The sequence below is a fragment of the Callospermophilus lateralis genome, unplaced genomic scaffold, assembly GCF_048772815.1.
Source record: "Callospermophilus lateralis isolate mCalLat2 unplaced genomic scaffold, mCalLat2.hap1 Scaffold_1118, whole genome shotgun sequence".
Classification (NCBI taxonomy): Eukaryota; Metazoa; Chordata; class Mammalia; order Rodentia; family Sciuridae; genus Callospermophilus; species Callospermophilus lateralis.
The window spans coordinates 445,428-516,667 of NW_027511439.1; the positions used below are offsets into that span (position 1 = coordinate 445,428).

Here is a 71,240-nt window from a genome sequence, read left to right on the forward strand (position 1 = left end):
TTGGCACTAGGATTGTTGATGGACAGAGTTGATCTGGGAAGGGATGTATGGGTCCTTGTTGGACCTGGTAATTGATGAGCAAGAATTAATTCCTTGTGTTCCCCATGAGAAGGGATTGGATTTCAAAAAATGATAAAAAGGCATAACACATGTGGAGGGCTTACTACACCCCAACCACCATACTACTCACCCCAGATGTGTTGACTCCATTCTCACAAAATACAATGTATGTATTATGGTCATCCCCATCTCACAGATGGAGAAAGAGGCACAGACTGGGGCTGTGGCTGAGTCTTGGACCACTTGCTCAGCATATGGGAGGCCCTGAGTTCCATCCAGCACTGCAAACATACAACAAACCAAAAAGGACACAAATACAGAAGGAAGGGCACCAAAAGATGAGCTAAGCTGTCCTTCCAGTAGGCCCTGCAGTGAGATTTGAATCCAGTCTCTCTGTAAGTGAAATAATCAAGCTACCAACTTACTGATCCTGGTCCTAGATATCAGTATTGGTCCTCATTTCCCCAGAAGTTGAAGATTAAACACCTGAGACAGTAGAGACAACAGTAAATGGCAAGTTTTAATTAAGAGAGACACAGAAATGAGATAGGCTTCTCTGAAGAGAAGAGGACCCAGAGCTGGGTATCTGCAGGAGTGAGTGTGTTGCCTCTCTATAGATCCCAGTTTCCTCTCCCTCCCCACCTGCCTACGGCCTAAGGGCAGGAGAAGAACATCCCAGGGTACCCATTCTCAACTTCTGTGCTGGGAGGATTGCTTCCCTGAGGTGTGAGCTATCCACTTCCTTTTCTTTGATAATTATCCAGTTAGCCCCCATCTTTCACACCTGATCATTTACTATCTATGCTGAACCCCTGTCCTTTGCTTTGTCTCATTATTAGTATAAATTTTAAATTTGGAACATCTTTCTTCATTTTTAATAAGCTGTATCAGTTTTTTATGACTCTTCTAGCAAACTACTAAAAAATTGGTGGTCTAAAGCAACACCAACTCATTCCTTATGGTTTTGGCAGTAAGTCTGTCTGTAACCCAGGCATTGCAGGGCAGATTCCCTCTGGGAGTGAGGTGATGCTTGGTTTCTGTGTCTTCTCAGCTCTGGTGGCCCCCTGCACTCCTGTACTGCTGTACTTCTCTGACACCTTCCAAGTTCACCCGTTGGCTCTCTGCCTCTGTCACCATGTGCCCCTTCCTGCTGGTGCCAATGCCCGTCTTCCTCTTATGAGGCCCTTGTGATTACATGGGGCCACCAGCCAAGTTGGCATGATTTCCCCACCACAAGATCCTTAGTCACAACTTCAACGGCTCTTTGGAAGATATATTCATGAAACTGGGGATTAAAATGTGTACTTATTTGGGGGACAATATAGAGTCCATCACATAACTGACCTATTTTAAAAAAAATGGACATTCTGTAATACAAGGTTTTCATAAGTGGGAACTATTGCAACTCTCTTGTGAGTTTGGAGAGTCCTGGGGAGGGTTCTGCCCAGGAGACTCAGGAAGGGCTGTGACTGCTTCTGGGAATGGCAATGGCAACAATTCCACACATTGGTAATGGGAAGGTGTCTTGTTATAACAGTGTCCACTTTGTGCTTTGATTGCAGACCTTGCTGCTCTGCCAGTGCAACTTATTTTTTAAATGGACATGTTTTTTTTCTCTTCTTCTCTTCCTGTTCCTCCCTAAGTTCTTCCCTAATCTCAGGGGAAGACAGGATTACCTTTCTCCCCCAATCTATGCAGCATTGTCTGTCCCTGAGCACACACTCACCATAGGAAAGAAGTAATCCAGATTATGGGAATGGTACCAGAAGGTCTCAGAAGTGATTAGCTCACAAATTATCAAGTGAATTACAACTCCAACAGAGAACATGCAGAATGCAGCTTTTGAGTAACCTCTATAAAAGCCCCCCTTTTCCTTCTATTGGGTAGAATCACAGCCTTTGACACAGGATTCCCTGTGTTTCTCCTTTGCTAGCAAAGCAATAAACTTTCTTTGTCCTTTTACTCAAAGATATGTCTTTGTAATTGGATTGGGTGACAAGGAACGAGCTTTTGGCAACAATTTTGGCAACACAGATGGAACCTGAGAGCTTTCTTGGGCAGGCCTGGCTTTCCAAGGAACCCCATTTCCATGATGAGGATTCAGGATGCTGGAAAACTTGTTGAGAGCCAACTGCAGGGGAGTTAGGAGATGAGAGAGTTTTCCTTGGATTTAACCAGAGGAGCTATTCCTAGGGAGACGCTGAGGGACAATTTCAGCAGCTGCTGAAGCTCCTTTTGCTTCAGGGGCCTCCTGACTTCTCTCCCTGAACAGTGCAGGTTGCTCCATCCTGGTCCACTTTGAGAAAAAGAAAAGTGACTTCAGGAAAGTTGAGACAACTTTGGCCATTTGGCAAGTCCCCTGGTGTGCACATCAAGACCCTTGATTCCACACACCTGGTACCTCTTTGGGGGAACATCTGGTCTCTCTTTCTGGGGACATCTGTAGCAACACTGGTGTAGGAGTCATGGTTAATTGGGACATGAGAACCTAGGGACACAGACTCACTTCTGATCTGTTCTAGGTTCTCGTCTCTCTTTTGGCCTTGGGCCTGGACCTTCCTTCTAATTTTCTGTTTTGTTTGAATCTGCAAACATGGCAGGTACTACATTGATTCTATAGGGAGACTCTTGGGAACAAACTCTGCTGGTCAATTTAAAGGCTCTCTCTGTTGGCCATGGTTTGGGGGCTCCCCTCTGATATTCTCTCTCTCTCTCTCTCTCTCTCTCTCTCTCTCTCTCTCTCTCTCTCTCTCTTGTACAATCTTGCAATTGGAGTTGGTGTGTCAGAAGTAGAGTGAGTTTTAGAAGGACCACCTATAAGTCTAAGATAATGTTTTATTGTAGTGAGATGACTTTTAAATAGCTTTCTAGATTATTGTACAACCTTGTAGTTGGAGTTGGTCTATCAAAAATAAAGTAGGTGGAAGAAATCTGTATGAGCAGGTCTGTCTGTTTTGCAGGCTCCTCTCTGTCAGCATGCTTTCAGTGATCCTCTCTTGTCTGTATTTTTTTTTGAGGGGGTGTATGTGTGTGTGTGTGTTACTGGCCCTTTAAGACATGGCCTATAGTGCATTGATCTTACTGGTGGTCTCTGGAGCAGACACCTTGCCTGAATGGGCCACCTATAGGGATGAGCCTTTCAATAAGAAAGAGGGTTTCCTATAACACAATCTGGCCTTTCAATGTTTTTTTTTTTTTTCTGGATTATTATACAATCCATTTTGAAGCTAGTCTCCCAGGGGGAAGTATGTGAAAGAGATTCTGTATCTACAGGCATTGATGCAGTTACACGAGAAGGGGGCTGAACCATCAGGAACCAAGTTGAAGGCGCCAACAGGCATGGCCTCTGGTGAGCAAGGACAGCAGAACACCAGATTAGATAGTTAAAAATATTTCAATGTTTCAGACCCACTGCTGGCCCTCCCAGCATTGTTTCTCAGCCTGGCCCCAGGCAGCCACAAGTCACCTCACCTCACCAGCCCTAAGCTCAGGGGGAAAAAAAATCTCAGAAAATCTGCCTAGGCTGCAGAAAAATGGCCAAAGAGAACCTGGCCTCTGCCCTGCCTTCCAGCCCTTTTTGCCCATGGAGGGTGGAGGCTGCTGGCCACAAAGGATGTGGCTCTAGGTTCCAGCATTGTCAGCTTATGAGGTCAGGAATAGCCTGCCCTTTTAACATCTAACAGGATACTCCAACTGGCCAGGGGATATTCATCACTGGGGCAAAGCAATTCTTCCTATCATAGTATCCCATCAAACTAAATGCCCGGGGAGACTGGCAGAATAAACAGCTGTACCCAGAAAAGGAAAGACAGAAACTAAGGCCTACCTGTGTTTTATAGGCAGCCTCTGCAAAGAGATTTTCAAGGAAGCCTAAAGAAGAGGATGGAAAAGGGCTCCTCGATTGCATATCAATGTGCCTCAAGTAAGAAGAAGCCCTATACCTAAAGTTGATGACACTGTGATGACAATACTAAAGGTAGGTCAGGTTCAAAAATATCCTGTGCTCCAACCCTTGGGAGGCAACCTGGGAGGAAAAAAATTAAGGCACGGTTTGGTATATGCTGGATTGTCCAACCCTTGCCTGGGATGAAATTTGTGTAAATTAAATGCACAGATAACATGCATAAAGACTGTCTCAGAATATTAATTTAAGAGAGGGTCCCAAACTAGAACAGATAAAAGAAACATATAGGATTTGGTGGCAAGATACCTTATATATAATCAGAGATATGATAAATTATTGTATAATGGTGTATTAAGAATTGTAATGCAAAATAAATAAATCCACATACATGAAAAAAAGTTTCATGAAAAAAAGAAACTGTATAGGTATAGAAATATATTTTAGTATAGAAAATTGGAAGGCAAAAGAAATGTTTCTGGATAAGAAAGTATTTTGTCTCATAAAGTAATATTCTTGGGCAACATCCAAGATGAAAGAGAACAAAACTAGGACTGTAAAGTTGTAAATATTTAAGTCACAGAATATTTGTGGAAGGTAAACCTCAAAAAATTTGTTAGTGATAAAATTGGCTATAATTAGCACAAAATTATTTGAATTTTAATGTACTTATATGAAGCAAAGTCAGAAACATTGACCAACTCTTATCTGTTGAAATGATTTTCTGGTATTTTTAGGTTTTATTACTTGGGGAAACTAAGTCTTAAAGGAATTAGGGTTTGTACCTGTTTTAATATTGTATATGATTACTTTGTAACTGGTTAAACAAACAACTGTTATTTAGTTTATACCAATATTGTTGATATATTTTGGAATATATGTATGCATCTGAGAACAATATCTGTCTAAGCCTTGTCTAAGTTTTACGTAAAAGTTTATAAAATGAAAGTTTATGTAAGGTTAATGGTAAGGTAACCAGTAAGTGCTCTTTTATGCATTGTATCTGACATAAAAGGGCCACACCATCATTTGAAGACCTGTCTTATATCTGTTGGCTTTGACTGAGTCAATTTCTGGTCATTAACTCTGTATCCTAAGTGTACAAGAGATTTAGGCCTCCTTTGATGTTTGTTAACACATGCAGGCCTTCGATAATTGTTATTGTCCAGTCTGGAGTCTAAATTGTACTTTAAAAGTTAAAACTTAGTTGAATGTATAACTTAGAAAAACACTTTGCCAAGTTGGTGTTAGCCAAACTAAATTTTTTTGTAGCAAAAGACTTGCATTTGTGCAGAAATAAGAAATTTGGTGGTATATATTCATGTCATTTCTTTTTCTTTTTTTTTTTTTTTTTAAAGAAAGAGTGAGAGAGAGAGGGAGAGAGAGAGAATTTTTTAACATTTATTTTTTTTTTAGTACTTGGCGGACACAACATCTTTGTTTGTACGTGGTGCTGAGGATCGAACCCGGGCCGCACACATGCCAGGCAAGCACGCTACCGCTTGAGCCAATCCCCAGCCCCTATTCATGTCATTTCTAATGTCTTATAGCAGGATTAAGTAACCTGTTGTCAATAAGTTGTATACCCAATTTTGTGTTACTCTTCACTCTGGTATTGGAATTTAAATGCATTTTTTGGAAGATAATAAGGAGATCTGATAAGTTTAAAAGTGACACTGTAAAACATGAAAGCATCTGCCACTTTTTCCCCAAAAAGAAAATTAAAAGCTCTTTGAGCGTGTCTTTAATTCAAGTTTCAGTTGTAATGTTTATTGTGTGATTTGTGAAGAACCCCAGCTTACCTGAGATAAGGCTCTGCCTCTCTCTTTACTCTGGGTTAAAATGGCTACAAAATAGTCTAGCCTTCAGCTCATTTAATGTTGTGTTCAAAGTTTGATTTTTGTTGTAAACATTACTGTGATCTCAAACAGGGGATATAATGTATAACTAAGTAAAGGTTTATGAGTATAAGAGTCATTATTCTTGGTTCATCACTATTACACAAATTGAAGGTGTTTTTGCTCTGCTAATTTCATTTTGTATTTTTCTTGTTAACTTTATAACTGTTGCCTGTTAGTCTTTTGCAGAGATACAGCTTCTAAAAAACAAAAACCAAACCAAAACAAAAAAAGCCTGGGTTAAGTATATAATGCTGACTTCCAGTACTAATACTAACCTTAATTAAATGCAAGAAGTCTCTGTAAAATGATAGATATTGAAGTTATAATCTGTTACTCTGTCTTTAAGACTGGTGAAACTGGCTTGCTGGGTGTTTAAAACCAACAACTTGGACACAAAGTCAAGGAAGTAAATGGGCAAAGAAAAAAATCAGCCAACATTTTGGCCCTTGCCCTCTACAGTTAGCCAGGACAGAGAGAATGATAGGACCCCCTCTCTGGGCTTTGCAACTCTGGTGATCAGGGATATTGAGAGGACTCTAGAGAACAAGAAGCCAACCAGTGCACACTCTGCAAAGAGGAGAGTCATTGGAGACAGAAAGTTCCCTGAGCTTCCAAGAGCAGCCACATATGGTCAGCCAGACCCAGACCTATCCTGGCAAGTGGCACTGCTATAGAGGAAAGCTAAAGGAGTCAGGAGGTTTGAACACTTCCCCAAGAGCAATCTCTGAAGAATCTCAACTTCCTTTTAAGATGAGATAGGAATATGGTTAATTTTGATCAACTTGGTCTTAAAAACCTGGCAGGAGAATGTAGCCTAAAAGCACATCCTACTTGGAAATTTAAATGGAAAACAATTTTTTTTAAGTGAACTTAAGATGTATACTTGTGTCAGCCCTAACAACAGAACTTAAAGCTGAAGGCTATAAAGAAAGGGTTCTTGTGTAAAGGTGCCTATCACAAAATTGCAAATTTGTCCTGAGTTAATTTCAGTCTGATTTCATGATCCTATAAATCTTCCTAACCACCTATGTTGATGAACTTGATGTGTTTTTCACTGATAAGATTACAGGTTAGTGTCTTCATTGGTTTTCAGAGACTGGCTGAAGTACTAATAGCTTTTGTGTCAATTGTTTATGAAAAAGCAATGCTTTGCTGTCTTGTTTATTGTTGACTTAGCATGATCCCTGCCCTATGTATACTTTGTCCAGTCACTAGCCATCTGCACTGTGGACCTCTGGACTGCTCTGATGGTGAATGGCCTTAACTATCCACAACCCACCTGATAGGAACAAGCATTAGGTTTGTTTGAGGTACTAAGGAAACAAAGCACCAGGCAACCCATGTACACACAAAAGAACCACCAATCAGGTGCCAACAGAATCACCTGTCAATCAGTGAGGACTCCTGACCAATCCTGGATCTCAGTAAGCTCTTCTGATCAACCCCAGTAGGACAAGGGACTCTAAAAACCTTCATTTCCGGTCCCAAACCCTATCTTTCCTGTCCCAAGCCCTCCTTTCCATCCCTAAGCCCAGTAAAAATTCCAATCTGGCTGAGCCCGTGCACAATTCCTCAGACCAGCTCTGTTGGAGGGTCATGCCTGCGAGGGAATCTCAATAAAGTCTCATTCAGCTGCTTTTTAATCTGCCTCCTTTTGGTCACTGGTGCCTGACCTTACATATGGTACCAAAACACAGGAGGGCTTTTCAGGTCTCCCCCATACCTTACATCTGGGATAGAGGCCTACCCTCTTCTGCAACTGAACCAGGAAATTCCTAAGCTTCTCCTTCTTTCCTCTCCCTTCATCCAGGCTGATGAGAGTGGGGTAAGTTCCCTCATTTCCCCTTACCTTCCAGCCCCTCTCCATCTGGGGGGTTCTATTCATAAGTCACATGCATGCCATAGACCCTCTGTCATTCTGCTCAAGGCCACAGAAACTGTGGAGATGTCCCAGTCCTTGTGTGAGCTTTTCCCTTTTTTTTGGGCCCCCACTGGGTTGTAGGGTCACCTCAAGCCCCACACAGCCCTTACCCATTGGGTGAGTGTGATCAGAATTTGCGATGTCATTTTTTCCTCCCACTCACGCCAGAGGGTGCAGGAAGGTCATGGGAAACACCGAATACTCCATAGACCCCCAAACTCCCTTGAGTTGTCTATATTCAGATTTTCACTAAAGGCCTATGCCTTAACCACCTGGTCTTTTACTCCACTGTGTCCTGGCCCCAGTGTGACTTAGACAATGGGTCACAATGGCCCTTAGAAGGAACTTTGATTTTCAAATCCTGATTTGGACAATTTTTTGGCACCAGACAGGGAAGTGGGCACAAGTCCCTTATGTTCAGGCTTTTTTGGGTATTTGCTGCTGTCTCACTGTCTAATCTACCTGTTCTACCGCTCAAGTCTTCCTGGCTAGGGAAAATCCCTAACCCCTTTCCCATTGTTCTCCCACACCTCTTTCCTCATTCTCAGATCCATCTGAGCTGCTCTCAGCCCCACCTTCCTGACTTCCCCCTCCCTACCTAGACCAACCCTCTCCCTCCTCTCCTCCAACACCTGTACCCTCCCCTCCCCCTCCTCATGCTACCATAGCTCCTCCTCCCCCACTCCAGGACCTTCCCCCTTCATCCTTCTTCCCTCCTCTCCCTCCTCCTCTCCTGAAGCCCTGACTCCTTCACCCACCTCTTCTACTGATACAACCCTTCCCCTCACCCCTCAATGGATCTTTCAACCCACTCCCTTCTCTCTTCTCCTGTCAGTGCCCACACCTGGTCCCAGGTGGCCCTCTTACCAGCTAACTCAAAGCTCTTTTGTCCTCTCAGGGAAGTGGCTGGCACCGAATTCTCACTTTAAGATTTTTCCCAGATTGAAAAATGCCCTGGGTCCTTCTCTACTTACATTAAGGAATTCCAATACCTCTCTAAGACATATGAACCTACCTGGCATGACATCTATGTCATTCTCTCCTCTACCCTTATCTTGGATGAGCAAGCCTGCATCCAGCAGACCACATGAGATCATGCTGATCAAATTAGTCTAACAGATATGACTCTCCCCACAGGTGAAGCAGCCGTTCCCCTAACTGAACCCAACTGGAACTATCAAGATGGCCAACAAGGTCACCATCACTGTGCTTGCATGGTCCAATATCTGATAGCAGGCATGTAGGCGGTTTCCAATAAAGTGGTTAAATTTGATAAGCTGAGAGAAATCACCCAGGATCCAGATGAGAATCCAGCCTTATTTCTCAGTTGCCTTACAGAGGTTCTCACCAAATATAATAAGCTGGATACTGAGTCTCCCTCTGGGGCTATGGTGTTAGCAACCCATTTCGCTACTCAGTCAGCCCATGATATTTAAAAAAAAGCTCAAATGAGCTGAGGAGGGGCCTCAGACCCCTATTTGAGATCTGGTGAAAATGGCCTTTAAAATTGCTTTCTCATCACTGAAAACAAGGTTACTAAGAATTTGAAGTCCCAACAGGTATACAAGTCTTTAAGGTAGAAGGTTTGAAAGACCCCCACCTTATCTGAGATAAGGCTCTGCTTCCCATTTTACTACATGTTAAAATGACTCCAAAGTAGACCAGATTTCAGTTAAAGCCCAGTACTTTTAATTTAAGACTGGTGAGACTGACTTGCTAGATGTTTAAGATCAAGACTTAAAATTAAAGCTATATTAAAAGGGCCCCAAACCCCAATATTTGGCTCTGGCCCTCTGTGTCACTCTGAATCCAGAGAACAGGCAACTTCTCTAAAGAGCTTTGCAACTCTGGGCCACTAATCTCCCATTAAGGGGGGCTTATGAGACCACTGGAGAATGAAAAGCCAATCAGTGCACTTGCTGTGAATAGGAGACATCCCAGTTGCTTCCAAGGGAAGCCACATGGTCAAGCAAGACCTGGACCCATCCTAGCACAGATGGAACTAACAGAACTAAGAAGCTGCTCTCAAGTTCCCCCAAGAGCAACCCCTATGGGAGCTCAGCTGACTCTTAACAATAGATAGAAACAAAGTCAATTTTGACCAGCTTGATCTTAAACACCTAGCAAAAACAGTCAAACCAAAACACAGTCATTCCTGGGAGTAATTAAGGAAAAGAACAGCTAGAAAAGAGGAGACAGCAACTAGGCCAACAGGATCCATGGGGAATGTTCAGTCAAGTATGGCCTTGGCTTCTCTCCCTCACAGGACCTCTATTAGTCCTCTTTATGTTTCTCCTAATAGGACCATGTCTATTAAATTGCCTAAAGAAGTTCCTGCAAGATCAGATACACAAATTCACCAACCAGTCAGTAAATCAACTACTTTTTCATGACCACCAGCCCCTGATGCCCAAGATGGAGACCTAGAACTCATGACCAACTCCTTAGACTCCAGAGACTCTGCCCCCACCTAAAACCCTCTCTGACACTTTTATGGGAATGAGATTCTTTGCCTCTAGCCAGCAGGAAGTAACCAGATGGAATTTGATGCCCTATGTCATCCGAAAGGCTGGGATGTTAGGTTGGTTTAAGGTGGCTAAGAGAATAAATCATAAGGCAACCCGCGTGTGTGTTAAAAAACCACCAATCAGGCACCAACATAACCACCTGTCAATCAGTGGGGTCTCCTGACCAATCCTGGACCTAAGCAAGCTCCCCTGACCAACCCTAGTAAGATAAGGAACTCTAAAAACTTCCCTTTCCTGTACCAAGCCCATCCTTTCTGCCCTAAGCCCAATAAAAACTCCAATATGGCTGAGTCCATGCCGATTCCCCAGACCCACTCTGTTGGACTGGAGGGTCTCTTCCAGGATTGAATCTCAATAAAGCCTCATTCAGCAGCCTTTTAATCTGCCTCCTTTTGGTCACTGGTGCCTGACCTTACAACAAGGACTTGGGTTACTTCCCCCAACTTCCTCCCTTTCATCAGGAAACAGTTTGAAGATGTCCTCACTCATTTTTCCATAGAAATGGAATGTAGGAATTGACAGTGGGGAATTGTAGCAGTGTCCACTTTATGCTTAGAATATAACCCTTGCTGCTCAGCCACTGCAACTGATTTTTTTTTAATTTTAAATTTTTAATTAGATAAAATGAACAATGAAACCATATGCATACCATTTATGTAGTAATGCTAAATAAGACCATGTACAAATAAGTGTGCAAGCCACCACATTCTTTATAATTACTTTGAATAACACTGTCACATCATTTATAATGGCATGTTTATAAAAGATGCTTAAGACTGGTTGGTAATTTAGTTTTATCTTGGGTTTTCTTTTAAAATAACATGAAAATATTTATACATTTACAAAGAGTACTTCTGGATGATAATGATGACTATTAACTTGAAAGCTATATACTACATCAATACTGTGGACTACAAATATAAACCTAACTTATTTAATCCTATGCATTCACATTTTTTCAAAAGCATCCTCATTTATTTCAAGTTAAATACTACAAATGGTTCATATAAGGCTATTGTGGACACAACATACTCAGTTGTTAGGGGATGATTTTACATGACTATTCAGTTCAGAGTCTGATTGAGAGCTAAAAATCAAATGGCATTACAACAAACATAAAGTCACTAAGCAGCATAATCAAATTTTCAGACAACCCAGTTTCTAAAGCTTTCATCATCCCAGTCCTCCCCTTCTTTTTGCTTTTACTTTCATATTCCTTTCTTTTCAAGAAGCAAAAAAATATGTAAGTTCACCAGAATTCTGAATGTCACAGTGTGTATGAGAAACCAGCCTCTACCTCAGAGCAAAGCCTGTCCAAGGAAGGGGGCATGACTCTTGTCCTTGGAAAGACCCACAGAGCACTCCTAGGCACATACCCACCCTGCTGAGTTGTTTGTCTGCAAATAACAGGTGAGATATGCTGCGCCAGGTGTCCCTGACTCAGTCAGGCTAGGTGAGGACCCATAGCAACCCCCTAGCAGCCACAAATCAGCATGAGACAGGGAAAATACCTGGGATGCCAGATGACCTCCCAGTAGTTTATGATGGTTGATAACATGTTGGGAAACCATGTAGTTCAGCATGTACTCCCCTCGTGGCCTAAATCAATCAGTTCAAACGAATTCCCCTTCTGCTATGCGACCAGCGCTGGCTTTATGAAAGAAGGTTTGATTCATGAGTAAATGCTAGGGAGTTTTAAATTAAAGAGACAAGACTCTTATTACCTTTAAAACCAGCTCCAGGAAGGCTTCTCCTAGCTCCGGCCTCCAGCCACCTAATGCGGTAGTGAGGTTTACAGAAGAGACTAGTGAGAGAGAGAGAGAGAGAGAACACTCCAGGGAGTGGGCTTTTATTGGGGAACAAAAAGTTCCAGGGAAAATCCCATCCAATGAAGGTTAAAGGGGGTAGCATCCCAAGATCAGGGGCGATGACTGGGTCTTCGGGGGCAGTGGCCAGACAAACGTCTCTGCACGGACAAGCCCTCGGACCTGGGAAAGGGTGGGGAAAGCTCTAACACAGCTGTGTCTAAGTGCCTCTCACCCAGCCAGGGAGGTAACTCAAATCACGTGTGAGGATGGCCTCCCACACCCCCTCTTGTACTAACCAATCACCCCTAGCCAACCTGTTCCTGCCAGTGAATGTGCTAATCATGTTTTAGAGTTATTTTATGATTTTCCCGTGGTGTGTGATTATTTGCTAAGAGATACTATGATGTATATGAAGTCCCCGCCTTCCCCAAAGAGTGTATGAAACTGCTACAAACCCTGGACTCAGGGCCTCTCAGTGTCATCAGTTGCTGTGTGCGCGTGGAGGACTGAGCTAGCTCACAATAAACACCTATTTGCTGCTTACATCGATCTTGGTCTCTGGTAGTCTTTTGGGGGTCCCGAACTTGAGCATAATATGTACAGCCCTGAATGAGAGGAGCTCTGGCATTGGGTATTACAAAGTAATTTTAATTACAGATGTTTTCTTCATTCTGGGTCAAGGCGAGGTAAAACAGGAAAAAAAAGATTTCCAAATGCAAAGTCTTGAGTTATGAAGTATCCAGATGAATGTGCATGAGCATGCTGCAAAGCTGCCTTCTGCTGGGCTGTGATATGCTGCTGTTCTGCATGTCCCTGGAAGTCCTTATTAAGAGCTGGAGAGTGCAATGCTAGCTCCAGGATTATTTGCTGAAGATTGGTTCTGCATAAGTAATTTTCATTTCTCTTTGTCCAGTTCTGCCAAGATTGCAACTCTATTTTTGTTTTGAAAACCTTGTCCTGAAGGATTTGCTGCCATCTTCCTGTTTTCTGTTTCAATTATATTCAGAGGCAATGGATTAGCACTTCACATTCACCTGGGATGCCTGAGCACTGGGGAGGCCTTGCTGCAGGTGGCAGCTGTCAAGGTGGAACACACCACCTAGAGACAGACAGGCAGAACCTCCGCAGTGTGCTGAACTACAACCTTCCCGCCCTCCTTGAACTGATTTTTTAAATGGACATGTTTCTTTCTCTTCCTCTCTCCCTGCTCCTCCTTAGTCTCTCCACCTCCCTAATCTCAGGGGAAACAGGATTATCTTTCTCCCCTATTTTAGGCAAACTTATCTGTCCTTGAGTGCTCACCCACCATAGGAAGGAAGGAGTCCTTGGTACCAGAGGGTTGGTACCAGAGGGCCTCAGAAATGACAATCTCCCAAATTAATAAGTGAATTCAACTCCAGAGAGAAAACTTTGTGGAATGTAGCCTTTGACTCACCTCTTTAACCCTGGCCCCACCTCTTTCCTCCTGAGGGGCAGAATCAGAGCCTCAGGGATAGGAGCCTCTGTGCTTCTCCTTTGCTAGTAAAGCAAGAAATCTTCCTTTTTCTTTTCCCACAAAACCATGTCCTCGTGATTGAATTGGCATCAGGGACAAGGACTGAGTGTTCGGTTGCACCGCGACAGTGTCTACCTTAGTAATACAGTCCTGCTGCTCTGCCACTATTACTCATTTTTAAAAGACATTTTTCTTTCTCTTCCTCTCTCCCTCCCCCTCCATCCTCTCTACTCCCTAATTTGTAGTGGTGTGTGTGGGGAATATGATGATCTTTCTTTGCCATCCTAGGCAGAGTATCTGTCCTTAAACACATTCTCACCACAGGAAGGAGGCAATCTGCTTTGGACATGGCAACAGAAGCTCTCAGAAATGACTATCTCCCAAATTCACAAGTACATTCAACTCCAGAGAGAAAATAGGTGGAATGCAACCTTCACATCACCTCTATAAATGCCCTCTGTTCCTGCTGATGGGCAAAATCACTCTGTGGGACTGGAGCCCCATGCTCCTCCTTTGCTAGCAAAGCAATGAAACTTTGTTTCTCTTTTCCCCAAACCATGTGCCCATTACTGAATTGGCATCGGGGACAAGGACCGAGGTTTAGGTAACAGTTTTGCCATGAGGAGACTGAGACTGTTCCAAATAGAGCATGGCAGGTGGGGTATATGGCCACAGAGCTGGTGGGTGTCAGTGGATCCTGGCTCACCAGCCTAACAAGCTTCTTGCTGAAGAAGGGCCAACAGGGTCAGAGGTCATCTGAGGATAGTCTGAGGAGATAGAGAGGGTCTGTGTGCCTGCTTGACCTGACTTCTCAGGATTCTTGGTAAAACCAGGCCATTTGGGGCAGTGCCAGGTGGTAACAAGCACAGATGGCCAAGAGTCAGGTCCTAGTTAGAAGGGAGGTGGGGGAGCTGGGTAGCATTTGATCAGGGAGAGAATCTGTGTCAGTGGCTAGAATGAGGAGTGGGCCCCAGAACTGCTCTGGGCTGACAGGAGGGTGGCCCTTCTCCCTGAGGAGGGTCTTTATCTGGAGTAGAGGGCACAGTGGCATCTCAGGTCCCAGGAAAGATCTCTTCTGTGCTGAGAGGAGAGCACACCCTCAGTGTGGGGTTATGGGGCCATCTGAAGCTAAGCTGCAGGGACGCAAAGCCTAGACAGCAAACAGGAGACTGTCCCTAGCATGCTGGCCCCTCCTCCTTGTGCCCCAGGTAGGCCTCTGGCAGCTTCCCCTCAGTACCACAGGGTGCCAGGGGAGGCTTTCTGAGAACCTGCCCCGGAGGCCATGAGTTGGCACAGACTCGGGCTTCGCCAGGCTAGCACCAGGTCTGCTCTCTTCATATGACTTGAGAGTGGCAGCAGGGTCTCCTGGGGTTACACAGCCAGCTCCTTCCCCCTGCCCTGCAGAGAGGCCAGCAGGCAGCTGAAGTAACCAAGGTCACGTGAGCTATATCTGGCCTCCTGCCTCACACCTTCTGAGCCAGAGCCACCTAGGCTGGCCAGGGACACGCGATTCATGGACTTCCATCACAGGTGAGGAAGCGTCTGCTGGGCTTGGGGGGAAAGGTGTCCAGGAGCTGGCGGCCAGGGCACATGTGTGTCTGGTGATTCTTATGAGACCTTGGGCCTCAAGAGCTTCCAGCACCAAGAAGGTTTTGTTATGACCCAGGAAAGCCTTGGCCACCTCTGAAGGTGAGCTGCAGGACAAGGAATTAGTTTGTTTACAATTAAAAAAAAATCTCATTATTTGACCCATATTGTTTCATTCAGAGGAGCTGCCCTAGGAAGTAGGGGGATATTCTATCATGGGCACAGTGGCTAAAAGCAAATTAACTTAGTTTTATAAAAATGATTTCAGTGCAAATGCAAATATTAGACTTATCTATTTTTAAATTAAGGAAAGAGTTTTGATCCATCAAAGAAATTTTAAAAATGGGGTAGGCTAAACAGAAAATAAAACTGAAACATTTACTTCAGTTGTCCCTGGTTTCTTTGCCCTGCCAAAGGCAGACAAGGGGAACAAAGAGAAGCAAATGCATCCAAGAGTACAAAAAATAACACTGGGCACAACAGGGTACAGAAGGCACAAGCACACAGATGGAGCCATGGGTGGGGCACAAGCGCAGGTACCAGTCAAGGGAAGAGCAGGGGAAGCTGTGTTTGGGATCCTTCCTCTGTGGCCACTGCTCACCACTGACTTGGCCCTTTCCTGTGTCCACCTCTCAATCTTCTGTGCTGGGCTCTGGCACCAGTGAGGGCCTTCTGTGTAGCTCCAGGCTGAGGCAGGTGTGTGCTCAGGGGACCCCTGGGTCATCCTCAGTGATAAGCAGGTGGCAGCTTGGGCTCTGCTTCTCTCCTCCTCCTGGCTGGCTCATGGTGCTGGCAGCACTGGTGCCTGGCGAAGTGCCCTTGAGAAGGGGCCATGGGCCTGAGGCACAGACATGGGAGGAGGACTCTGTTCTTGGGGCAGGTGCCCCTGCATGTTCCTGAGAGTGTTCAAGGTGGGGCGCCAGAGGCCTGTGTGGACCACCCTGTGCGGACCACCCTATGCAGTGCCAGGGCACAGTGTGTCCACTATGGGCAGCACCTTGGTCTCTTACAGAAGGCTGGCCCCTGTGTGGCCATGGTTACTCAGGCTCTTCCCCCACGCCCCCTCCTGTGGACCACACCAGGCCACCAGAGCCTCTGCCAGTTCCCCATCTGTGTGTCCCAACCATTGCAGCATACTGCACAGATCTCCTCAAAGTTCATCTAAACCTCACCTCCCTGATCCAATCCACCCTCCACCAACTCTACCCCATGTGCAAACCAGTCCCTACAGCTGCTCCCAACAATGGTTTCTGAGCTCTGCCCAGCCACACTTCCTGTTCTCCAAATGCTCAGAAATCTCGAGGGTCAGGACCTGACATGACCTGGTCCACTTTGAGTGTGGCTGGGTACACAGCATGTGAACCTTGCCGAACGAGTAAACAGACAATTGGAAATACCCATGGAGGAAGGGGCAGTCAAGGAAGGGCACAGGAACAAGCAGTGCAAGTTTAATCCACAAATGGAGGCGGCTGGGCCCTCACAGGAGCTCAGTGAAGCAGCTTCCCCAGGAAGAGCACAAAGAAGATGGGAGGTGTGGTTCTGACTCTGGTCCCTGTTCCGAAGGGTGACCTGCAACTCTTACTCTCGTTAGAAACTGGAAAACCCATATAAGTAGTTATTGTCTCCGTGCATTGGTCTGCTTGTGCGCACTTCTTCAGTTCAATGGGCATGTTGCTAAAACCTGTAAGAAACCAGACATGAGACTCCTCTTTTCCTCCTCCTCATCTAAACTTCCCTCCATCCACAGAGTGGTCTTGAACAGGGCAGAAATCAGCCACTCTCCTGTGTGATGCACCCAGTACTGCCCTCTCTAGCAGAGGCATGGGCTGGCAGATATCATCCCTGCAAATCCCTAAGCTCCCTTAAACCCTGTGTCAATCATGATGTGAGTGAGCCTTCTAGCCCATGTTAGCACTTGGGGATGGAGCATGAGCTCTGTACCCAAGGCAATGGAGGTGAAGAGTCCTAATGCCTTGTTAACAGCATCCTGGAGACCACCACATGCAGGGTGCCAGATACCTGTGCTGCAATCATGTGCTCCATATGATCTTGAGGACAGAGCTAACTTCCTCTTACTCTTGGTCTGAGGCTACTATTAATAAATAGCAATAGCCATCAAAAAGCTATCACTTAAGTTGAGTGTGGTGACTCAGCCCTGTAATCCCAGCAGCTTGGAAGGCTGAGGCAGGAGATCTCAAGTTTAAAGTCAGTCTCAGCAATTTAGCAAGACCCTCAGCAACTTGAGGGAGACCCTGTCTCAAAATAAAAACAAAACAAACAAAAGGGCTGAGGATGTGGCTCAGTGGTTAAGTGCTCCTGGTTTCAATCCCTGGTACCAAAAAACAAAAACAAAAACAAAAACAAAAACAAAAAACCCTATCACTTTACTCATGTTCTATGCCTTTCAAATTCCCTTCAGATACATTCCTTCATATGGCAGGCACTATGCTCTTGATGATTCTGTCTCATTTCCTTGGGACATCTAGAGCAATCTAGGGATGGCTATTTTAGATAAAGAATCATGTTATGCAAACTTCAGGAAGCAAAAACTTCAGACCAGCCAATATCATCAGGCCCAGTCATCACCTCCCTGACAATGACTTCAGGAAGCCTGAATTCCCCAGAGTCAGAGAAGTAAGAGGGTGAAAAAAAGCTCCAGAAACAACCCAACCCCATGGCCCTGAGCCTCCGGTCTGCAGGCTACATCACAACACCACTGCTAATTAATTTCTAATGTATTTCATTAATTAAAAATTTTATTTTAGATTTCTTATAGAAAGAAAATTATGCTTAATGACCACTTTGAAGAAAGTTTAAGTTTAGTCATTGCCTCTCTCTAAAATTTTTACTTTGAAAATTAAAAACCCAGAGAGAAAGGAAAGGAAACAAAACAAAAAACCAACCTACACTGGGTTTAAAAAAATCTCACCAAGTCTGCAGAGGACGGATGTTCACAGTACGCTGAGCCACTATCCAGGTGCTAACAAAGCCTGTCAATGAACACATGCGGACTCACAGGCAGATGAAGGGGAAGAGCTTTCTAAGCAGGTGGACAAAAGCAGGACTGTCCTTAATCCTGCCCTCTGTCAGTGTGAGAGGGCTGCTCACTGTCCCGAATACCCTGAACCGCCGCCTGGAGAGTACCTGTGTCAATGACTCCGGAGAATTCCACACACTGGGTTCTGTCTGCGGCACACCACTTGAACTCTGCCTTGCACAGTCTTCCCTTCACTGCAAAGCACGTTGGACACCTGTACCCGTTGGAGGCAAATTCATCAATGTCCTTCTCCTCGAAGTCACTCATTTTAATCTCCCAGGAGACTGTTAAGAAAATAATAAAAAAAAAAATAGGGAAACCTGGATGGTACCCACCACCATCTGGAGAATGTACTCATGCTCTTGAATGGCCTCTCAAACCCACCTGCCCCCTCCCTGCTGCCCAGACCCTGCGTTCCTCGGGTGATACTAACTCGGTACTGTGGCACCACAGAAGTCCTTGTCCTCATGTAGCCTGCTTTTTCATGGGGGAGGTAAATGAAACCGGACAGGAACTAAGAGGACCCAGTATATCAGACAACGATAAAGGCTGCAGAGCAGCAGAACATGGTCGAGTGCAGGTGGTGCCCACAAGGTGGGCAGAGAGCCCCCTCTGGAAGGGGTGGTTTCGTCAGAGGAGGCCTGGAAGAGGTCTACTTCCAAACACTGGCACACAATAATCTGATTTTACAGGTAGAGGTCACAGATATGGCAAACACAGGATGCTTAAAGAAGGGGTCCCAATGACAAGGAGCCTTAGTTCCTCCTGCTTTCTTTCTCTGGGGCTCCCTAATGCCGTGGAGAACTAAGGCAGCTCCCTGCCCCTGACCATGTGTCTCTACTGCCACCTGCAGTCACCATGAAGGTCTCCCAAAGATGCCCAGGTAGAGCAGGAGTGCAGGGAATTACAGACAGAGAAGTGGAAACCTTGGGAAGGTAAGGGCAGGGGAAGTGGGGAGTAAGAGCAAGGTAATTACCTGCAGAATTCTTCTCAGGCTTCCAAAAGGCAGCTTGTCTTTGTTTACCACCCTGCCCCCGCCCTTCAGGAGCTCGCCTAGCTGCTCAGGGGCTATCCCCCACAAGATGAGTGTTAAGTGGCACCCAGGGGACATGCACCCCGGAGCCTGTGCATCCTCTCCCCACTGCATGAATCCCAGTTCTCTTGCTCAAGTAGAAAGAGGATGTGTCAGGCAGCCCTCAGAGGTGGTGGGAGAGGGGAGGCCTGATCTTTACCACGTGTGTGTCTATACACACAGCCCCAGGGAGCAAGGAGATCAGCTGGGGACCATGGCTGCAGCCTCTCAGACCTGCCATTCCCTGGTATGGAACTCGGAAAAGTTTGACAATTGCAGGACTGTTGGGTTTTTCCTGGAGGTATACTTGTCCGGGTAAGAGGATGGAATGTACATATATTCTGGTGGGGCTTCAAAATTTTCTTTTGCTCTTGAGAAAACAAAAAGACCCATCATGGAAAGTGCTCAAATCACAACCAAAAAGCAAGCTCTGAACAGCATAGTAAAGTAGGGCACTTCTGCTTACATATGGAGGTAAGTCCCACTCTGCTCCTCTCCCTGGAGCTGCTTCTCTATGCCCATGAGGAGGCTGACTTCCAGGGCAATGGTGAAGGAGGTCCAGCTACAGACCTAAGTCCACCGCGACTCCATGCTGTCTGACTTCTTTTAACTGGAGTTCTTCTGAGCTGTTCTTTTCAGCAGTTATCTTGGCTCATAGGAACAACAGTTCTGACAGACACACATCTGTGACAGAGTCAAAACTATGCTCAGGCAATAGCAATGTTCTTATTCTGTACAAGGCTCGGCCTGCTCAAGCTCGAGATGATGAAGAACCAGACCCCGTTTAGTCAGTGTCACCTGCTCTGACAGCTGTGTAAAGCTTCTGGCTCTGCAGACCTCCATCCCTAGCCCTCATCCCTTTCTTAAAAAACCTCGTCCCTGTCAGTTGCTCTAGGACAGGGCTAAAGACATGGGTCCCTGTCTTCCTGGTGTAGTCATGCTACATGATTAAAGTTCCTTCATGCATCTCACCATTACCTTTCTGCTTGGTTTCATGGGGAGGGTTTGACCTGATTCATTGGGACCCCCAGAGTGGAGCTTCTAGCTTAGGACTCTGGCAACACTAGCGAAATTATGAGAGGGTGTGTTGTGCAGATCCACGGCCTCTCTGCTCTCTCAACCAGGGTACATTCCACACCATCTTCAACACAATATTCTAGGAAAAGGTTTTCATTTGTCTTTTTGTTTTAATATTTTCTTTTTAGCTCTGGACTTTGGTTTCTATTAAAATGCTAAGCACCCCAGGCTGGTTAGCTACACTTTTCGTACCTATTCAGTGAAAGAACAGTGATTTTCTCAACCTTTTTGAAAATAAGCTTTGGAAATTACAGTGAAGCTGGCTTTGGACTTTGGAGGAGGCACTGTGGAGGCCTTTGGTCCACCTTGGTCCAGGTGCCTTGACTGGAGAAGCAGAAAACTGCTGACCTCCGGAATCAGAATATATTGAAAACAGGAAGTTATTTCCAAGGCTCACCAAGAGTGCTTCAGGAGAGACAAGGAAACACAGATCACTCCTCTTAGCTATTTGCAAAAATGTCATGTTCATTCCCTTTTAATTTTGCCTAGAGTCCTGCAGGCTGTCTTGGAGAACTGCTTGCTGAAATAATAAAATTGAGCAACTCAGCACCTATGGTTACTTGTAATCACAGCTCTGGCTCTGAGTCCTGAGAACCTGCATCCCTGTTCATCTTATCTCTAGTTTTGAGTAAACCTCACATCATCGCTCATTCTTCCTAACAAAAGGAGGAGCCAGTCACACTGGGACTTCACTTCATCGTGGGGGTGGTCCCCTGACTTCTGCTCTGGGACAACCTTGTCTCTGGGTCTTTCATCCACCGTGTTCAGAGTTCAGCTGGTCTGGCCTGGCAAGGCCCAATACGAGAGCAGGAATGACAACACCTGAAGAATGGAGAACAGGGCTTGAAGGTTCAAAGTCCCAAGATAAACTATATTTTGCCTAAAGCTTTTCCTCAAAATGAATAAATCAAGTGATTTTCTCTAACCTACTCTTAGAAAGCAGGAGAAAAATCAAGAAAGAGTAGAAACTTTATGTAAAACTATGCTGACTTTTTTAATCTAAAGTCCTAAATGTCATATATCAAAGGCTACATGTTAACAGACCCACTGTTTTATAAGATTCTCTTCTTCTACCCAACAAGTGAGACTTGGGACCTTCTAAGCACTGCCCCAGCCCCAAACACTGACTACATGGTTCAATCTGATTATTAATGTCAACTGACCTGAGTGAGACCCTTATCCTGGTCTCACTCTTCCCCCTTTAAGAGACCTTTAAAGAACACCAGCTTTTCCTGGGCTGGCTGAAGCTTTACTTGAAGACCCCTCTGTACTATGGGCTCTAACAAACTTCTTGGTCTGAAGGCTGATCCTATTCCATGCCTCTCTTGAACATGCCAGTCTTCCTTTCTGAATCTAACATTAAACTATCTCATAAGAAATTCCTACTAAGTGACAGTGTTTCTGCTGTCATGTCTGGTCTACTTGTATGGGGTTGGGATAAAGAACAGGTGATGAAGAGTCTATTTTCAGTCAGCGAGAAGAGCAGTTAAGAGGCTGAAGGAAAAAGGAAAAGCATGAGTTGGTGGGATTGGCAGTCAACAGCCTCTGATCCCTGAAATAGTGGACTAACTAGGTGATGGTGGAGGCTGGCTTGAGAGGACCTGGGAATAATGGGGAATATGAAAATGATATGGGCACCATGGGTGTGGTGGTACACACCTGTAATCCCAGTGGGTGGGGAGGCTAAGGCAGGACGATAGTAAGTTCAAAGCCAGCCTTAGCAACTTAACAAGGCCCTGTCTCAAAATATAAAACAAAACAAAAACAAAAGGTTGGGGATGTTGCTCAGTGGTTAAGCATCCCTGGGTTCAATCCCCAGTACCAAAAAAAAAAAAAAAAAAAGACCTGGGTACAGGTGAACCCAGGGATAGTTAGATGTTCTCAAATACCCCTTACCCGTAAACCAAATTCAATGATAAACATTTCAGCTGCTCCTTCCTTCCCCATACATGTCATCTTTTGGGGGAAGGGGAACAAAAACAAAACAAAAGAAAAAAACCCCACCACAACACAAAGCTACTCTTTAATGAGGGCTTCTTGAGTGCCAGGCATTGGGCCTGCAGCTTCACCAGCTCACACATTCTTTGCCACTCCAAGAGGCAGGTGTCAACTGTTCCGATGACCTTATCTACACACCCGGAGGTCAGCACTGGCTGATCTGGAGGCCACAGGCGGGTGTGTCCCCATCACACTCACTAGGCTGGGAGCATTTTGATGTCAAACTCTGTGTCAACTCCTTCACTGCAGGTACCACGCAGAACACAGCACCAGACTAAGGAAGATGGCACTGAAGGGGAAATGCAGCTGGGAATACAGTGGATACTGTAGTTGGTAGTGCATGGGGGAAGAGAGATTGAGGCCAAGATGTGGGAATTCAGGAAAGTGCGGGTAGAAATGAAGGGGTAGGGCTGGAATGCAGGACGGGCAGAAGAGAGAGAAAGCAGGCCTGAGGTGGGCGTGCGAACGCAGAAGGGAAGGGGGATGCTGGGGATCTGGATACAGCACAACGCACTAGCTCACCTGCGACAAGGGGCACCAGAGCGAGGCTGCAGGCCAGGAGCAGGCTGCCCGGAGCCGGGGCGGGGGGGGGGGGGGGGGGGGCACATGGCTGTGGCTGGTGTGGTCCTGCCTGCGGAAGAGAAGCCCGTAAGCTGCGCGCCTTCGCTGGGCGCCCGACCTCTGGGGGGCAGACCTGGGCGGCCTCGAGGGCCCCGCACCATGTGGGCCAGCGCGCTGCCCTGCCCTGTTGCACACAAGGACGCAGCGGTGGGCTGAGCCCCGAGGGTGAGTGCGGGAGGCAGCCTCCCAGAGGCAGCCTACCTGGCGGCCACCCACTGCACGTGGCTCCCAAGGCAGAATGCCAGGGCAGGACGCCACAGCGCATGTGCGGGGCAGAACTTCATGGTCCGCGGTCCTCATTGGTCGTCTGCTTGCTCTGCCCGCCTTCCTGGAGCCTGAGCCAATGAGACCGTGGGGCCCTTTCCACACCTGACTGGAGCCTGGGAATTCTTTTCACACTGCACAAAGTTGGGGGAGCTCGAGCAGCAGCAGGTCCTGCTTCTGGAGCAGTCCTTCCCCACAGAGGTGTGCTCCTGTGCGCGGCCCCTCTTCCCTACTGTGAGCACCCCCAGAGGGAGCGTGGCCTTGTGCTTCATTCCCCATGGGCAGTTCTGGCTTCCCGGACGTGCCCTCCTAGCAGCCCTGCACCTGGAGTAGCCCTGGAAGTTCATGATGCTTTCCAATACTTCCACCCTTCTTGAGCTTTGGGAGAACGGGGGGCGTTGTACATGTGCATGAACTGTGTGTCCCCAGGCGTCACTAGCCCAGTGCCTTGGATGTGAACACACTGTTAGTATGTGCCGAATAAATGAAGAATTCCTTCTGCCCGTGAAGTTATAAAGTCTTCCAGCTTCCCCATTGCTGTTCTGAGGGCTTGCTTTTTCAGCTGCAAAAACACTATTCTTTTTTGGAAGCAATCTAAATACGGATCAGTGGATGGATGAATGGATAAGGAGAATGTGGACTACACATCAGCCTTAAAGTACAAGGATCTCTTACTATAGGCTGTAACATTGATGAACTTTGAGGATATTTTTCCATGAGAAATAAGGAAGTCACAGGAACAACCCTGCATGATTTCCTTATATGAGGCATTTGAAGTGAACGGTAACTACCAGGCCCTCGGCGAGAAGGGGAATGGGAATTGCAAAATGAAAAATATTTAGAGATCTTTATTGAACAAAAATGAACATACAGTTAACACTACTGTATTGTACACTTAAATCGTTAAGACAGTGCAGTTTGTGGATTACAATCATCATCATCATCATCATCATCATCTTCTTCTTCTTCTTCTTCTTCTACTCTACATCACACTATTTTTTGTAGTAGATTCACCAGCCCATGAAGGTTTTGTAGTAGATTCACCAGTCTATTGGAGCTGCAGGCACTTGAGGGTGTAGTGCCCATGTGGCTGGAATGAAAGTCAGCTTTGACATGCTGTTGGCAAGGAGGGGGCTTGCAACTGAAATGGGTCAAGTCTTCCTCTCTAGGCCTGGGGAGTCCACTAAGATCTGGAGCAAGAGGAAAATGCTAGAGAGTGAGTCTGGGTGAAGTGGTCCTCTGGTTTAGTCTCATAATGAACAATTCATGGTGGAGTCCTCATTTAGACACAGTGACAATGTTTTAGGTTTTGGAGTTAGAGGTTGTGTGTCAGCAGCAGCTGTGAGTATTAAACAGAGCATGAAGTATTGCATAGGGTTTATTGTAGCACAATACACCTTGCATAAAATTCACCATCTCAATGCTCATACCCCAGTGGCATCTATAAATTTCTTCACCACCAAAATGAAACCTGGGCAGGTGGACCCCATTTCTCCCTTCCCAGACCTCCAGAAGCCACTAATGACTTTCTCTATGGATTTGCCTGTTCTGGACATTGGGTACAAATTGACCACTACAGTTTGTGGTATTTCACATTTGATTTTCACTCCATAGAATGCTTTGAAGGTTCATCCTTGAAAGTTGCTGTAGTTTGTAACAATACTGCATTATTTTTATGGCTGAATAATATTCAGTTGTGTGAATGTTCATCAGCTGGGACACCGGGGAAGGCTCTCTGAAGATGTAGTACCTCTGCTGACGAAGGAAAGACATGCAGGGGTTCACCCAGCACAGCGAGCCAGCAGCACCTCAGGTGCAAAAATGCCCTGCTCTGCTGGTGACCTGGAAATGAGAGGGAGTAGGGGAGAGAACAAGGAACTGAGGGGAGCCCAGGAAGGCTGGGAGCTACAGGGCTTTCTGGACAGAGAAAAAGATGTTTTGCTTCAAGAGTTTCATGTTGTTGTTCTTCCGTGTTTTTAAGAACCACAGATCTCTTTTCAGGGAGCTTACATTATCATGAAGACAGGCAGTAAGCGATATAAGGAACTGACATGTGATCTGTTAGGAGGTGACCATGTAGGAGCAGTGGAATTGCCAAGGAGTTTGAGGTGGAGGAATGGGATTTGTTCATGTATTTGCATTTAGAGATCCTGTAGGCTAAACCTTGGGAACAAGCCGCAGGTGAGTTAGGAGGGCAGTGTGAGAAAGGACAGTGAGACCTGGTGGAATTTCCTGCATCCTCCAGGTAATGGGTCTGTGGCCATGACTGTCCCCTGGCATGACAAACTTGGGGTGCCTTTGCAACATGCGGAGGGGCATTGGGTGTGGGTGAGGAGCTCAGGAGATGTCTGGCGGGCCTGTGAATATGAATACGTATGGCCGACTTTGGTGTCAGGTGGTAAACAAGGCCATGTCCTTGAGCAGGAGTGCCAGAAGAGAGTGTGGGAAGGGCCTTGTACAGACCCAGCACCTTCACACTCATGGGGAAGGGGTGGGCCCCAGGGAGGAGGGCAAGTGTCGAGGGAGGGAGAAAGATTTTGGAACCAGTGCTGGGGCGAGGTAGTAAATGTCCTCTGAGCTCATCCCTTCATCCAGCAGTGTTTATTAACCAATCCATGTGCCAGGTGTCTTCCACAACTGAGAACAGGTCACTGATAAAGCATAGCCTCTGCTGGCCCGACCTGCTGTGCTAAGGGGAAAAAGGAACATGGAACACACCCGGGGTTAGGAGGTGTGGGTGCAGGTGGGTGCTGCTCGGGCGGAGGGATCCGGCACTGGGGCAGCTTCTGAAGGCAGTGGAGAAAGGGGCTGGGACGATGGGAGGAAGCCCCAGGCAGGGTGCTGGGTGAAGGGGGCCTGGGGGCTAGAGCAGTGTGGGCAGTGTGGCCACAGGGGTGATGGGGAGAGCAGTGCAGAGGAGTGGGGAGATGTCCGGGGCAGTGGGCTCTGTGGGGTCTTTGGCTTCTATGGCAGGTGGGAAGGGAAGCCTCGGACCTCCAGGGACACCGAGACTCTGGGTTGTTGCTACACCCACAAAGGAAGCCTTAAAAAGAAGCCCCAGCTGGAGTTTGTTGAGGTGGCAGGGAGTGGGAAGGATTGACCACACAGTTCTCTGAAGGGGAAAGCCTAGCAGCTGGGGAATGAGGGGCTTCTCCTCTCACTTGTCTGTGTAACTCTTGTATCCGAAGGGAATCTCAGAAATAAGATCCTGGGGTCCTAGACACCGAGGACCTTCCCACTTAGTCAACACCCCTGCCTTTGCCTCGGTGCATACAACTGGACTAAGGGCTCCGACTTGCCACCCTGTCTCTGCTGGGTCTCAGGCATTCCTGCAGACTCCACACCTTGCTATGACCTTCTTCATGGCCCCAGTCACTTCCTTGTTCCTCAGGCTGTAGATGACAGGATTAAACATGGGTGTGAGGACCGTATAGAAGACAGACACCACGTCATCCTGGCCAGGAGAGTGGTAGGTTGCAGGTAGCATGTAGGTGTAGACCAGGGGTCCATAGAAGAGGTTGACAACTGTCAGGTGGGAGGAACAAGTGGCCAGGGCCTTCCGACGTCCCTCCACGGAGTGCATCCGGAGCACAGCCACCAGGATGAGGGCATAGGAGGTGGTGATGAAGGTGATGGGCACCAGGAGGACCACCACACCAGTGACAAAGAGTACCTGCTCATAGGTCTCTGTGTCTGCATAGGCCAACGTCAGCAGTGAGGGCACTTCGCAGAAGAAGTGGGAAATCTTCCGAGAGCCACAGTAGGGGAACTGAAGGGTCAGTGAGGTTTGAATGGAGGCATTGAGGGACCCTCCCAGCCAGGAGGCTGCGACCATGAGCAGGCAGACGTGGCGACTCATGAGCACCGGGTAGTGCAGAGGGTTGCAGATGGCCACATAGCGGTCATAGGCCATGAGGGCCAGCAGGAGGCACTCGGCAGCTCCCAGGAACATGAAGAAAAACATCTGTGGCCCACAGCCCCCGAAAGAGATGCTTGTCCAGCCGAAGAGGAACCCCACTATCATCTTGGGGACAGTGACTGACGTGAAGAAGATGTCCAGGAAGGACAGCTGGCTGAGGAGGAAGTACATGGGTGTGTGCAGCCGGGTCTCAGCCCAGATCAGCAGCACCATGGCCATGTTGCCGGCCATGGCGAGGATGTAGATGAGCACCACCAGGCTGAACACGAACAGGTGCAATTGGCTCTCGTCAAAAAGGCTGGTGAGGACAAAGCCTGGGATGGAGGAGAGGTTCCAGGGTCCTCTGCCTGCCTCCTGCCGCGCCTCCCTGTTAGGGGAAAGGGAGCCAGCTCACCAAGGACCCAGCAGGCGCCTTCCCTCAGGGAGGGAAAGGTGGAGGTAAAGGTAGCAGGACAGCACGGGAGCCCAAGGGGGCAGCAGAAGGTATTCACAGGTTCTTGGACACAAGGAGTCTCCATTGTGTGGGTGGACACTCGTTCACAATGGAAAATGACTACAAAAGGCCTGGCACGTGGCCAGAGCAGTGTTCAGAGGGAAACTTTAGCACCACATGTGCATTCTAGAAGAGAGGAAATGCTAGAAACCAGTGATATAAGTCTCCATCTCAGAGAGTCAGGAGAGGGACAGCACGTTACAGTGCTCCATGTTTAATAAAATGTGCATAGTTAATATAAAAATTTAATCCCAAGTAAACAGAAAAGCAAATGCACGTGGGGAAAGATTTTAAAGACTTTTACTTTCGACTAACCTGATGACTACATCCACAAATTTGCAAGTTGTTTGGTTCAGAATTCTCATTTATGTGGGGATCCATGTGAGACATTTCCCTTGGATATGGCTGTGTGCCCAGGTCTGGTGAAAAAGTGGTCTCCATAGCTGCACAGCTGTGCTGTGCCAGGTCCTCCAGCTGTCTTGTCCCCCAGGAGTCCTGGGTTGGTATTGTGCTTGGGTGCAGGGGGTGTTTTTATGTAGGCTTTGGGCAGTATGTTCTCATCCTCAGTCAATTGTGCTTTCTTCTTATTTCAATAGTTTCATGATAACTGAGGGTTGTCTTTGTAAGAATAGCCTTTATAAATTTTAAATAAAGATCATTCAGGTGAAGTCACATCACAAGGAATATCAGGCTCAGCTATGGTGGTAAGGCTGCCTGCAGGTATTTTAGGAGGCAGGCAGGAGGGGAACCAGAGGTGAGGCCATAGAGAGTTGGTGAACCCCTGCTCTGCTGGCAAAGCCCTGGGCCACCATGCCCGTAGGAACCCTGCTCCCAGCACCCCGAGTCCCAGGGCATGCTTGAGCTCTAGCTTGGGTCTACAGCAGATGACTCAATAGAGGGATGGGAGGGGAGTGAGATGAGCTGCGGGGTTCTGTAAAGGAGCTGAGGCTGTGAGAGAGGCTGGAACTGGAGGGCAGCACGGTGTCTTGGAGGCACACCAGAGATGTGACAATCCTGCATGCCAGCAGGGCCCTGGGGTCCACCAGGGAATCTAATCCCTGAGACTGGGCTTCCAGGCTGCTGTGGTGGGCCTGAGTGGGGACCCACTAACTAGACCGTTGCACTCATCTTACATGCTGAGGCTGGGATCTTCCTTGCCCACAGTTGGACAGCTAGGAGCCACTGCAGGAGTCATTGTCCCCAAGGGGCTTCCTGCTCTTCTTGTTGTAGCAGGAGTTCCCCCTTCTCTACAGCCTTGAACTACCAGACCCACGCTGCTGGTTGGTCCTGGGTGCACAGGTCTCAGATCTGACTCAAGAAGCTCAGTGCTTGATTATCCCAGGGTCCCATAGTCCCCTCCCAAAGCTGAGCACAGAATTGCCATTGTTAAACCCAAGTGTTCCATACCAGGCTCCTAGTGAAGATGAGACATACTGCTTCTATTTTCTATATTTTGTAGTGCATCTTAGAGTCTCAAGAGTCTAGAGCCTGCATCTTCCAGGACTGGCTGATTCCTGGACATGGGGAACAACTGGCCCATCAGCTGCCTCTGACATGTAGACCATTCAACTGGAGCTTGTGCCCCTCACCACCTGCCTGTGCCAGGCTCCTACAGTTTGGGCCACTATCCTGTCCTGGATAGCCCCAGGACAAGGTGCTGGGCAACTAGAGACCACCCCATAGCCCAGAGTGTGTCAGACTATGCAATCTGAAGCTTGTGCCATTGCTAGCCCTTCCTTGCCTGTTGCATCCCACAAAATACCCAACAAAGGCTTTGCCTATTCCACACTCTGCCTCCCGGTGGATCAACCCTGCTGCCTCCGAGTGGCATGCTCACTCCTCTTGGGAGCTGTGAATCAAAGTCATCTTTCCAGGCAGTGCCTTACCTGACCTGAATAAAAATGGTCTCAGGTACATTTTGAAAGTTCCCCTAAAGAGAATTTTCTCATGTCCTTGTTTTAGGCACAGCTTGTTTTCTGTCTTTAATGTCTCAGAAGCATTAGATTTAGCATCGGGAAGGAAAGTGGTCCCACATCCCTATTTTGTTGGTCACAGTATAGCTATGAACCTTGGCCAACAGCTCTGGACCTTGCAGGCCACATCTGAAGTTCTCTACCTTAGCATGAGGAGCATCTGAGGCTGGCTAATTCCTTGCCAATGGGTGCTGTCATTGCACAAAATTTAGCAGCATACCAGACTCTGCTCTCTAGGTGGCAGTAGCAACCCTTCCCAGGGATGTCACCTGCAGGGCACTAGCACCAGTGGTGGAGCGCCCCCCCTCCCCCGTGCCATGTTAGTTATTGTTAGGTGCAGGACAGGCTGAACTAAGTTGTCTGCAGGGCATGCCAAACAAAGTTAGCTGCAGGGTGATCCGGCCACTCAAACCCCCTCTGTCTGGTTTTTTATCTAACCTTTTGCTTCAAGTCCAAATGCTCAAGCCCCCTCTCAAGGCTGAACTCTTAACCCCTCTTGTACCAACAAGGCAGCTTGCAAATTCAGAGACCCTGTTAGATTTAGGCAGCACAGCAGAAGGACTATAAAAATCTTCCCCTGTCGCCCCCCTCCCCCACCTCTTTTTCTCCTCTTTTGCACTGCTGCAATAAAGATCTCTTGGTTGCTTCGATATTGTGGTCACTTTCCTTTCAGTTGTTGTCCTCTCCCTTGCCTCCCCCTCCATAAGGGCAAATAAGAACAACAGCTCACATGATTAAAATCCTGGTCAGTTGGATGTCCTTTGCTGGTTTGCCCAGTTAGAGCTCTGTGTTCTAGGGTGCAGCCTCTGCATCAGGCTGCCTGGGTGCAGGCCTCAGCTGTCTCCCAGCCCCATGGCTTGGGCAGCTTACCCAAGCCCTCATCTCAAATACGGACTATTGAGAGCATTCAGTGGTTTATATTTGGACAGTACCTGGGAGAGGGTCTGCAGGAGGAACGAGCCATTTGGGTACCAGCTGCTGATGACATCAGTATTTCCATAAACCCAAGCCTCTGCTTACCTCTCTAAAATGGGATCATCAGGCCTATTTCACAGTACTATTATGAGAGAGTTGAATAAAAAAACTGGGAGCTTGTGCTTTCCCATAGAAGATATGTACTAAATGTTAGCACTCTTCCTTTCCTCTTAAGCAAGATGGTTTTGCAAATAGTTTTCATGCAGAATCATGCATTTGACATTTGCACTTACCTTCAAAGGGCTCTTCGTCCCTCCCACTTGGAGATTTCCTTTCCACTTGCTTTGTCTCCTAAACCATGAGTGTTTTGTGATTGGGCGGGTGGCTCTCCTTATGTAGACTACAAATTACCTGAGACTAGGGATTATGTCTGTCTTGTATATTTCACCACAAAATATGGATATTCATCATGGTTCCCATTCAGTGCTGGTGGACTGCAGGTACGTTTGTGGTAAACATGTGAAAGAAGTGCACCCTTGTTCACAAAACACTGCTGCCTCAATGTCCTCCCTCATCACCAGCATCTGAATCTGGCATCTCCTCTGCAGGGCTGTGATGCCTGCCTGCCTCCCAGAAAGTCCTGCCACTGGGTGTTTTCCTTTATGGCCGATTCTTAGCATGGATACACACATCTGCATTGCAGTATTTGTGTGCCTGTGGGTGCCTGTGTGTACTTGTGTGTGTGGGTCTGTGTGTGTATGGGCCTGTGTATGTGGGTCTCAAAATAATTAGGGGAATTCTTTTTCTTTCACACTGTTTCAGAAAAGAATCCATTTTTCTCTCCTGTCCTTGCAGAAGCCTAGGTTAGAACTGGTGAACTGGGCCATTGAAAGCTGGACAAGAACCCAAGCCCCTGGCTTATTCCCCCACAGTCTTCTTGATTCCTCCTTCTTTCCTCCCCTTTTTTTCCCCTCTTTTCCTTCCTCTCTTGTTCTCTTACAGAGCAAACCCTTGACTGTTACAATTGAAGACAGCTCATTTATGGAAAGGGAGTGTTAAAATAACTTTACCTGTCAGAGACTTCACGTGCTGGAGAGTCTCACGTCACACAGGCTGTGGCTCTGCCTTTCCATGGGCCATCTCCAGTTAAAGGCTGCTGGCATGGGGCACACTTGGCCATCCCCTGTCCCGCCTCCCCTCCCGTGACACCCCTACTCACCTCACAGGGCCCCAGCCCATAGTCTCCATCAGGACGCTTGCTCTCCTGCTGTCTCTTCTCCTTCTCCCTTGTCCTTCTGAGCTCCAGGTCACAGCTCAGAAACCAGGGCGGTTCTCTTGGGAGGTTCGCACACAGGACCCCGACGGCTGAGGCGTGAAGTCTGTGTCTTTCCGCGGCAGGAGGGCTCCTCACTTTCCCGAGAGCCCCTTCTTTCCTTTACTGCAACTAGTGTGAGCTCCCTCCCACTTCAGAATGGTGGGACTGAAGGGCTCTTGCCCTTGACCTGGCCGGTGGTCCCAGCCCCCAGAGGCTGGGATGGCACAAGCCTGGTTAGCACTCAGAATCCAGCTGTGCGACTGAGGTTGCTGTGCTGCATTCCCGAGATGACAGGAACTGCTTGGTCCCAAACCCTCGAGTCATGCGTGAGGCCAAGGGGTCCAGAGCAGAAGTGCCAGGCCGTGTGCAAGTTGAGGTGGTCTGTGGAGCTCAGGGCACAGGACACGCACACTTCCAGGAGTGAGGTCTGCTCTGTCTGGGATGCCCCTTGGTCTCTGGAAGGTTTTGAAGATTTCCAGGTGATTGAATATGGAAAGACTTCCTAGATGGGGGTCTAGGATCCACTGAGTTGGGGACTTCAGAGGTGGAGGAATGACACATGTCAGCTGGTGGTGCATTCGGGGCACCTTAGACCTGAGTATGGTCTCTGGACCAACAGTGTCAGTCGCTGGAGTAGAGGGGAAGCTCTCACTCTCTGCCCTGGATTCACCAAATCAGAGACTTGGTGGGTCCGAGTCTCCTTTAACAAGCCCTGCTGCAGCCCCCAGCTCTCAGCCAGGGGCAGTTTCACCCCACAGGGGATATCAGTCAGTGTCTGAAGGTGTTTCTGATTGTCCTGAGAAGGAGGGGGCACTGCTAAGGGCATCAAGTGGGAAGAGGCTAGAATAGCACTCGTGGCAAAAATCAACCGGTCTGAAAGGTACCTGGTACCAGGGTCGGGCACACCTACTCCCGACCTGGTTGCTGCAGTGAATTTGGTCTGTCCTAAGTGCTGCTGGCTCTCAGAAGGCAAGGCTACCCTGCCTGTGAGATGTCGAGGTCAGCAGGGCATACCCTGGTGGGTGGGCGAGGCCATGGGTAGCTGGGAGGATGGATGTGTCACCATTACAGAAGAAAAGTCAAGGCTGAATCTCAGTTGAAAGAAGGAAGGGGGAGATTTCGAAGGCATGACAGTTCATTTCCTTCCCAGCATCCACACAATCTCAGGACACAGACGCTGTCAGGTCTGAGTGACTGAGCAGCTTGGCCCAGGCAGCCACTTGGCTGTGGTGGCATCAGAGGTGTGAGACGTGCACAGAAGTCTGGCAGGCGCTGCCACTTTTTGATGCACGTAAGCTCAGTCTCTAGAGGGGTGACGGTGGCGGGATCACTTCTGTCCTGTCAGACAAATGCCTGGCCTAGGGGCAGAACCTGCACAAGTCTGCCAACTTGCTTTGCTGTTCTGCAGACATGGCTGGAAACAGAACTTGGCACCAAGGACACAATGAAAATGAGAGAGCAGGGAGCTGTTTTGTCACCAGTTGACACAGGCCTGGGGAAGGAGAGACAGATGCCTCCTGATCCAGGCTGCTGCAGCCGGGGCTCCTCAGCTCTGCCGTCTCTGGGCACACAGGTGGCTCATGTCCCCACCTGCCTGCCTTGTGTTCTAGCACTGTGCCCAGTGTGCCTCTTACAGGCCAGCAGGAAGCCAGGACCCAGAGGAGCAGAGAGACCACTGACTCTTTCTGGCCACATCCTGTGCTTGTTTTAACATCATTCTAGCTGCTATCCAAAATTGGTAGTGACTAGTCTAAGTGATAGTCTGATTCAAATAGCTACCTTAAAAAACGCAATCTGTAGACCTATTTTAACCCCAGGACACAAGCTTCCTAGAAACGGATCCAATCAAACCCAAGTGTGAACATCCAAAGATGCTGCATATATGTCAAAGGAAAAGCAGGGGGAGAGAAATGAAGCTTTCTCCCAGCTCCCACCCTCCGAACCCCCGCATCCTCAGCTAAATGCTGGAGAAGACCCAGGGTTAAAGACAGGCAAGGGGTTTACAGGGGAAGAGCCTTGGGGGAAGGAGCGTGCTTGTTTTAGAACAGCTGCTTGAGGAAGCCCTGGGTTCTTTCTTCCAGATTCTTTACAGATGGGGGGTGACGGGCCTCACCTGTGCGGTCCCCGAGCCCCATAGCCAGAATGGTCAGTCTTCCAAACCCCACGGCCAGTGCTTTCCTCCTGGCGGGCTCCCTGGTGTTTCCCAGGGTTTTCTGTGAGGGGATGAAGTGACTCAGGACGGGGATACACCTAGATTTCAGTGTGTTTTAAGAGAGCAAGTGTCCAAGTCAGAGATAAAGCTCCTGGCGTCCTGAGAGGCTGGGCTCCTCAGGAACACAGGCTGGGACTCCTCAGTGGTGACAACGTGCCCTTGGGGCCTGGGGCCCAGGGCACTGTGAAAAGGGCTGTCTGTGTTCCCAAGACACCTGGGGCAGGCTGGGGGATGTACACAGATCGACACCTCGTGTCCGGGGAAACACCTGCCAGGGGGCAGGTAGACAAGCCGAGGTCCTTCTTTCCTGCCACCCTTCCTTCCTCCCTCAGCTCGGTTCCAACATGTTCTAATGTGTTTTCCTCAGTTTGAAAGAGTTGAGAATGGGAAGCAAGCTAAGGTTTCTTTATGCCCTATTTGTGTCAGACATGTAGCATATTTCCTCATTGAACACAGCAGTATGAAAGGGTAATAGATCATTATTTTAAACACGAGAAAACAGAAGTTCAGAAGGTTAACTAGCATGCTGCTCAAGATGGTCTGCTGTATAAATGGCAGGTCTGGTCTGTGAGCCCAGTCGAGGTCCAGACAGAGCCTTGCCTCCGGGTCTAGGAGGCAGCCAACAGGCCCTCTAGCAGCCCTGGGCACACCCTTGGGGCTTGGATGGGGCTGGTGTGCCCACAACATTCCTGTTCAGACTCAGGTTTCCGCAGGGCCAGTAAATTGACATCTTGGATTGAACTTCCTTGCTGGAAACAATGACTCTGGCCTATTTCTCAACAGAAGTCTTCCTGATTGTTCGTAAGCAGTGGAATGACCGCCCGCTCGGCTTTGAGTAGTGCAAAACAGATTTTAAGGCAGGTTCCACGCCCAGTGTCTCATGACTGCAGTTTGTTTCTTGAGGCAGCTGCGCATCCCATAAGCAAGCATGTGTTGCTGCGAGGAGTGCGCCCAGTCCCTGGAGGAGGCAGCATGCTCAGAATCTGGCCTCAACACTAGGAGCCATGACCTATGGTGAACCCTATCACTTTGTTTTGCAGAGATGGAAATTAGGACTCCAACAGGATCGCCTCTTTCTGGGAGCAGGAGCCTGGGATTGCCGGTGGCTCCCACAGCTGCCAAGTGGGTTCATTTATAACCAAACGTAAGCACGCTTCAATGCCACGTGTCCCACTCATCCCTTCTTCCTTCTGCTTGCTCAACTCATTTGTGCTGTCCCCTAAGCATACTTTGGCCTCATGCTGGACTGACTTCTGGGGTTGGAAGCTGCACACTCTATCTGGGAGATCTGGCAGTATCGCCTTGATCTTCTTCTAACATTCATATGCAGACCTGCTCACCTGCCCCAGGTCCCAGGGCCACAGAAGCCCTAAGATGTGCAGGCCAGAGGCCAGGGAGGAAGAGCCTCCCTTACCAACACAAACCTGGCAGGGAGGCTGGGTGACTCTGCTCACTGTGGCACGTTGCTTTAGGGAGAGTACACTGCACATACACTCATGTGGCTGTGAGTGTAGAGAGTGAAATGGAAAATACGAGTCTCTTTTTAAAAAGTGTGTGGCCCTTTGTTCAACCCCATTGTCAGATAAAAAAAAAATTGCTCCATATTGAAAGGGCTTCACAATTACAGGCAAGACTGGGGAGTCTGGTTTTCTTTTATTTTCCCTCAACCTCCTTCCCACTCTTGTTGCTTCTTCTCTCTCCAGTTTCCAGATATCCCTGTCTCTGTTGTGGTGACACAACCTTATATCCAAGGCACTGACACTTAGTGGGACGAAAGTGGCCTACAGGGCTTCACACAAGCCCTCTGTTTGGGAGTTTGGTGTGGGCCTGGCATTCAGTCCCACGTGGGTCCTGTGCTGACTCCTTGCAGGGCGCCTGCTGCCAATGCCAGGGGAAGCCTTGCCTGCTGCTGGGGCTGGGTTGCAGCCTGTTCTCCTCTTGATGCAGCCTCGTGCTTGTTCATCTGACAGTGCCTCCCTCCAGGAGGGCTTGCAGGGAAGGAAGCAAGGACATATCCTTGATCCATCTAGTCCCTTGGGGACTCTCTAAAAGCAAAATATCAGAAGGGTTAGGGATGCAGCACAGGGGTAGAGCCCTTGCCTAGCATGCATAAGGCCCTGGGTTCAATCCCTAGCTCCAAAAGAAAAAAAAAAAAAGAAGAAGCATCTCTAAGAAGATGAGGCTTTGGGAAATGGCTTCCTTGGTTTAATCCTGACTCTCTCCTTACTAATCACATGGCCCTGAGAAAGTTACTTAACTTACAGCCTCCTTTGGGCCTACAGATGTAATAATCCATACTTCATGTGTTTGCTGTGACAACATAAAGATCCTAGCCCAATCATGGCCACTGGCAAGGGCAGGGCAAACAATAGCTGTTGTTACTGTTGATATCCAGAACAATACTAATGACTGCACCAAAGACTTATAATGCCGATGTCAACATGCAATATTAACAGAAAGTTTTCAATGTGCGTGAAAAATACAAGGATCACTGTATTTTACACAGGAATGTTCAATTGTTGCCTGTGGAAAAGAAACTCCAGTGGGGATTAATGCAGGATGGTCAGCCTAGGTTTTTGCACGTGCCAAGAGTGTGAAATAATCAGCTTGTTAGGGAGGCTCACCAAAGAGAAAAGTGACAAAGAGGGTAAGTTCTGCATTAGCCTTAATGCAGAAACCCAGCCATGCCAAAATGGAATGAGTGCAGCTTTAAGTCATAGCACAAAAAACCAGTGAACTGAACGACCAAGTCATGCCATGGGAGAACTCGACTGTGAAACTATGAACCCTTCAGTGGAAGGCCTGGGATCATCTCTTACCTAGGAGAAATGTGTGGGTAGCTGGGTTTTCACTTAGGCAACCATAGCATTCAGAAAGTGTGAAGAAAGTAGGGGGAAAACAGGCCCCCCTCAAGACAGGGCTGACCACGTGAGAGTGCCCACTGCCGGGACCAGGACTCCATGCTAGTCCTGATCTCATCTGCCGAGGGCCACCAGAGGTTGTGACAGTGAATGAACCCAAGCAAGACTGCAAAGAACATAAGCTCTTCTTCATGGCCCAAGGGGTGAGAGCGAGCACAGGAGCCTCCCCAGCAGTTCTGCAGTTCTCACTTGCAGAGAACTGTTTTATACATGTTGAAAAGAGACGGGAGAATTCAGGATCTGGAGATGGTGCATGATGAGAATTTTCTTCACCTTTTACTTTTAGTCTGACTACCAAGCCTTACTCTTCCTTTACAATAATAAATGTAAGAACATAAATGGATTATGTCCAGTCAATCAATTCTTGGTAAGTTCAAGATATCAGGCTGTTTAGTTGGACTTCTCTGTGCAACAATTTACGAGAATACATGTTTGGTTCTGGTTCATCCCTAAGGAATTAGTGGGACTTAAAACTGATTATCACACTCCCCTGCTTGGGTAACAGCAGAAATAATTATTTTTGTTTATTTGTATGAAGCTATTCTCCAGACTTGAGTTAATGGCAGAAGACTCAAACCCCAGGAGGGCAAAGCTATGTCTGTGGGTGGCTCTGGCTCTCTGGGGGGAGCTGGGAGGACTTGGTCTCTCTTGCCCTGGGCATGTGATCCTGCTACCCCCCACCCCAGCACTCTTGGTGGACAGCTCTGGAAAGCTGAGAGTTCCCTGGGCATGCAGCACGAGTTCTGGGTGATCTGCACCAGCCAACAAGCCTGCTTCTCAGGGGCCTGGGGACCCAGAAGGGTGCTTCTGGCCCCTTGGGCATCCCCACAATTAGCCTGTGCATGTTGGCACTTCCAGTGGGTGATTAAGTGATATTTTCTAAACAGCACTGCTCCTCCTTGCACACAATTGTCTTGTCCTCAGAGGGTCCTGTACTCAGGCAGTCCCTTCTCTGAGGGCAGGGTGCGCCTCCTGGCTGGCCAGAGCCAACTTACCCTCTTTGTCACTTTTCTCTTTGGTGAGCCTCCCTAACAAGCTGATTATTTCACACTCTTGGCACGTGCAAAATCTTAGTGTTTTAAAAGTTGTACTTTTAGATATAAATGATGAATTTTAGTTATGTCTACTGTGGTACAAAAGGTGCTGTGACTCATGAGTACTACCACATGGAGTACTTCAAGGTGGAAAAATTAGATTGAACTAATGAGCACCCCATCACTCACATGCTTATCCCATTTTGTAGCAAGCACACTTGAAGTGTGCCCTCAGTGATTTTGAAATATAATTATTCACTCCATTCACCACCCTGTCCAGAGCATCTCAAAGACAGTGCAGCAGCCCTGGTTGCTCCTAGCTGGGGCTTTCAGCTGCAGCTGCCCAAGTCCCTTTCCTCCTGCTCTCTGCTTTGTGGGTTTGTTTCCAATCACACACGTGAGTGGGAACACGCGGCCTCTGTATTTCTGTGTGTGCTCTATTTTACTGATCGTAATGTTTTCCAATCTATCTCTGCTGTTGCTAATGGCAAAATTCCTTACTAATGGCAAAATCCCTTACTTATAAAAATTGGAATGGTGTGTCCATCTGTATGTATTCCACATTTTCTTTATCCGTTCATCTGTTGATGGACTCTTCAGTGATTCCTTATCTTGGCTATTGTGTGTTGTGCTGCATCAAACATGAGGCATAGATATCATTTTGTCATGCTGATTTAATTTCTTTTTTGATAACTATACATCAATGGGAATCCGTGTTTGTAGCTTGTTGAGGAGATTCCATATGTAGTTGCATTATTCTGGCTGAACTAGTTTACATTCCCACCAATAGTGTTGAAGGGTCTCCCTTCTCAGCCTCCTCACCAATACCATGTCATCTTTTGCTGTTGGCCATTCTGACGTCTGAGAGCCCATCTCATGTGATCCGGTTTGCACCTCCCTGATGCTGCACAGACCTGTGTGCATGGACAGTGGTTCCAGATCATGTTTTCCTGAGGAGACGAGTGCCGAGAAACCCCACGCCATCTTTCTCCCATCCCTCGTGTAACTGTCTGAGACTCTGCCAACCTACTTCCCACGGGGTGCCTGCTGTGTCTCACCAGCACCAGGCAAACACAAGGACTCCGATTGCTCTCAACACAGGTTTTCCATTAAAAAAAAAAATTAAGGCCATCTTAGTAGGTGTGAAATGGTATCTCCCTGTGGTTTTTTGTTTCTTTCTTCTAGACGGGGTCTCTAAGTTGTCCATGCTGGTCTGGAGCTGGAAATCCTTCGGCCTCAGCCTCCCAAGTAGCTGGATCATAGGTGTGCCAGCAACATTAATCTCTTATTAGAGAAATGACTTGATTTTTCCTGTTCTTTGGAATCTTCTCCCTGTTGATAGTGTTCTTTGATGGACAAAATTCTTAATTTTAACATAGTCCAGATGATCTCTTTTTTCTTTTGTTACTTGTGATTTTGGTGTCATAGTTTAGAAATCATTGTTAAATCCAATGTACGAAGCTACCCCTTATATTTTCTTTAACGAGTTTCATAGTTTTTACTCTTCGGTCTCAGTCTTGGATTTTTTGAACTAATTTTTGTACATCATGTAAAGTCCAATTTTGATTTTAGATTGTGGATATATTTTCCCAGCACCATTTGTTTTCAGTAATGGTTCTTTTCCCCTTGGATGATCTTGGCAGGCTGTAGAAATAGTGTGCCAAATTCAATGGACCCTAGGTGTCAAGTTTCTTTCAGGCTCTCAGCTCTATTCCTTTGGTCTATATGTAGATCCTCATGCAAGTACCGTACTGCCTCTTTATTATAAATATTAACTCATTACTGGTGCAGAATCATGGATTTCACTGTGACATTCCCATACATGCGTGTATCAAGCTTTGATTGTACCCATCCTCCTTACTACCCTTTCTTTCCCTCCACCTCCACCCCTCACTCCAATCCTCTCCATCCACTCTCCTTTCCCTACTAGTCCCTCTCTGCTTTCAGATTTCCATGTCCTCTTTCTTTTGTTTGTTATTTCCATATATCAGGAAAAAATGGGTCTAACTTAACATGAGGATCTCTAGTTCCATTCATGTTCCTAAACATGATTTGATTCTTCTTAATGGCTGAAAGAAAAAAAATAGTGATTGTGAATACCCTATGAGTGGTAACACTCCATTATGTATTTACACCACATTTCCCTCACTCATTCGTCGGTTGAGGGGCACCCAGCCTGGTGTTGCTATAAATATGGGCATACAGTGTCTCTTTTGGATGCTGATTTAATTTCTTTCAGGTACATCCTCAGGAGTGGTATAGATGGATTATATGGCACTTCTATTTTTGTTTTTTTTTTTTGAGGGAAACTTTGTACTGTTTCCATAATGACTATACTAGTGGAGATTCCCACCAGCTATGTGTAAGGGTTCTTTTTATATTTGTTATATTAATTTTTTTAATAGTCATTCTGACTGAGGTAAGCCGGTATCTCAGTGTAGTTTTGATTTACATTTCCCAGATGGCTAAAGATTGGAAGCCTTTTTTCATGTACTTATTGGCTGTTTGTAGTTCTTCCTTTGAGAACTGTCTGATCTGATAATTTGCCTATTTACTGAATCGGGACTATTTGTTCTGTCCATACTGATTGGTTACCATAATTCGGTCATAACTTTTAAAATCAAGTCGTCCCACAACTTCATCGGTTTCCAAGATTCTTTAGGATGCCTTAATGTTTTATGTACTTTTGGTTCTTTTAACCCCTCTACTTCCTTTTCTGTGGGTAGTTGATGTTTATTTGGGAGTGCACTGTCTCAGTTCCTTTCTTCTCTCTTTTTCTGAATATTTTCTTGTTATTTTGTAAGTGGTTAGTTTGAGGATTACAATTGATCCCCTAAACAGATTTAGTTTAAATAGCATGGAAACATTCTGCTCCTATCTCCCTACCTCTTCTTGATGTTGCTCTTGTCACAGATTTTTATAGATTATGTTACTATTTGTGTAAACTTGGAGTTATTGTTTTATGCATTTGCCTTTAAAACCACATAAGATAACAGAGGAGTCACAAACATACTGATTTTTATATTTATTTTTACGGTTACTTTTGACAGTGTCTTTATCTGCTCACCAGGGCTTTGGGTTACTATCCAGTGTCCTTTCATTTTAGGGAAATGTGTCAATTTCTTTTTCATTCCTGAAGGAGAGTTGTGGAGGATACAGAACCCTTGGCTGTTTTTTTTTTTCTTTTAGCATTTAAAATTTTTCTTCCCACTACCTTTGACCTCCATGGTGCCTGTGGAGAATTTGCTGGTAATCTTATTGTGAATGCTTCATGAGTGGTCTTAACCCACAAGCCTGTTTTTGTGATTGGGTTTTTGTTTTGTTTTGGGGATTGAACTCAGGGGTACTCTCATTCTTATAGAACTACAACCCCAGCCCTTTCCTAAATTTTATTATGAGACAGGTCCTGCTAAGTCTCCCAGACTGGCCTTGGACTTGTAGTCCTCTGGCCTCTGGAGCTGTGCACACACAGGGTGCACACCACGATGGTTCACTTCTGGCCTCAGGTCGACTCTCCTGTACTGTGCATAGTAGTGTCCTACAGGCAAACAGCTCTGTTCACTCTTTTCTTTTTTTCCCCTCTGCCTCTCATGATGGATAATTTTAATTGTTTATGTAATTTCAAGTATAAATTGGCTCATTCTTTCTTCTGCCTGCTCTGGTCTGCTGTTAAGCCCTTCTAGTTAGGTTTTCATCTGGTTACTGGGCTTTTCAGCTCCAGAATTTCAATTTGGTTTCTTTCTATAATTTCTTCTCTTTATGGATGTATGTGGTTTTCCTTTACTTCTTCAGTGGTGGTTTCTATTAACTCTGTCAGTATATTTCAGACTAGTGAATTAGAGCTGTTGTTGAAATCCAAAGTTAGGTTCATTTTTAACTGGGTAGAAGAATCAGTCAGACGTGTTTTAGGTACATTTATGGTCAATTTTTTCTTGAAGGATGGTTAGATATTCTGAAGAGAAGCTAGCACGATCATTGCGCCAAGTCTGTCTGTGGTGACGTCTTTGGCTCCTGCTGCTGTGGACAGCCGTTCCTCAGGCCCAGTTCTGCTGTGTTGCATGTGGTTGCTCCTTTAAAAAGTGCCTTGGTTTGAAGGTCACTCTGTAAGTCACTCAGTCCACAGAAGTATGCCCATGTCCCCACATTCTTCTATTAAATACTCACCTGTGCAGAATCAGGGGTCGGGGGGCACGTGCTACTGGGAATCCTGTTTTCTCTCAGTTGACAACACCATGATTTCCTGGTTCACAGAAATCAATTAAACAAATTATTAAAAATGGGAATAAAGATCCTTAGAGAATTGAGTTATGCCAGCCGTTTTGTCTGGTTCAATCTTGGCATGGAGTTAGGCTGATAGAAGGGGCTCTGCAGCAACGTGTCAGGGGAGGTCAGATGTCCTTAGGGTACATACTTTAATGTCTCTTAGCCACATCTTCCCAGACTTCCTGGAGTCTGGGTTCCTATGATGGCTTTTCACAAAATAAAAAGCATTCAGCGTGGACCAAGCCCTCCCCAGAGTGTTGGAATAACTTTCAGTTTACATCTAGCAGCTTGCAGCTGTGAGCAGCTCGGAGTGCTTGAAGAGTCGACACTCATTCAGGCCTGATAGGGATTCCTGCAGGATGGGATGCTCTGCTCTAGCGAGCCTTTAGTGAAACCACATCCTTAGCACTTGTAGTTAGCGTTACCAAGCTGCCAGGCCAGGAAACTGATAACCAGGAGCTTCGACACGGAACTTCTAACTTAGAAACTCCCTCCCCTAGGGACAAAGACCCTTCCTGATGATAGCAATATTTAGAACATCCTCATAGTGTGGTTACATTAGGCAGAAGATGATTGGCTTATGGATACTATCTTGCTTGTATGATTGAAGGACCCACCCCACTCGAACCCTATAACAATTGTATGCATTCCAAAAATAAACTGAGCTACTGGACGACAACTTGAGGATTGTCTGCTGCCAGTTCTCTCACCAGCTCCCAGAGTCTGTGTGTTGATTCCGCCCACCGCGACAAGGTAGTCAAGCAACTAATTGACCAGAACCACAACACCAGAGGAGCCTTGTTACACTTCTTCATATGGCCAGGGACTCTCAGCGTCTGGTCTGGGTCATTTGGTGAGTGAGTGTATGGCATGCTCCGAGGCGGTGAGGTTCCAGCTCAGGTAGGTCTCTAGTGGTGGACCGTGTAGGATGTGACTCAGGGGGACTGTTCAGTTGCCAGCCAAGTCTTCTCATGTCCTTTGTGACCACAAGTCATTCCTTCACATATCCCTCCTCCTCACCCTTGCCCTGGACAACAGGCAGTGCACTGCTGAAGGCCCTCTCTCTTCCCCAGCAGTCCTGCGCCTGTGGTACAAAGGAGGGGGCCTGACGTGGTTCAGTTCTGGAGAGGTCCCTCCTTTCTCTGCCCTCTCCTGCCACCATTGTGAAGACTCGACCCCACTGTGTGGTTTTACAGATTCAGTGTTACTGTCCTGTCTTAGGGACCCCCCCTGAAGTTAGAAGCCTGGCTTCAAAACTAGGTGTGACCTGGGGCAGCTCACTGAACATGTTTGCGACTCAGGGAAGACAGTGTCCTTACTGTTGAGAATAAATAAATAATGCACAGGGAAGAGCCCTGTATTTGCTGCTTTTCAGCAAGGTTGGGACAGGATCCTGATTGCCTGGAGTTGGGCTTCTCCTGAGTCATCTGACTCATACTTGGGGCATAAGCGTGGCATGACTCCAGGTGTCCAAGGTATGGAGCACTTTAGCATCTGTCAGAAAGTCCCAGGCATCAATCCACCTTCCTGATGGGCATACTATTTTATGTGTTTTTATTTGCAATTTGTTTTCCATAATTTTACTCCTGAATAATAGTATTTTAGAATTGAGAGTGATACCAAAAGATGTCATGATTAACCTGTGTCATCAAAAAGTGTGCCGTGAAAGCTAACTGTGCCATCTCCTAAGACACTAAGGCACACAGCTAGGTGGCAGAGCCAACAGTGCCGAGGAAAGAGCCCAGGAACCATCCTTGTGGAGACTTTGGGAGATGGACAGGAACAAGAACCAGAGCTCCACATTCTCCTGGTGTCCAGATGGTCATGTGAAAAGCAAGGCCATCCACAGGATGCCTCTCCTTGGTCTATGTAATGTGAAGCCGTGAGTGCAATAGGTTTTTCACGTGCATTTCTTTTGATCAACCAGCTCGGCCCGTGGCCCTCAAGTGTGCCTCTACCCGATCCTCCACTAGAGGTGCATGTTCCCAGGGAGCCTGTCCTCACCAGGAGACCCCAGTGTGCAACTGCTGTGGGCACTCCATGTGCGCTGGGCCTCTCTCTCCATGCCTGCTTCCTCTTGAGCCCTTGTTTTTCAAACCCAGACAGGTTCCTGTATCTGCTTCCTGTTCCATAAGAACAAGAGGCTGTTCCTGTGACCTCCCAGCGACTGGGATATTCAAGGGCACACTCTCCTTCCTGGTTTCCAGGATGTGTTTCGTTCTAAACTATTTCTTTATTAATGAACTGGCCACAGACAGTTTTGTAGGGAATCACACATCTACCAAACACTGTGCAGAACCACCCTCAAAACCCCAGAGCAACTTAATAATGGCCAAGTAAAGTCTCAATATTCACTATGAAAGAGGAATTATGATGACACATTTTACAGGATAAACTTCAAAAGGCACTTCAAAAATATGAATCAGGGATGGAGCCAAATACATCTCCTAGAATCTTAGGAGAGAATTGGGAAGCATTTTAAGTATGGAAATGATCTTCGAGGTCAAGTTCAAAGTCTTAATTGGCACAGAGAAGTTAAATACAGTTCTTTTTTTCACACAGCTGACAGGTGTCCAGGCTAGGTGTCCAAGCGTCAGGTTCTGTTCATTTCAGCTAAGTTAGACTGTAGGTCACAGGGCAGTGGAGGGAACAGTGCTTCACCTCGCAGGTGCCACAGGTGTGGAGCTCAGGCTCACTGCCTGCTGGGTGGTCCCGAGTCTGCAGCTGGGGAGGCTGTTCATGTCCACTTTAAAGTGCCCCTTCGCCCCACCACCTTTCTCAGTGCAGTAAGCACATCCTTGTTCCTCAGGCTGTAGATGAGGGGGTTGAGCAGGGGGGTGAAGATGGTGTTGATCATGGAGAGCCCTTGGTCCTGCTCTGCAGTGTGGGCAGACTGGGGGGTCATGTAGATGACCAGGGCTGGCCCATAGTAGAGGCTGACGACAGCCAGATGAGAGGAGCAGGTGGCCAGGGCTTTCCTCCTGCCCTCTGGAGAGTTCATCCGCAGGACGGTGAGGAAGATGAGGATGTAGGAAGAGACGATGAATCCCAGGGGGAGAAGCACAAACACGATGCAGATGGTGGACACCACTGTCTCATAGAGGGAGGTGTCTCGGCAGGAGAGCTTTAGGATGGCCGGCATCTCACAGAAAAAGTGGCGGATTTCCCTGGAGCCACAGAAGGGAAAATGCATGGTGTAGATGGTGTTGACCAGGGAATTCAGGGCCCCTCTGCCCCAGCACACCAGCGCCATCTGCAGGCAGACTCTGGAGTTCATGATGGCTGGATATCGCAGGGGGCTGCAGATGGCCACGTAGCGGTCATAAGACATGAGGGCCAGCAGCAGGCACTCGCCACCACCAAGGGCAAAGAAGAAGAAAACCTGGGCTCCACAGGCAGCTTTCGAGATGTCTTTCTTCCCTGAAAAGAAGTTGATGGCCATCTTGGGCACCGTGGTGGAGATCAAGGCCAGGTAGATGAGAGAGAGTTGGCTGAGGAGGATGTACATGGGCGTGTGGAGGCGAGAGTCGGCCCAGATCAAGAGTGCCAGGACCAAGTTCCCCGTGAAGGCGAAGATATAGACAAGAAGGACACAAGTGACGAGGGTGCCGAGGTGCCACAGCCCTGGGAAAAGCCCCAGGAGAAAGAAACCCGTCCCCGTGTCATTCCCTCTCTCCATGCTCAGAACTCCCAGAGGTGCACTAGACGGAGGAGAAAAAAACAAGTGATGATGAGAGGGGCTGGCTTTATTTCCCTTATAACGTGTCACACGTACTTCCCTTGAATGGCAGCCTCAGTGCAAAAATAAATAAATAAATAAATAAATAAAAGGAAAACTCAACAGCTGGCACCAGAGCATTTCTTAGAACTCTGCACACAGTGTTGACATGGACTTGGGAATGGTACAAACAGGAATAGACCAGAGGAGAGGCATGGAAGGAATCGACTGGGTTCTTCAGAGAAGAGTTAACTGTCGAGAAAGTCCCAGGATCAGGGCCAAACGTCGTCTAAGAACAGGGGTACACAGCATGCCTGATAATATTGCGTGTGCTGCTGCCTGCAGATGCCTTTCATTATTCTGAAACCTTGGTTGGTCTGAAACCTGTTGGGTGCATCCATGGAGTGGAGCAGGGCAGAGGCAATATGTGGCAAGAGCTGTTGGTGCCACGAACCACCCCATCACCCACAGCCACGGAAGCCACATCTCAGAGCTGGTGGTCCTGAGCTCTGGCCCAAACTGTGACCCACGAGAGGCAGATAGAAAGTTTGGATACATGGTATAGGCTGCCTTCTGCACCTGGCATACATTCCTATCAGCTTTATTCCAATTTGGGATGTCGTAGGGACCCCCCCCTTATAGCTGCCTTGCACATAAGAGAATGGCTTATGTGCTCCATTGGAACAGGGGTGTGGACACTGCTCTCTGTGAGAAATTATAGTGCTTCAGGCCTTGACTGGTTTCGTCTCCTTAAAGTAAGAGTAATAGCGATCAATGGTCAATGCCTCAAACTCAGCACCATTTCTGATATTTGTCCTCAAATGCAGTAATAGAAAATGGCACAAATGCTCTAATCATAGGCACTGGTTTGAGTCCAGCATGCTGGATGCTCAGTGGCTAAATCTGTATGTGGATCTGTCGATGTGTTGTCTTGGCCAACACAGCTTAAGAAGAAATGGACTCTTATAAAGAAGCTCTAAGAATGTTCTCCTCCTCTTCCTCCTCTTTCCTTTTTCTTTTGGTACCAGGGATTGAACCCAGGGGTACCCTGTCCCTGAGTCACATCCCCAGCTCTTTTTTTTTATTTTGAGATAAGGTCTCCCTAAGTTGCTTAGGGCCTTGCTAAGGCTGGCTTTGAACTTGTAATCCTCTTGCCTCAGCCTCCCAAGCTACTGGGATTACAGGTCTGCACCACCAAACCCAGCTGTGAGTATGTTCTCTATAATCCTGGTTGAAATCATGGAGCTAGTCTGAGAGAATTGCAATGCCCAGCTTTTGGTGTCCTTCTTGAAATTACGAAATAGGTGATTCAAGAGACTGGTCTCTTGTGTCCTTTGAGCTCTCTATTCAGTGCCCACAGGATATCCCCTGAGGCTGCTGGCTGTCCTGAGTGCCACCAGCCCATTGCACAATGTGCCTCCCCAAGAAAGTCTCATTCTTCCTCTGCTGCTTTGGTCTCTGGGACCTGAATGAGACGGTTCTCCCTCTGGAGAGAGAGAGCTGGCCAGACAGTTACCTCAAAGATGCCTTCCATTTTCAAAGCACATTAGGGTATTGACGTGGGAAGGGGGTTTAGAAGTTCCTTTTAGAAGATGACTCTTAATGGACTTTATAATTTTGGAGCATTTTCAAGTTCATGGGAAAATTGAGAGCAAGGATTTTCATACCGCTTGACCCAATGCATGGCTCCCTCCCCCCATTAGCAGCCTTCCTGAACACTGTTGACCTGTGCTGTCTCATTACCATCATCCAAGCTACAGTTGACACTAGCCTTCACTCTTCATAGGAGCGTTTTAAGATAATAAAAAAAGCTAGCTTTGATCTCAAGGACTGATGAGTGGAGGTCAGTGGGCTCGTAAGTACCAGCTCAAAATGACTGCCCGAAGCATGGGCATGCCATCCACGGAGCCTCACCTGGATGCTCCCAACAGGCTCAGTGGTTGCTGTCACTGTCTCTGCTGGGGAGGCTTGGCTCTCTGTGCCTGTCTCTCAGTGCTGACACAGTGACTGCACAACATGCTCCCCAGTACTGGGGGAGGGAAAGAGGAGGAAGGACAGAGGCAGGGAAGGGGAGGGAGCCCGTGGGGCCAGTCCTGCAAATCCCACTGCACTCACCTATGGAAGCAGCGCCTGGGGCGTGACCCGCCTGTGGCTGGTTCAAAGTGCAGGGCCACCTGTGGAAGAGCTACCCTCTGTCTCCTCAGGCCTCATGGTTGACTGGTCATAAAGCCTGGGCTGGTCCAGGTCCCGTTGTCCTGTCTTTGACTTGGAAGCTATATGCATGGTTCTGCTTGGTTATTGTTTTGAACTCAGTGACACCATTACACCATTTTTCAACAAAACTTGAAGAACAATTACATAAAAATCATTACTTAAGAAAGAAAAAAAAATTAATCATGAAGTTTAAAATAAATTTCTGGAGAGGCAGAAATGCCAACATATAGAAAATGATGGTAGTTGAAATACTTGTGTTTCTTAAGTGCTAATGAGGCAGCCTTCACTGCTTTAGGTTCTTCATTCATTATTTCCACCAGCCTTGGGCTAGGGGTTTCCACAGTACCAGAGAGGTCAAGTGGGAATCCAGGACAGGCCTGGATCTGAGCCAGGCAGCCTGACTCGCAGTCCCTGTGCCATCCCTTCCTGTGGGTGTCCTCCCCTGTTCCCTGCCACACCGCTTTCCCCTCTGCCATGGACACCATGCTCCACCCCATCACACCTGGCCACCACCCCACACTTCTGCACCATTTCTCACCTGGTCTGAGCACCTAGTCAGGGGTCCATTTCCCACTCCAGCTCATCTCTGGCTACCTCCACGTAGTGCCAGTGTCCCTCCTCAGAGCAGACAGCAGGGCGTCCCCTAATGGTCGATTTCAGGGCCGTGGAAACGGAGCTCTCACAAGCTATTGGTGCAGAGCCCCACACCTGGCATTCCTGCCCTGTCTGCTCGGCTGCAGCCCTGAGAGATCTGGGCCACGTTCTCCAAAGCCCCTCCCATTCTTCAGACAGTCGCTGTGGAGTTGGGGGGCCATCAAGCAGCTGTGGGAGCACAGGTTAATTAATGTCTGGGGGCAGAATCCCAGTGGGCAAGAGGCTGGTCCCAGAGGCTGTTGCCTAACAGCAGACAATGGTGTCATCACACGGCTCCCTTCCTGATGCGCCTTCTCAAGTCTGTCCCCATTTCCCGCAGGGACACAGCCCCAGTGCAATGTGGCTGGTGCTGGTGAGGCTCCGCTCCCTTCTGTGAACCTCAAGTCGGCCATCTCAGTGCACTTTCCACAGAGAATGATCTGATGCCCTCAGAGAAGACCCCTTTTCTAGGGTGGTCACTGACTTGGTAGGAGCGGCTGCATAAGCCAGATCCTTGGCTGGAATGGAGTGAAGATCACTCCAGGTCAGCTCTGTCAAGGAGGAGTAATCAGACAGGCTTTGGGGATGGCAGAGAGCAAATGTCCCCAAGGGAAGTCCCTTCCCACTAGTTCCAGTTTCCCTCCTCAACATCACCCTGATGTGGCTCACAGTTAGGGTGAGAAATGGAGAAGTGTGGGGACAAGTGGCCCAGGTGTGATGGGGTAGGAGGGAGGCATGCAGGGCAAGAGAGAAGCCTGAGGAGAGGAGGGGGCATGGCAGCTGTGACATCACAGGTAAAAGATGGCACAGAAACTCTGAGTCAGGCTGCCTGGCTCAGATCCAGGCCCTGTCTTGGTTACCCATTGCATCTTGGGCAGGCTAGGTGGCCCCTTTACTCCAGTCCCTCATCTGTAAAGCAGTACACAGTGTGTTGCTTGGTGGTGAGTGCACAAAACTCCAAACAGCGATCTTCTAGCCCTGTTAACTGCAGGGGCCTCAGTGTCAACACCTGGCTTGTAGGCGGGGCATTGTTCCTATCTAGAAATACTTTTTAAATGTAGAAATTATTTATTTTTTCCCACTTGCATTTTGATAGAAGACTGTAATTCTGGAATCACCTGGTTGAAGAAGAGAACCAGGCAGTGCAAACCTAAGCCAAGAATGTCCAGTGAGACCAGCCTTAGAGGTCTAGATAGACCCTGGCAGGTGTGGGCCTGGCCCAGGGCCCCCTCCACTCAGACTCTGAGGCCACCCTGTCGGGATGCTATGAGGAGGTGGAGGACCACTGTGCCTTAGGTGGCTGTCACAGGTGACGAGACCCAGGTACAAGACAGAGTGGCACAGGCAGCACTTAGAGAGGAGTGCTTGAGGGTGTGGCCTGGGGTTCCCGGGAGCGGCGGGTCCTGAAGGTCCTGAGCCATCCCTCCCTCGATGCCTCTGCCTCCTTTCTTTTTCCTTTCAGTCTTCTGATCCTGACCCCAAGGCTTACGTGTTAGAGCAAGACCTTCGGGCTTCTGCCAGGCTGGTTGGGGGGCAGACGAGTGGCCAGAGCCCTAGGTGCCCTTATGCAGGTGCGGGGTCCTGGGAGAACCCGGATGAAAGCCTGTCAGTGGTCAGTCACGTTGAGCCACTCACTTGAGAACTGTCAATCTGACACCAGGCAGCACAGGAGATCAAACGTCTCTTTTAGCAAATGTGCAGGGCTTCCAGAGGCCTCTGGCTGCATCATGTGTGCTCTGAAAGCTCTGAAAGCCAAGTGATCCAGAGGCAGTCACCTCCTTGCTCCCCCAGGGAGCTCTCCTCCATCCCCCAGGGAGCTGTCACCTTGGGGTCCTGGAGACCAGGGAGCAGAGCAGGAGTGAAGCTCTGCCAGGCTGGAGCATCCTGCAGGGGCTGAGGACACCCAGGATAGCTGGTGGCATCAGAATCTGTCCTGTGGAAACTGAACAGAGCAGAAAGGACACCAGAGAGCAGCTTCTGGAACCACCTATTTCATTGTTCTGGGTTTGGGAGGAGGTTCAAACTCAGACATTTGGTGAGCCCTGGAGAGCTCCGTAAGCTGTGACCAGGGCTGGGAGATACTGTGACCAACTCGGCACTCATTAGATGGTTCTGCGTGCCCAGGAAGGGGATCTGGGTGGCCAGTGTCACCCAGATTGCTCAACTACACCTTTTACTTATTCATCTGGACTGTGGATATACAGTAGCTCCTGGGTTTCAGACTCACATATTTTCTTAGATCCAGGAGTATTAAGTGTTAAGGAAAGTGAAGAGTTAAAGGCCCGGGGAGCAGTTGGGTGGCAGAGGCTGCACGTCACTGGTGCTGGTGCTGTGTCAGCTCAGCAGCCCTTGGCCTCTCACTGAAGCTTCTGCCAGCAGAGGATCCACTCGGCGTCTTCCTCCTAATTCAATTCATGTATTTAATATATCTGACATTTAAAGTGTTTTGTTTTAAATTAACATGAAGTATCTGAACATGCTTATGGGACACTGTGATGATGGCATTTCCATCTCTTTGTCATTTCATTACGTTTGTGGCCTTTGTGTGCCTTTCTTCCAGCTCTTTCTAAGAAATAGAACAGGGTGTTGTGGAGTACAGTTGCCCATGGTGCTGAGGAGCACTGGAACTTGCTTTCCTGCTGAACTTCATAGATTCTGTTGAAGTTTGAAGTAATTACTGTGGGAGATTATCCGTCCTTCCACGGCTCATGTGTCCTAGGCCATGGTCTGCTGATCTGTGGAGCCAGAAAAATCTACCATCTATATTGGGAGGTGCTGGGGATACTGGCTATCCTGTGTACAGCCTCTTCCACCTGAGAGCGGAGCAGGCAGGTGGACAGCTCCACCATGCTGGGATGGGTGCTCGAGGTAGATAGTCCCCTTTGGACTTGTCATGGCCTTTTACGCCCTCTCCTTCCTCACTGCTCTTCATGTGAAAACCTTCCAACCAGGAACCTTGGCTGCCTGCTCCTTCCATCTCCCCTATGACTGGGTTAACCAGTGGGTGACAGCTGCTTCCTCTTGTGCCCCTCAGTGTTTTTCTGTGTGTCCTCATCCAAGCAAACCTGCTGCCTCCATCTGCAGCCTGGGAAGCAAGGATGTGGTAAGAGACCTGTGAAAGTTCTGGGTGAACATCGAGTCTCTAAAATAACCACAAAGACGTCCATGTGAAAAACAGCTGTGTGGAAGGCCAACAGCAGACCCCGGGAGCATGCACTCCTCATTTCCCAGCACAGACAAGGACTTTGCTCCATTCTTGGGGAAAAAGCCTAGGTTCAATTTATTTTTATTTTTTATTTGTTTTAATTAGTTATACATGAAAATAGAATGCATTTCTATTACACTACTACATAAATGTATAGGATTACACTGGTCATGTAATCCTACAAGCACACAGGGTAATAATGACCGATTCATTCTACTGTCTTTCCTATCCTCCACCCTTCCTCTTCCTGTACTTCCCTCTGTCTAATCCAAATTTACCTTTATTCTTCCCTAGCCAACCCCCCCGCTTATCGTGAACTAGCATCTGCATATCACATCTGCATAGAAAAAGCATTCAAAGCCTGTTTAATTTTCAATATTATTCATCAAGAAGTTTAGGCATTTTTTAGTAATTAATTTGAGATTGTTTCAAGCTGACTAAATAACTGAGGTTCCCTCTCTTTTTTTTCCCCCTAGAAAAGCAGAGAGAAATCTACTTTTAAATGCTATTCAATTACAAAAGTCACTAAAAAACTATTGGAAAAGTATCTGAACTTCTGAAAATTAAGCCAAACAATCCCTTTTAACACAAGAATTCACAGTATTTTATTATATAATGTCTAGAATGAACCAAAGTCTCAGTAATCTTGTCTATTTGAACAGCAGCAAAGGAAGAATAAGAGGCCCCACAGACAAAACGGATGCAGGCAACTCAAGCCCAGGTGAACAGTGATGTCAGTCATTGACGTACCCTTACTTATTCACATCCCATCCAACAGGCTTGGAAGACATTACATCTGACAGCAATAGAAAGAAGAAAATCATTATGGAAAGAGCTGGAAACATAAGAAGGACCCAACAATCCAGTATCATATATTATAGAAACAGCTTCATAAGTTTCAACAAATTGAATGCATCTCTACAACACTGAGTTTCTCTCTCTCTTTTTAAAATATTTATTTAGTTATAGGTGTACATAATATCTTTATTTTATTTTCATGTGGTGCTGAGGATTGAACCCAGTGCCTCTTGCATGCTGGGGGTGGTGCTTTACCTCTGAGCCCCAGCCCCAGCCCCTGAGGTTCTCTTTTAAACCAGCTGATAAATATAGACGAAGTTCCCATCTTCTGTCTTCATACCTGCTTCAGACACTTCTTAGTTCCTTTGAGGCCCACTTCTGTCCTGAATTATTAGTGGCTCAGGTATGCTAATAGTCACTGTTGGAAATCCAGCCTCCTGGGGAAGACAGTGTGTCTTGTCCTGTGAGGGGCAATGATGATACAATATATTTTCCCTCTTGATTGCTCTGGCTGTCCCAGTAGCTGGCTCTATTCTCCCTTCCTCCTTGGGTGGAAACTTTCTAGTAATTCTGGCAGCAGCTCCTGTGTGGGGCAGGAGGACTCTGACCGGCATGCCCAGTCTCCAGTGACAGCAATCTGATGTGAGTTGGCAGGTGCACTGGCTTATCTCTGGATTCTCCATCCTCTTGGCTCTAGCTTCCTCCTCCTGCAGCAAGTGCAAGTGGAACTGAAGGCTGAGAGCGGGAGAGTGGGGCTGGAAAGGCTTGCTGCCTGTCTAGAGGAGTGTCCCTCTGGCCATAGCAACTATTTTACAGCCTCTGGGGCCACTGCTTACTGAGAGCTAAGTCCTCTCATGGGATACTTAAGACTCTTGAGGTCCTCATGGAGGCAGAGGCAGAAGAGACTGGTGTCCTGGTTGTCAGTCAAGGTAAAGCAAGCATAAGTCTCAACACAGAAGGAAGCAGTTTGGAGAAAAATGGAGGCCCTTAGGAGGTTGACTCGGATGAGTGAATCTCACAGTTGGCATTTGAGCGTCAGAGGGGGGTTTACTGGGGCTCTCAGGAGGAGACCCACAACTGCGTGTGCAGACTCAGATCTCCTCCTAAGACCAGCCAGGAGGGGTCCTCCACTGCCCAAAGCATAGAACCCAGGCCTCCACTTCCAAGAGCCAGGCCTGTGTGGTGCAACCAGGCCAGCTTGCTGCCCTGACTTGGTGGCATGAATCTTGTTGGAGTTGTGAGTTCCAACATTAGGTCCCTAATCAAGATTCTCTGATTGGAAAAAATATTTTCTTTGATAAAAGCCATGGTTGAGAGGTGTTAGTTCACACCAATCACTATAAAACTTTTACAACTAACATATCACACTTTTGTTGACAATAAGCAATTGTGCCCACAGAAAAGGTGAACGGGCATTCAGTTTGTGTAAAACACCCATCAGGCCATCAAAGACTAAAAAGCACTTGAACCTCTTTTGGTGCACAGGAAGTTTACAAAACAGCACTCTTGTGCCTGACTGGTAGAAATGTGCAGTGTTGTGACTTCTTTGGAATGACATCTATTAAAATTAAAACTGTCTGCCCTCTCAGGAATTCTACTTCTGAGAACATTCCCATAGAAATAAAAATGCCAGTGCACAAGGGTATATATATACATGGGTATTTTTAAAATCATTTATTCAAAGAGTAGCAGTAACTGGGGTAATAACAGATACAGTGTGGTATATCCAAATGATGTCATGGGATATTGTAGAGTCATTATAAAGAATTAAAGCTAACTATACCAGATACTCAGAAGGATCTCTGAGCTCACAAAGAGTGAGCAAGAAAATAAAATTCAGTGGAAATGTAGCAATAAAAGCCCATTAAAAAAACAGGGACACAATATCTATTGTATATTTATGTGTTTGTATGTGAATATACAACTGCTGAAGATTTGATTATGGAAGGTCACCAGGTTGCTTCCATAGTCTGTTGGGAATTTGAAGCCTTATCTAGGGAAGAGAAGCAAGAGGGAAAGAAAGCATGTCCATGATTGCAAAACTATTAGGGCATGTGTTGTCCCACCTGTTGTGTAAAGTGTGTGTGTGTGCATGAATAAAATGCATGAAAGAATGTTGGGTGTGTTATCCTGGAACTGTGGCTGGGTGACAAGATTCCAGGTGTTCTTTTTCAGTGTATTTCTACATCGTCTACCGTGATTTGAAAAGAACCTCCATTATTTTTAAGTTTGCGAAAACATATTTTATGTTTTTAAAGTGTTCATCTTATAAAAATAAAATTAAAACACGTGAAAAAAAAAGCGGGGTTATCTTAGCTACTCAAGATGTAGGGTTAATTTAGTTCTGTTTTCTGGGGTCCACCCAGTGCTGGGGTCCACCCCAGACCTCGCACAGCACAGGCTAAGAATGCACTTTATCACTGAGCTACTTCTCCAGGTCAAGTTGTCGTTCTTTCAAGGCAACACGTTGTCAGGGATAAAGTCTTCTATGCATCACAATTTTCAACAGAAGTATGTGAGGGTATGCAGACCAGATGGGATTTCAATTGAGCCTAAGTCCTAGGGTGATGTGGATGGTAGATAAGGAAGGTGGCACGTGTTGTCACCTGTGACAGTTCCCACGATGGCTTCTGAGGGTCCCCACTCTCCAGGTGATGGTGTGTGACCATCTTTCCTGAAGTCTTCTGAGAACAGTGATTGAAAGGCTGTGGGACATCAAAGTCTGTCTCTGTGTGGGCACCTGTGGACTCACTGTGGGAGTCACTGCAGGCCAGGGCAGCACTGTGGGGCAAGGTGTGAGTGCCTGGAGGGTCCTCCCAGGCTTGACAGGAGAGCAGTTGCTATGGCAGCTGGACTTCAGTCCCTCACCAGAGCTGCCCAGCTGAACTGCTCCCAGATTTAGGGTCATAGCACCTTGGAGGTGGCTGAAGCCTGCTGTTTTCCACTGTCTGGGAAGGATTGATGTGGCGTGAGGCTGTGCGGGGCAGGGCGGGGGATCGTCAATGCATTTCATGGTGAAGGGGAAAAGAATTTCCAGTGTTTCAGAAGAAAGGCCACCTGTCTGACCAAACCAGGGGTGAGGGTTTGTTAAGTTGAATTGGACTACTTTTACATTTAAGAGCAAAACACCATGTCATTTTAAAATTGTTAAAATAAAACTCTTTTTAGAACACTATGACTGTGACGATCATATGATGATGTCAACAATAATAAGTTGAAAGGCATCTTCCAAGACCAGTTGTGATTTTAGAACTTCAGATTTTATTATTGCTAATTTTGTTTAGAGACCATATCATTATATCAAAGTTTACCATGAGCCTCAGAATTCTCACTGAAGATGATTACAAAATCCTAAAGTTAAGGCCTCTAATTATATAGATAAATATAAATATTAATAAAACAATGGAAATGAAAAATGGTAAAATCTGGTAGACAAGAAGAAAAAAGACTAAGTTCTATTAAAGAATTTTCTGAATTCACTCAGATTTCTATTTACATATGGCTATATCAGAAGGAAAAGGAATATAAGTGCATAAATAATTTGTAACAACAATAATGTAAGTGGACACACAAGAGCTGGGGAAAGGGGGGATTCTCTGTGGAAGTGTCATGGAACAAGAGGCCTTCAGGTTTTAGGCAGGGGAGGTTGAAGAGGAGCTTGGGGAGTGACTGGTGACAAGGAGTGGACGCAGAGGGGACAGTTTACATTAGATACACCAGTACTTCCTTTGTGACCCAGTGCATTAAAGTTAAAAAAAAGAGCCAGAGCACTTACTTGTCTCTGGGCCGTCACCGGCAGAATCCAGGAAGTTTCTCCCCAGCTGGTCAGTAGTGGTCAGGGAGGCTGTGTTCTGCTGAAGCCACCACTGTGGGACTGAGAGCAGCCCCACCCCCAGGAATAGATTCCTCAGGAATCCTGGCGCCCTCCCTCCCTCCCTCCCTGTCACCAAGTCATTTCCTCAGGACGTGAGGTGATGGTGGCTCCTCTGAAAGTTGAGGCTAGAACACTCCTGAGAGCAGCTGCAGCCCCTCCCCAGGCACTTCCTCAGGGCACCCACCACCTCCTTGTTCCTCAGGCTGTAGATGAGGGGGTTGAGCGTGGGGGTCACTATGGTGCCCAGCACAGCTCCTATCTGGTCTTGCTCCGGCGTGTGGGCAGAGCTGGATGTCATGTAGATGAAGATGGCCTGGCCAAAGTAGAGACTCACCACTGTCAGATGGGAGGAGCAGGTGGCCAGGGTTTTGTTCCTGCCCTTCCGAGAGTTCATCCTGAGGACGGTGAGGAAGATGACAGTGTAGGAGGCCAGGATGAGAAGAAATGGGACCAGCAGAAACACAATGGTTGAGACAAATTTTACCATCTCATAGACGGACGTGTCCACACAAGACATCCTCAGAATGGCGGGCATCTCACAGAAGTAATGGTCGATCTCCCTGGAGCCACAGATGGGGAAGTGCATGGGGTAGATGGTGTGCACAAGTGCTGCAAGAGCTCCTCCACCCCAGGCTGAGACAGCCATCTGCAAACAGACCTTGGGGCTCATGAGGACTGTGTACCTCAGGGGGTTACAGACAGCCACATAGTGGTCATAGGCCATGAGGGTCAGCAGGATGCACTCAGCAAGGCCCAGGGTGAGGAAGGCAAACATCTGGGCAGCACAGGCCAGGAAGGAAATGTTCCTCTTCCCCGAGAAATGGTTGGCTAGCATCTTGGGCACCGTGCTGGAGATGTAAGCCAGGTCAATGACAGACAGCTGGCTGAGCAGGAAGTACATGGGGGCGTGCAGCCGGGAGTCCAGCCAGATGAGGAGGAGCAGGGTGGAGTTTCCAGCAAAGGCCGTAGTGTATAAGAGGAGAATGATGAGGACCAGGAGGCTGGGATGCCCGAACCTGGGGAAGAGCCCAAGCAGCACGAAATCCGTAGAGGTTTCATTCTCCTCCATGTTTTCATTCAAGTGTTCAAGTTTGGATTGAAAATCTACAGGGGCAAAATAATACCACAGGGCTTGTGGTGTTTTGTTGACATAATCGTTGTCTCTTGGTCAGCACCTCTTCTTCATTTGCTGCTCACCAGGACTTTAAAACTCTGCATTCCAATAAAGAGACATTTAAATAATTCCATCAAACAACGCCATTACCTGGAAATTAGCAAAGTCATGTCCTGTAGTTACTCTGACTTGGATATATGAGGACGTTAGTCCCTTTGACCGATAACAATCTCCCAGCCCATCATTCTTCCATGTATTTTGAAGTCTCAATGTCTTTTGGGCTCTTGGCATTCTCTCCTGGTGGGGGTTCTGTTTCTGAGCGTCCTGTGTACCCACTTCGACCCAGAGGCCTTCCCTGTGGCCCTTTATTACACAGCTATACTCAAAAATTTCAGTTGTCAACCAAATGAACTAGGGCTGTTTATTCTGCTTTACTTGTGATGATCCATAATTTGTATTACATTCAGGTTTTTCCATTTTATTCTAAGTAAGAATAATTTTAAACTTTATCTTTGTATTAAATAAAGTAATCTCCTATTTAAGCAAGTGGTCTTTTATTGCTGGGTCTGTAGTTCTTCAATTACTGTTCATTGGCCACAGAGTAACACAAAATTTCTTAAAATATTTTAAGGTGTCATATAAAGTCCCATAAATAATTTTTAAGATCCCATGTTTGCAAGGGTACTGTCTAAAGGCCAGTAGATAACACCTTACTCTTTCCCCTTAGGACAAATGAAGACTTATACCCTCATCTGACAACAAATATCAGATGGTGCTCGATTATCACATGTAAAATGTAACATGGAGTCTTTGATTAGCATGCAAGGGGTCTTAGCTGTGGCAGACAGACAAATATTCAATTCCAAATCCATAAGTTGATTTCCTTTGTGTACCCTAATGACTCATGTTCAATATCTTTTGCTTTTGTCAAGCAACTAGAAATTTTACTTTCATTATTTATCATATACTCATATACTTTGTAGACTTACACTTTTTCAACATGGGAGATTAATCCTAGGGCCTCACACATGCTGGGCTAAGTCCCTATCACTGCATTATATGCTGAGGCTTTTAATTTTCTTTTGAGACAGGGTCTTACTAAGCTGCTGAGGCTGACCTTAAACTTGTGATCCTCCTGCCTCAGTCTCACTAATAGCTGGGATTATAGGTGTGCACCACCAGGCCTGTCTTCCCATCTCATATTCTTATGGTTTCCTTTATTTGAGATAATGAAAATAACGCATTGTACAGTGTTAACAGCCAGTGGAAAGAGCCGCCCTTATAGGGTAGAGTCATGATAAGCCTTTCTCAGCACCTCACATCTGGAGAATTTTGTTTCCTCGAGGTACTAGACCCAGGTGCCTTGAGGTCCTGGACTGCTTTTTCTGGTGGTCCCTCCTTATAATGCTTTTCCGTCTTTCGGAGTTTTTGGTTGTAAATGCTTCCCTCAACATAGGGCTTTGTTTTCCCTCTGAGGAGTGAAATGATCCTTGAGAGTAACAGCCCTTGGTGCTCGATTATCACATGTAAAATGTAACATGGAGTCTTTGATTAGCTTGCAAGGGGTCTTAGCTGTGGCCGACAGACTGCCATAGCGAGTGGGAAGGAGACCAACGCTGCAGATTAGCACCAACCTGAGCCCCAAGCATGGAGAATGTGTGTGGCATGTTGCTTGATGACCAGTAGCTGATAGTTCCCTGCTCATGCACAGGCCCCCATTCAAATGTCAAATTATCATTTCATTTGGGAATTAGGAGTGAATATAATAACGTGATTTTTTTTTTGTTTTAATATCCTTGTTTTATTTATTTATTTTATGTGTTGCTGAGGATCGAACCCGGTGTCTCACGCATGTGAGGCAAGTGTTCCACCACTAAGCTACAACTCCAGCCCCACATGTGATGTTTTATATGATGAAGATATTATGAGGTTTTATAGGACTATGTGGTAAAGGTGCTTTCATTAGGAATGTCTTGGTTCTTCAAAACCTGGTAAGCTGAAAAATCAACATATAGCTCAGGGATTTGGATTTTTCATGTTCTATTTGATTTAAAAGGCTGCTCTCTCATCTTCAAAATCATAATAAATCAATAGTCATTGATAAAGCCCTCATGCACCTATTTTAGGACATGAAGTTAAAAGCAGTACTGAACTATGCAGCTAGTTGGAGGAGGCTGTCTTGACTGAAGGACAAGCAAGGAACTGTGAGTTCTGTCGAACGGAGAATGATTCTGTCCTCAGCCTGGAAGACTCAGGGCAGCCTGGGAGGTGGCAGTGAGCTGTAAAGCTGGCCCCGGCCAGGCACTGGCTGATGCACTACCAGGACTTAGAGCCCCTCTCCATCAGGACCCGGATCTACCCCTGTCACACTGATCCTTACCACAGGAGTTGGGTTCCTGCTTCCTCGCTCTTCCACGAATGGAGAAAATACATTTCATAGGTCATGACTCAGTGAGAAACATCCTTCCATTTCACTGGTCCAAACTTACCTGCTCTTGCTTTTCAACATTTTCTGCTACAACTGTTATGTGCAATTCTTACGCTTCTTTGTTTTAATGTACTGTTTCCCTGTCCAGTATTAGCAAATTTTCTGCTCAGTAAGACATGGTAAGAGCTCTAGACAACCAGAGTTAACCTCCTGCATGGAAAGCAGTTGTTTATTAATAGTGAGTTAGCGTGTTCCCTCTGGTTGCTGCTGCCCAGTGAGCTTCAGGTAAACAGGCTCATCTTGGGTCCCATGGCTCCTTGGCATTAACTTAGTCTTGTCTTGAGGAATCTGACATCTGACATCTCATTTCAAAGGACTAACTGCATTTCTGTTGCACACCTGGCTGAGGTCTGAGAATAGCATGTAATGGCTCAGTAGCATATTCTGGACCCGATTTATTCCACCCACAGCTTCTGGGTGTTGCAAAACCTGGGAAACTTTGAGCGCTGTCTCATGGGAGTCTGTCCCCAGACTTTAATTAATGTCAGCCCAGAATAAATGTTGGGCTCTTAGAAACTCCTTATGAAGAATAATGCTGTCCAGCGTTCTGTAGTTTGATTGCAAAATAACACAGTTGACTTTTTACTGCCCCTATGGAAATGGAAGCATTAAAGAAATTCCAGCTGGGCACGGTGGCACACACCTGTAATCCCAGTGGCTCAGGAGCCTGAGACAGGAGGATCACGGGTTCAAAGTCAGACTCAGCAAAGGTGAGGTGCTCAACAAGTCAGTGAGACCCTATCTCTAAATAAAGTGCAAAATAGTGTTGGGCATGTGGATCAGTGGTCGAGTGTACCTGAGTTCAATCCCTGGTACGGGGGCGGAAAAAAAAGAAATTCCATATTGCAAATGTGATAACTAACTGCTTGGGCAATTTTTAAAGAATGGAGAGAAAATGTAATTTTTTTAAAAAAGATTCTCCAAACAAACACAATCCTTGAAGCCGAATCCAGGGTGAGAAAGCCAGCAAGTGTCACAAGGCAATCCACTGCACCCATTCCAACGTCACCTGTGCTGGAGAGTTAGTTCATCTCACACCACTTCCCTGAAGAGAGGGCGAGCGAAACTGAACTGGTAGTGTCAAGTGTGACTTGCTCAGCTAGAGAATTAGCAAGAAATCTCATCTAAAGAAAAGCATTCAATAAGTCAAATCATTTTATCTTCTAGTAATAACTCTTCAGATCATTAAGTGGAACTGAGTGAGACAGGAGCTCTTGGGAGGGGACAGGTTTCTCAGAAGACCATTTTGCTCACAAGGCAGGACATAGAGGGATCAGGAAAGCTATGTGAGAGCAGACCAGAGACCATGGGGCACTCCTTAAGGCATTAGGGTCACCCTCAGCCTAGGCTAACTCCCCACCCGGTGGGGACAGATGAATTTCCTCTCAGGTGCTTTATGGAGGAGGCCATCACTCCCTGTAGATAAGAGACTGTCCTGGGAGTCTCTCAGCTTCTTTTGTGATGGTTGTGGGTTGCTATTTCCCTCTGTTGGCATTTGGGGTGAAGGGTGGATCAGAGATCCATGGTGGATGTCCTCGGCTCCATATCCAACTGGATCATTTCACAAGGTTTCCAGATTTCCCTGAGAAACTATAAGAGACAGAATTATCAAGTGACTTCATATCCTTTAAAAAGTATTCCAGGATGAAAACATACACCTTGTCACAAGATATTTTTGCATGTCATGTTTGAAAAAGATACACTTCCCTCCACCCCTCCTAGGAAGGGGGGCTTTATTCTGCAATATGGAAGAAACATTCTTTGCTCACTTGCCCCAGTAGATCCACCTTTTTTGATATACAAGTTGGTTCTTGTTATATGATGTGTTTGTGTTCAATAGTAATTATTGAGCACACTGAGTTAGTGAATAATGAGTCATCGCCCCAAAGCAAACACAGGGCTAAGTGCCTGGGCACCTCTGATCACATTATCTTCATCTGTTTCCTGTGTTTCTCTTTAAGGACTCACTACCCTTGAGACTCTGATGAAGGTGTAGCGTGGTGACCTCACTGAGTCAGTTAGCACTAAACTTGAACTCAGCACCTGGCCGAGAGAGGCTGAGCTAGCTCCACTGGCTTCGTAATCCTCGCACAACTTTCTTGATTGCAGTCACATTAGACAAACTCAGGCCACTTTGAGCAGCAAACTTGTCCCCTAGAAAAGCACAGAAACATGAAAAGCATCTCACAAAAGTGCAGGTTGGGAAGGCAGAGCACAATTTCCTATGCAGCTGGGAACACACACATCTAGTGCAAGTTTCTCCAGTGCTATACACATTCGTGGGAAGCTGTAGAAATGACATGATCTTGAGATGATGAATTCTGGTGAGTAGGCAAATCTCAAGCAAGGAATTGTCAGATAGAGAGGATGGAGCAAGTGTAGCTGATCATTCACTGTAGCTCTCCTTTTTCATTAAGACATTTTCTTAAACACAAAAATCATGTACAAATAGTGCTGTCTTTTAAAACGATTTTCTTCATACACCCAAAATTGAATTATAATCTATTTTAAATTCGGAAGCATGTATCTTAACTTTACTTAGGTATTTTAATTTAATTTTTCTATTATTCCCATTGATGGACACATCCAAGTCAGGAAATCCACTAGGCAGTAGTTAAGGAAACATGAGAGGGCGAGTTGAGGGCAGGAAACGATAGTTCCATTCAGAAACTGAGCAGGTCATAGATTCCTTGCAGAGGGAGGGAGGGAGAGGACCTCTATTTGGGCATTTTTGAATATGAAATCACCCCTATTATTTTAGTTAGTAGAATTTTACTCATGTGAAATCATCCCACTTCTAATTTTTTAAAAATATTTTTTTGTGTTTTTTTGTATGTTTGCCCATAGTTTAAGTTACATACATTTTTTTTTCTATTAATTTTGTGTGTTCTATAAAGTAGCATGCTTATGGATGTTTCTTAATTTTATTTATTTATTTATTTAAGTTGTTGAAGCACTTTATTTTTATGTATTCATATGCGGTGCTCAGAATTGAACTCAGGGCCTCACACATTCTAGGTGAGTGCTATAGCACTGAGCCACAGCCCCGGACCTGTTTCTTAATTTTAAGAATGTACGTATTGATGAATTATGATTACATTCATTCCCCATACTTCCCCCTCCCCTCCCTCCCTTCTCCAACCCTCATCCTCTATGGTACTGGTCTCCCTTCTACTACCATTTCCCCCACTTTTTCTCTTTAATTTCCACAAATGAGAGAAAATACACAAACCCTGACTGTTGGAGTCTGGCTGTTTCCCTTATCAGGATGTTGTCCTGTTCCATCTACTTCCTTATTGCTGAGTAGAACCCCATGTGTTTACAGACCCCATTTTCTTTATCTGTTTATCTGTTAACAGGCATCTGAGCTGGTTCCATAACTTATTGTGAATTGTGTTGCTATGAACAGGAGTATGCATATATTGTTGTAGCATGCCAACTTTAATTTTTTAGAATAAATACCAAGGAGTGGTATAGCTGGGTCATATCATTGCTTTTGAGGAAACTCCATGCTTATTTGATAGTGGTTGTACTAATATACAATCATATTAACAGCGTATAAGTGATCCTTTCCCCCCACATCCTCACCAGCATTGATTATTGTTTGTATTCTTGATGACTGCCATTCTAACTGAAAGGAGATGAAATATCAATGTAGTTTTGATTTGCATTTCTCTGACTGCTAGAAATGTTGACGATTTCTTTCTTTATTTTTTTTTAGAGAGAGAGAGAGGAGGGGGAGAAAGAGAGAGAGAGAGAGAGAGAGAGAGAGAGAATGTTTTTTAATATTTATTTTTTAGTTTCTGGCGGATACAACATCTTTGTATGTGGTGCTGAGGATCAAACCCGGGCCGCATGCATGCCAGGCAAGAGCACTATCGCTTGAGCCACATCCCCAGCCCTTGACTATTTCTTTATATATTTGCTCGACATTTGTATTTCTTCTTTTTAGAAGTGTCTGTTTAGTTATTTTGCCCCTTTATTGATTGGGTTATTCGTATTTTGGTTGTTAAATTGTTTGAGTTCTTTATATATTTGGATATTAGTCCCCTATATGTGCTACCAAATATTTCTTCCCCTCCGTAGGTTCTCTCTTCTCTCTTGTTTCCTTTGCAGTGCAAAGCTTTTCTAATTGGATGTGATCTCGTTTATGAACTCCTGGCACTGTTTCTTGAGCGCTAAGGGTCCTTTGGAGGAAGTTGTGTCCGAGTCAGAATGTTGGAGTGTTTCTGTCATGTTGTCTCCTGGCAGTTGTGGAGTTTCTGGTCTAATTTCTAGGTCTTTGATCCACTTTGAGTTGATTTTTGGGCAGGGTGAGAGACAGAGATCTAGCTTCATTCTTCCCCAATGCATTCTCCATTTTTTCCTGTGCCATTTATTAAGAAGTCTGTCTTTTCTCCCAGCCAAGCCTTTGGCATCAAGGTCTCTGCAGTTCAGCAAGCTCACTACCCCACACCACTGCTGCTCTGCTGCTTCTCTGTGCTGTTGGGCACCTGCTGTTTCCTGCAACTCATGCTCAGGCTTGGTTTTCATCTTCCTAGTGCATGTTTACTGTCCTGTTCTTTTCACTGAGAGGACATGTAACCTCATATTTATCATGTCCTTGGCTACCTTTAGATTTAAAGAACACCTTTGACTTTCCTTTGAGTTTTTTTCTTTCAAAGGTGAGCTAAGATCGGTAAGTGCTATTCATCTTTGTGAAGATTTCTGTAACTTCTTCTTTCTAATGCTTCACAGGCTTGATTTCCATTTCCCTGTGCTTGTTACAATTTTCTTAAATAAACAAACTTCAATTTCTATTTCATACATTTTCACATTAATATATTTCCTGATGCTGTTTAATGTTTATCTTTCACTGCTATTACAAATGTTTGTGCAAATATAACTCAATATTTATCTTCATTCTTTTATACTTTTCTATGGACATTACCCATTTCTTGTATAGTTTTGATTCAAATAGGCTGTGATTGTTTTGATTTTAAAAATACAATAGATGATATGTTCATTACCAATGATTGTGTAATAGACTATTCTAAAACTTAGCCACTTAAAACAACAAACATTGTTTAAAGTTTTCTGAGCCAGATCTGGGTACTGCTCAGCAGGTGTCTCAGGTCTGGGGTCTCTCACAAAACCAGTGAAGACATTGGCTGGGACAGCTATCCACTGTGGGCCCAAATGAGAATGGCCCCCTTGCAAGCTCCCTCCCATGACCATGGACAGAATCTAGGTACTAGATGGCTGGCTGCTGGCCAGGGCCACTTGGGCCTTTCCATAGGTCAGCCCCAACATGGCAGCCAGCTGCTCTCTGAGTGAGCAACTGAATGAGTGACAGAGCAGGTAACAGTGGGCAGGGCTGAAACCACAGATTGCTAAACACCAACATGCAAAAGACACGACTGTCGCCATGATCCGGTTCTCAGTTCTTAGCCAGTGACTCAGCCCACACAGGGAGAAGTTTCTGATCTCCTTGTTGCAATTTGGTGGCCACAACTGAGGTGTGTGACACACAGTATCAGACAGAGAGCCAACAGATCCCAGGGGCCATCCCCTACTGTCCATCCATGGCAGCCCACTGATATCACCAAATCTTTCTCATGGGGAATTGTGTTTTCTGATTTCAATTTCCTTTTTCATAAAAATGACATTGTGATTTCTGCTGTATACCTTGTTTTAAATATAAAGGGTACATTTCCACTCCAGGTAGAGAATCTATCATAATCTAAAATGATGTCTCTTTTTTTTGTGCAAATTCACATCTGATCTTGGAGACTCTGAAATTTTTTTCAAGTTGAGACTATAAAATACATTAAAGGAAACTTTGCCAGGAATGATAACTGTATGCTTATAAATAACAAAAGATTTGCTTTGTCCTCTGGTTAAAGTCACTTTGACCATTTGGTCATTATGTGGCTGGCAGGAAGGCCCTGGTACTCACCTTTTCCTGTTGGGGATCTTGGCCAGTCCTTCAAGCCCCTGGCCACCTCTACTCATTCTCAGAACATTCCTGATGGCCGAGTCTGGGAACATTGCATTGATACTTCTGAGCCACAGGGACTCCTCTCTGCATGTCCCCATCTGCTTCTGCATCAGTGACTTTTCAACTCATGGACTGATACATACTTCTGTCATTGTGCCCCAAATGCTGGTGAACCAATCAGCCAAAACAAGGGCATCTCAGTCCTCGGCTCTGAAACCTGGATGAGCTTTCACCTGATGTGGGAGGTGCAGAGTACTACTTTCTAGCTGCCTGGCCCATGATGCTATGTGGCTGTCTGCCATCTTCCCTGTTCCTCTGTCCACATGAGCCATGGACTGAGATTCCTCCTGGCATCTGGCTGCTGGTTCCTGGGATCATTAGATGGCTTCACATTTCACCATGGCAGGTTCTGGGAGACCGGCCACTCCTGTGAGGTCCTGCTGTAATGAAACCCTCCTGGCCCAACACCTCACCTTAGGAGGTTTTCATAGGTTTGAGCTGTGTGCTGTCTGCTCTTTCTCCTGGCTCCCTCATCCCCCTTATGTGCCCTCATTCCCCCACTCTCCACATGGCACAGCTTTCCCTTTTCTCTTGAGATCTGTGAGTACAGCATTTAAACCTCATTCATTCCTTGCCTTCTCCTGATCTTGGCCTCACAATACCTGCATAATAATAAAACTAATATCTCAAAAAAATTTTGAACCAATCTACTCTTACTTGCTTCTTGTATTCTCTATTTGAATTGTTTTATCTTCTGTAATCACCATAAGACCAATTCCATTGCAAGTGGAATGTATACGTATGTGGGGATGATTGATTCTTCTGTCTCTGTATATGGCTACTAATCTATCCATTTGTTTGATCTTTTTTAAGAATCACTGTCGGGTTTCCATGACTGTAACAAAATACCCGAGATAAAAAACTTACAAGGAGGAAAGATCATTCTGGCTCATAGCTTCCGAGGTTCCTCCCTGTGGTTGCCTGGTTCCATCACTTCGGCCTGTGGCAAGGCAGAATATCATGGTGTACACCTGGTGCAGCAAAGCTGTCACTCACGGTGGCCAGGAAGCAAGGAAAGATGGGAAGGTAGGTTGTTCACACCCTGAACAACCTACCTGCCTCCCACTAGGCCCCACCTCCTGAAAGTGACACCTTCCAGTAGACCACCCTCGGGACCATCCTTCAACCCTGGTCTTTGGGGGACACTTCTGACCCCAACTATAGAAATCAAGTGTTTGCTTTATTGACTTTTCTGTTTTTTATTGTTTTTAAGTTTTCAATTATGTCTATCTTTGAGTGGAAATAGAAAATCAAATGACAATACTCACATTTGAAGTCAGTTTTGAAAATTCCTTTACTTCTCACAATGATCAAATGGGGAAACAACTCAAAATCACGAATAATATGCCATTGCCATAAGACTGAATTTGTGTGGAGAGCGAAAATAAATAGAATCCACCCTAAAACTAAGAAGGGATTAACTGGTGAGGATAGACTTGGCACATTTTTGTAGATAAAACATTATGTATGTTTCCTGACACATATTAGGTGACTTCAGCAAATACTTTCACATGGTCTTTAGTCTGCTTGCCTAGAAGGCACATATACAAGGTTGTAGTGTTATTATCCCTGTTTGGTGTGAGCGGAGGCAGAGACCTAGAGCGGCTCATAGAGGGTCTTTCAGCTAATTAGGAAATCTGTAGGAATCTGAACCTTGTTGCTATAAGTTACATGATCAGACTGAAGCTGGAGAAACCACTAATATCTAATTTATAGCAGCAACTAAATGTAAATTAAATGTAAATGTGCATGGAAAAAGTTTGATTTCTCAGTGAATTCTCTATTTTGAAGATAACTATTAAACATATGAATAAATATCTCAAATTTTTGATTTAGTGAGAAGTGTAAATCTTTTTTTTTATTGGTTATTCAAAACATTACAAAGATTGCAGAAGTGTAAATCTGAGCATAGATGATATTATAATGTTGCTAAAGATGTTTGGTGTCTGGGGGGCTGGGGATGTGGCTTAAGTGGTAGCGCGCTTGCCTGGCATGCGTGAGGCCCGGGTTCGATCCTCAGCACCACATATAAACAAAGATGTTGTGTCCTCCGAAAACTAAAAAATAAATATTAAAATTCTCTCTCTCTCTCTCTCTCTCTCTCTCTCTCTCTCTCTCTCTCTCTAAAAAAAAAGATGTTTTGTGTCTGATCAGAATGAACCAGAAGAAGAAATCAAAATTACATGTCTTTATTCTTTCCAATTCTATGAATAATGTTTTTATCTTTGTGATCTTCCTGAGTTCAATCCCTGAAAAAAAAAAAAAAAGAATGCTGACAAGTCTCTGCTGCAGCATATTGGAAGTCCCACAGATCACGGTTCTCCATCCTGACTCAGGGTGCAGCCTGGCTGTCCTTCCCTCACCTGACACAGTGCTCAGCAGTCAGGGCAGTGTGGGCACCGACATAAGAAGCCATGTGACACAGATCACCAGCTATGTGCAGAGAGAATCCTACTCTTATGCTTACTGAACATAATTTCATAAAAGAATTATAAGAGATCTGCAAGAAGACATGCAAATGGCTTCAAGCTAACGGAAAACTTTCCACAGAACCAGGTGTATTTAGGTGATATGTAATTGAAACTGTGCAAGTCAACATATCTGGCTTGTGATTTCATTTTTAGAATAATTCAAATTGCAATGGCAATGAAAACTTTCCATTAGAAATAAACTACCATTAAACATTAACTTGTAAGTCCTATGATGTTTACCCAGAATAGGTGGAGCATCAGCATAAAGCCACTGTCACAGGTATGAAAACAGGATTGAAACATTTTTGCATGACACAGAGCTTTGAAATTTAACTGACACATTATTTCTCTGATGGCTTATGAATGGTTTCCTACAGGAGGGAATAGCTACTGATGTATTCTATCTTTTCATTTTGTTTTTGAGACTGACATGTGCACATTTACCAAATCTAATGATTTACATATAGTATTGTCTACTGTGATCATTGTCCTCTAATAAGGGCAAAGGCTAATGACAGTTAATAACCTATACCACTAAGAAATAGTGTGTTTTGGCTTTTGAATGGAAATAACTTATTTAGTATAATTTATTTAAAATATTTCATAGCTGAGTATGCATACACACACACACACACACACACACACACACACACACACATACATTTAAATTAATGTAGTGTTCACCTTGCTCAAATTCCACTCCAAAAATTTGAAAGAAATATCAACTCTTAAAATATGTTATAGACACATTGGAGCCCTACCTGTGTCCCTTTGGGTCCCTGCTTCACTGTTCTCAGAGAAAGTACTTCCCTTGCAGTGGGTGTGTATCTTGCTTATCAGTTTTTAATGACTACAGCAAATATGTGTGTTCATATTTAAAACGTTAATATGTTAAGATTTTGCAGGATGGTGTTTTGTTAAATGGTATCACACTGATCATTTTGTGACCTCTTTTCTTTCAGCCCTGTTTTTTTGAAGAGTTTCAATGAATTGACATTAATGTTGTTATTTATGCATGCATTTTTCCATAGAGAAGTATTTAGGTTTCCCACTTTCTTTCAAGGTTCATATCTTTGTACATTTCCTTGGAATGCCTAAGGTGCAGGGGAAGAACTTCTGTGAGTTAAAAGCCATTACTAATTCACTCCCAAAGGGGTGGTACTAATTTAATTTTGGAACATAAATTTGCCTTCTCCAGTTATTTATTCACTTAACAGATGCTAATTAATTTTTCCTATGTGCCAGGCATGATGTTATTGCTGGGGGACATGGGGAAGGAAACAAGCACAGTACCTCCTAGCACAAACAAACAGTGAATGGTTAGAACATGTGACCTCCTCACGCCACATGAACAGGAGGCGAGGAAGGAGTGCTGCTCTAGGTTCAGACCTGGGTCCCTCGGAGTAGGCAGGGTTGAGAGGCAGGACCCCTGCGACTGCTTGAGGTGATGCCAAGTGCACCCTGTGTTGCCGTGAGCACCTGGAGTCTGTTGGTGGCACTGGGCATCCCCTGGTTCAGTCTCTAGGATCAAGGGCGATGGAGAGCTTCATTATTAATTTCTCTTTGTACTCTTGAATCTGTTTATGTGTTTTCTAGATCAACCTTATAAAACTATTTTTTTTTTCCTTTTTGATGGTGCTAGGGATCGAACCCAGGTCCTTGTGCATGTGAGGTAAGCACTCTACCAACTGAGCTATATCCCCAGCCCCTTTATAAATTATTAGCTGAAGTGTGATATACATGAGTAAAACATTCATATTATCAGTGTACAGATCATGGATGCTTTTACACTAGTTAAAATTTATGTAGGGAGAATTTTGTGGTTTTAAGTATTCAAATACATTCATCCTCCACCTATAATTATTTAAAAAATCATATTTTTAACTTTCATACTTATACAACAGGTACCCTTTTAAAATACCTTTCATTTTAATTATAGATATACATGTCATTCATGCAGAATTTTTGTTGGAATTTGAAAAGAAGCAATGAAATCAGCAGTAGGTGATAGAGGCCTCTGGGAATGACACTGTCAAAGCTCTGGGTCCCCTCAGAGGTGTCAGCTCCTTTAGGGTACAGAAGACCCTTGCAGGAACTGGAAGTGCAGTTGAGTGGGTAGGGTGCTGGAATTCAGACAGCTTGATTGAGTAAGGCCAGGCATGAAACAGCCTAGGGGAGTCTCAAAATGCAAAGGCACAAAGATGTAAAGGCACAGAGGTGCAAAGGCGGAGGTGTGGAGTTTGGAGGTAGCTGGAGCCTGGGGGAAGCAGAACAGGCCTCAGAGTCAAGGTGGAGATGGGCAGGGTCTCAGACCCGGAGTCAGTTGGCCTGAACAGACACAAGCCCAGTCAATGCCTATGCCTCCCTGTG

The 71,240-nt window shown here is 46.2% G+C and overlaps 3 protein-coding genes and 1 pseudogene across 3 annotated transcripts; all 4 read right to left on the bottom strand.

Annotated features, from left to right (window-relative positions):
• Positions 1–12,785: 12,785 nt before the first annotated feature.
• Positions 12,786–13,115, bottom strand: LOC143387100 (SOSS complex subunit C pseudogene; annotated as a pseudogene).
• Positions 13,116–26,589: 13,474 nt separating this feature from the next.
• On the bottom strand, positions 26,590–31,809 carry LOC143386285 (olfactory receptor 2V1-like). Its single transcript, XM_076841478.1, has 2 exons — positions 31,790–31,809; positions 26,590–27,556 (listed from the first exon to the last, which is right to left on the bottom strand). Exons 1-2 carry the CDS (start codon positions 31,807–31,809, stop codon positions 26,590–26,592), a joined length of 987 nt encoding a protein of 328 aa, XP_076697593.1.
• A 13,243-nt stretch (positions 31,810–45,052) lies between these two features.
• Positions 45,053–45,994, bottom strand: LOC143387092 (olfactory receptor 2T2-like). Its single transcript, XM_076841741.1, has one exon. It carries the CDS (start codon positions 45,992–45,994, stop codon positions 45,053–45,055), a length of 942 nt encoding a protein of 313 aa, XP_076697856.1.
• Positions 45,995–56,842: 10,848 nt separating this feature from the next.
• On the bottom strand, positions 56,843–57,826 carry LOC143386283 (olfactory receptor 2T27-like). Its single transcript, XM_076841476.1, has one exon. The coding sequence runs from the start codon at positions 57,824–57,826 to the stop codon at positions 56,843–56,845; it is 984 nt and encodes a 327-aa protein (XP_076697591.1).
• Positions 57,827–71,240: the final 13,414 nt, after the last annotated feature.

Coding starts and splice junctions, on each gene's coding strand:
- LOC143386283 (XM_076841476.1), bottom strand. CDS start 57,826: ATGGAGGAGAATGAAACCTCTACGGATTTCGTGCTGCTTGGGCTCTTC.
- LOC143387092 (XM_076841741.1), bottom strand. CDS start 45,994: ATGGAGAGAGGGAATGACACGGGGACGGGTTTCTTTCTCCTGGGGCTT.
- LOC143386285 (XM_076841478.1), bottom strand. CDS start 31,809: ATGGGCTGGGGCCCTGTGAG. Junction 27,557..31,789: donor ATGGGCTGGGGCCCTGTGAG/GTGAGTAGGGGT, acceptor TTCCCCTAACAG/GGAGGCGCGGCAGGAGGCAG.